A 72,089-nucleotide genomic window follows, 5' to 3' on the forward strand; every position below is an offset into this window, starting at 1 on the left:
TGTGACATCTTTGTCTGGTTTTGGTATCAGAGTGATGGTGGCTTCATCGAATGAGTTTGGGAGTATTCCTCCCTCTGCTATATTTTGGAAGAGTTTGAGAAGGATAGGTGTTAGCTCTTCTCTAAATGTTTGATAGAACTCACCTGTGAAGCCATCTGGTCCTGGGCTTCTGTTTGTTGGAAGATTTTTGATCACAGTTTCCTCTTCAGTGCTTTTGATTGGTCTGTTCATATTTTCTATTTCTTCCTGGTTCAGTCTTGGAAGGTGTGCATTTCTAAGAATTTGTCCATTTCTTCCAGGTTGTCCATTTTATTGGCATATAGTTGCTTGTAGTAATCTCTCATGATCCTTTGTATTTATGCAGTGTGAGTTGTTACTTCTTTTTCATTTCTAATTCTATTGATTTGAGCCTTCTCCCTTTTTTTCTTGATAAGTCTGACTAATGGTTTATCAATTTTGTTTATCTTCTTAGAGAACCAGCTTTTAGTTTTATTGATGTTTGCTGTTTTTTCCTTCATTTCTTTTTCATTTATTTCTTATCTGATCTTTATGATTTCTTTCCTTCTGCTAACTTTGGGGTTTTTTTGTTCTTCTTTCTCTAATTGCTTTAGGTGTAAGGTTAGGTTGTTTATTTGAGATGTTTCTTGTTTCTTAAGGTAGGATTGTATTGCTATAAACTTCCCTCTTAGAACTGCTTTTGCTGCATCCCATAGGTTTTGGGTCATTGTGTTTTCATTGTCATTTGTTTCTAGGTGTTTTTTGATTTCCTCTTTGATTCCTTAGGTGATCTCTTGGTTATTAAGTACTGTATTGTTTAACCTCCATGTGTTTGTATTTCTTCCAGATTTTTTTCCTGTAATTGATATCTAGTCTCATAGTGTTGTGGTCGGGAAAGATACTTGATATGATTTCAATTTTCTTAAATTTACCAAGGCTTGATTTGTGACCCAAGATATGGTCTATCCTGGAGAATGTTCCATGAACACTTGAGAAGAAAGTGTATTCTGTTGTTTTTGGAGGGAATGTCCTATAAATATCAATTAATCCATCTTGTTTAATGTATCATTTAAAGCTTGTATTTCCTTATTTATTTTCATTTTGGATGATCTGTCCATTGGTGAAAGTAGGGTGTTAAAGTCCCCTACTATGATTGTGTTACTGTCGATTTCCCCTTTTATGGCTGTTAGTATGTGCCTTATGTATTGAGGTGCACCTATGTTGGGTGCATAAATATTTACAATTGTTATATCTTCTTCTTGGATTGATCCCTTGATCATTATGTAGTGTCCTTCTTTGTCTCTTGTAATAGTCTTTGTTTTAAAGTCTATTTTGTCTGATATGAGAATTGCTACTCCAACTTTCTTTTGATTTCCATTTGCATGGAATATCTTTTTCCATCCCCTCACTTTCACTCTGTATGTGTCCCTAGGTCTGAGGTGGGTCTCTTGTAGACAGCATATGTATGGGTCCAGTTTTTGAATCCATTCAGCCAGTCTGTGTCTTTTGGTTGGAGCATTAAATCCATTTACATTTAAGGTAATTATTGATATGTATGTTCCTATTACCATTTTCTTAAATGTTTTGGGTTTGTTATTGTAGGTCTTTTCCTTTTCTTGTGTTTCATGCCTAGAGAAGTTCCTTTAGCATTTGTTGTAAGGCTGCTTTGGTGTTGCTGAATTCTCTTAGCTTTTGCTTGTCTGTAAAGCTTTTAATTTCTCTGTCAAATCTGAATGAGATCCTTGCTGGGTAGAGTAATCTTGGTTGTAGGTTTTTCTCTTTCATCCTTTTAAATATGTCCTGCCACTCCCTTCTGGCTTGCAGAGTTTCTCTGAAAGATCAGCTTTTAACCTTATGGGGATTCCCTTATGTGTTACTTGTTGTTTTTCCCTTGCTGCTTTTAATATTTGTTCTTTGTATTTAATTTTTGATAGTTTGATTAATATGTGTCTTGGCGTGTTTCTCCTTGGATTTATCCTGTATGGGACTCTCTGTGCTTCCTGGACTTGATTAACTATTTCCTTTCCCATATTAGGGAAGTTTTCAACTATAATCTCTTCAAATATTTTCTCAGTCCCTTTCTTTTTCTCTTCTTCTTCTGGGACCCCTATAATTCGAATGTTGGTGTGTTTAATGTTGTCCCAGAGGCCTCTGAGACTGTCCTCAATTCTTTTCATTCTTTTTTATTTATTCTGCTCTGCAGTAGTTATTTCCACTATTTTATCTTCCAGGTCACTTATCCATTCTTCTGCCTCAGTTATTCTGCTATTGATCCCTTCTAGAGAATTTTTAATTTCATTTATTGTGTTTTTCATGATTGTTTGTTTGGTCTTTAGTTCTTCTAGCTCCTTGTTAAACGTTTCTTGTATTTTCTCCATTCTATTTCCAAGATTTTGTGTCATCTTTACTATCATTATTCTGAATTCTTTTTCAGGTAGACTGCCTATTTCCTCTTCACTTGTTTGGTTTGGTGGGGTTTTGCCTTGCTCCTTCATCTGCTGTGTGTTTCTCTGTCTTCTCATTTTGCTTAACTTACTGTGTTTGGTGTCTCCTTTTCGCAGGCTGCAGGTTTGTGGTTCCCGTTGTTTTTGGTGTCTGTCCCCAGTGGCTAAGGTTGGTTCAATGGGTTGTGTAGGCTTCCTGGTGGAGGGGACTAGTGCCTGTGTTCTGGTGGATGATGCTGGATCTTGTCTTTCTGGTGGGCAGGTCCATGTCTGGTGGTGTGTTTTGGGGTGTCTGTGGCCTTATTATGATTTTAGGCAGCCTCTGTGCTAATGGATGGGGTTGTGTTCCTTTCTTGCTAGTTGTTTGGCATAGGGTGTCCAGCACTGTAACTTGCTGGTCATTGAGTGGAGCTGGGTCTTGGCGTTGAGATGGAGATCTCTGGGAGATTTTCACTGTTTGATATTACGTGGAGCTGGGAGGTCTCTTGTGGACCAGTGTCCTGAACTTGGCTCTCCCACCTCAGTGGCACAGCCCTGACGCCTGGCTGGAGCACCAAGAGCCTGTCGTCCACACGGCTCAGAATAAAAGGGAGAAAAAAAGAAAGAAGAAGATAAAATAATATAAAATAAAGTTTTTAAAATAAAAAATAATTATTAGAAAAAAAAATTTTTTAAGTAATAAAAAAAAAATGGACAGACAGAACCTGAGGACAAATGGTAAAAGCAAAGCTATACAGACAAAATCACACACAGAAGCATACACATACACACTCACAAAAACAGAAAATGGGAAAAAAATATATATATATCGTTGCTCCCAAAGTCCGCCTCCTCAATTTGGGATGACTTGTTGTCCGTTCAGGTATTCCACAGATGCAGGGTACATCAAGTTGACTGTGGAGATTTAATCCGCTGCTCCTGAGGCTGCTGGGAGAAATTTCCCTTTCTCTTCTTTGTTCGCACAGCTCCCGGGGTTCAGCTTTGGATTTGGACCCACCTCTGCGTGTAGGTCGGCTGAAGGCGTCTGTTCTTCGCTCAGACAGGACGGGGTTAAAGGAGCTGATTCGGGGGCTCTGGCTCACTCAGGCCAGGGGGAGGGAGGGGTACGAAGTGCGGGATGAGCCTGCAGCGGCAGAGGCTGGCATCATGTTGCACTAGCCTGAGGCGCACCGTACGTTCTCCCGGGGAAGTTGTCCCTGGATCACAGCACCCTGGCCGTGGCAGGCTGCACAGGCTCCCGGGAGGGGTGGTGTGGATAGTGACCTGTGCTTGCACACAGGCTTCTTGGTGGTTGCAGCAGCAGCCTTAGCATCTCATGCCTGTCTCTGGGGTCCGCGCTGATAGCCGCAGCTCGTGCCCGTCTCTGGAGCTCCTTTAAGCGGCGCTCTTAATCCCCTCTCCTCGTGCACCAGGAAACAAAGAGACAAGAAAAAGTCTCTTGCCTCTTCGGCAGCTGCAGACTTTTTCCCAGACTCCCTCCCGGCTAGCCGTGGCGCACTAGCCCCCTTCAGGCTGTGTTCATGCAGCCAACCCCAGTCCTCTCCCTGGGATCTGACCGAAGCCCGAGCCTCAGCTCCTGGTCCCCGCCTGCCCCGGCGGGTGAGCAGACAAGCCTCCCGGGCTGGTGAGTGCTGGTCAGCACCGATCCTCCATGCGAGAATCTCTCCGCTTTGCCCTCCGCACCCCTGTTGCTGCACTCTCCTCCATGGCTCCGAAGCTCCCCCCCTCTGCCACCCGCAGTCTCTGCCCACGAAGGGGCTTCCTAGTGTGTGGAAACCTTTCCTCCTTCACAGCTCCCTCCCACTGGTGCAGGTCCCGTCCCTATTCTTTATCTCTGTTTTTTCTTTTTTCTTTTGCCCTACCCAGGTACGTGGGGAGTTTCTTGCCTTTTGGGAGGTCTGAGGTCTTCTGCCAGCGTTCAGTAGGTGTTCTGTAGGAGTTGTTCCACATGTAGATGTATTTCTGATGTATTTGTGGGGAAGAAGGTGATCTCCGCGTCTTACTCTTCCGCCCTCTTGAAGCTCCTCCCAGCATTATAGTTTTAATGTGCCTTTCTGTAATGACTAATGAAGTTGAATACTCTTCCTTATGTTCATTGGCAATTTGGAAAGACTCTTGAGTACTTCCTGAATTTTTCTTTTTGGCCAATATTTTAAATGATTTGCCTATATTTCCTTTATTGTTTTGTAGGGTTTTTTTTTCCTTCCATATTCTGGGTATGAATACTTCATTGGGTATATGTATTGCAAATATCTTCCTTCTTACATTCTATACCTTATATTTTCATTTTTTAAATAGTGTTTTTTGAAGGAGAAAATTCTTAATTTTGATATGGCCCAATCTTTTTTAAATTTTTGATTAGACTACATTTTATCTTTACTTACTTCAAGATCATAAAGATGTTCTATTTTTTCCACTAAATGCTTATTTGTTTTAGCTTTCATGATTATATCTGCAATCCATTTGGAATTAAATTTTTTGTATGCTGTGAATAGAAATAGTTTCACTTTGTTTATATATGAGTATACATTAATCCCAGAGCAATTTATCAAACAGCAAATTCTTTCTGTACTCAGCAATGTCAGTTTTGACATGAATCAGATTACAATATTTGTGTATCTGGACTCTATTCTGTTGCATTGGTCTATTGGTCTGCTGTAATTCATAATATAGTTTTTTAATTGGAATATCTATATAATAGGTCTGAATAGTTGATGTTATGAATATTCCAGATTTTGGTTCTTATGGATAAACCTATTATGAATACCCAAGTATATATCTTTTTATGTATATAAGTGTTCATTTCTCTTGGGTAAATACCATAAGTGAGTGGCTGGGTCATATAGTAAATTTATGTTTATCTTTATATGAAACTGACACATTTATTCTTATGAGGCTATACCATTTTGTGCCATTTTGCATTACCAGTAGTGGATGAGAATTCACGTTGCTTCACATTCTCACCAACACTTGGCATGATCAGTCTTTGTAATTTGAGCTATTCTAGTAGGTGTGTAGTGATATTGCATGTGGTTGTAAGTTACAGTTTTCTGATAACAGATTACGTTGAGCATATTATCATATTAATGTGCATATTAGCCATTTCTGTAATTTTTTGATGTTTTTGTTCAAAAGCTTTTCCCAATTTTGGAGGGCTATCTTTTTTTATTGAAGTGCATACTTTTGTTATGTAATGTGTTTTGAAAATATTTTCCCAAGGCTGTGGATTATCTTTCTTATGTTCTAAATAATGTTTTATGAACACCATAGTTTTTAATTTAATGAAGTCCAATATTTTTTATTGTATGTTTCAAGTTTTTTGTGTCCTATCTAAATGATCTCAGTCTTTCTCTTATAGTTCCTTCTAAAAGTATTATTTTGTGATATTTAGACATATGTGACTAATACATTTCAAGTCAATTTTGGCATATGTTATAAGGCAAGGGTAGGTGTTCATTTGTTTTATATATAGATATCTAGCTTTCCCAGCACCTTATGTCAAAAATAATATACTTTACCCATTGAGTGACCTTGAAACTTCTGTTGAACTTCAACTCAGTGTGTATGTGTGGGTCTATTTTTAGATCACTGTCTCTTGATTACTGCATTCCCATAGTAAACCTTAAAACCAGGTAGTGTAATTCCCCCAACTTTGGTCTATTTCAACATTATTTTGGCTATTCTAGATCCTTTACATTTCCATATAATTCCAAAATCAACTTGTCATTTTTTACTAAAAGATAAATAATGTTGGTTGTGATTTTGATTGGGGTTGCTTTTACTCTAGGGGTTACTTTGGGGGAAGAATTGTCATCTTAAAATTATTGAGTCTTTTGATTCATGAACATGGTATTAACCTTCATTTATTTAGTTATTCTTTAATTTCAGCAGTATTTTGTACTTTTCAGTGTATGTGTCACGCACTAAATGTATCTGTAAGTATTTCAAGGGTATTCTTTGATGTTATTGTAAACAGTAAATTATAAATCAGTTTACATTTTTTCAATTATATAGACATACAGTTGCTTTTTTTCATGGATTAACTTTATCGCCTACAGGCTTACCAAACTCACTTAGGCATTCTAGTTGCTTCTTTGTGGATTCCTTAGGATTTTCTAAATAAATGATCATGCTGTTAGCAAATAAAGTCAATTTTGCCTCTTCTATTTCAACCTTAAATCCTTTTACTTCTTTTTCTCAACTGTTGCACTGAATAAGATCAGTAGTATTTTGTAGCTTTCTGTGTTTGCAGTGCAGATACCTTCAACATTCTGCCCCACACATTCTAGCCAACGTTTTCTTCCTCAACCCAATTTCTGTCACCTCAAATCATCAAGAATGATAGTCTCTGTGTTCCTTTCACTGACCTATGGCCTAGAAGCTGTCAGCAAACTGAGACAGGAGGGAAGGGGGCAGGGCACAACCTTTAAAAGAATGACATAGCCATAGGACATTACAAAAACTGGTTAGAACCAACTAGGTCCAAGATGGTGAATGAGTCAACTTCCGCTAGACCTTGAACCTCAGTATACACTCATTGTAACACATCAGCTAAATGACACACCTACAGGCACCATGACAGCTCCAAGGCAGACCATAAAAGATCAAATAGTGGGCAGTGGCCCAATTCCTGGAAATCCCCACCCCTTCCCCAAAATAGCTGGAATACTCCTCCCACTCATTAGCCTATGAAATTATCCACCCCTGTAAAAACTGACAACCCTGTACCCTGGTGCCTCTCTTGTCTTCCGAGATAGCCCACACTCTCTCTGTGGAGTGTGTATCTCCTTGAATAAACCTTCTTTATCTTTACTATGGCGTGTTCTTGAATTCTTTCCTGCATGAAGCCAAGAACCCACACGCAGTGGCCACCCCAGGGACTTGCCTGAGACCTGGGACATGACCATCCTCTCCAGCCCCACACTCTTTCCTGCAACAAAACCAGTGCATTTATAGAGTTCATCTTGTTTGTTTGCTCTTTCTTAGGAATCACAGTTCTGCTCTGTCTAGTGTCTGGAAAGTATTATTTCAAAATTTTTTTCTTAGATTTTTTAAAGTTATTTTTTAGGTAGTAGGGTATATTTAGTTGCTGTTACTCCAAATGGCCAGAAGCAAAATTCCCTTTGTGTGTCCTTGAAATTAAAGTATTTCCTGTAAAAAGGCATCTACTTGGATCTGTTTTATTAATTATGGCAATCTCTTCCTTTCAATAAGACTCCTTAGTGTATTTACATTTAGGGTAAATGTTTATATGGTTGAATCTAAGTCTAATTTCTAGCTATTTAATTTTTTATTTGTTTTCTGTTTGTCTTTTATAGTTCATTGTCTGTCTTCTTTTCAAGTATTTTTGGTGTTCCATCCCTTCTCCTCTGTTGGATTTAGCTATACCTTTGATATTTGGTATTTTGTTTTTAACATACAGTTATTATTAGGTTTAAAATGTGTTTCCTTAATTTATAAATGTCTATATTGAATTATTATTATAGCACTATACATGTAACATAAGAATCATACAATATTATAATTCAATTTTACTATCTTCTGTGCTATTCTTGTCCAGATATTACTCCTACATATGTTATGAACTACATACTATATGACTTTTTGCTATAGTCAATTGACTTAAAAGTATTTAAGTATTAAATGGTTTGTGGTTTACAATTATAATAGAAGGAAGTGCTAAATTGCAGTTAGAGGTTAGTTCAAAAGGATACAATTCTTTTCCTATCCAAATTATGGACCCACAGGAATGTATCCAAGGGCTATTTGGGGGTTTGTGGACCCCAGGTGAAAAACCTCTCAACTAGATGATTTCTAAACTCTTTTCTAATTACAATGGTGTGCTCTAAGAGTGGCTTCTGACTTCATTTGTATATCATGGATAAATTAACATCTCTGTTCAGATTTTTCCTGTCTGTATCATAAAATCTACATCTCAAGGACTTTGTGAGGGAAAAGGTGATAAATTTTATAAATTCCAGGTATTATCAAGGAAAGCTAAGAGTCAGTAGAGACATCTTCCTCCCATTCCCTGCATACCCATTCCTCAGATCTCAATGTTCCTTCCAGATTTTTGCAAAGAGCTTTGTGAACTGAGATTTGGGGACTTTTGTTAAAGAATGCCATGCTAGGGGGAGGGGAGGAGGGTGGTAGGTGAAATGGGTGAAGGTGGTCAAAAGGTGCAAACTTTCAGCTACAAGATAAATAATTCCTGGGTATGTAATGTACAACATAATGATGACAATTAACAATACATGTTGTATATTTGAAATATATATATATTTGTATATTGCTTAGAAAGTAGATCTTAAAATAAAGAAAAAGTATTTAAGAACATAAAAATTGTCTTTCATATTTACCCATATAGTGACCTTTTACAATGATTTTTTTTTTTTATCCTTTAGACCCTTAATTCTATTAACTTGGAATTCCTTTCAGCCAAAAAAAGCTATATTTATCATTTCTTATTGTATTTATCTGCTAATAATAAATTCCCTAAGCTTTTATTTATCAAAAAATATCTTTATTTTGCCTTTGTTTTTGAAAGATATTTTTGCTAGGAGTTTTATGGTTTCAGGTCTTATGTTTAGGTCTTTAATACATTTTAAGTAAATTTTGTATATGTTTTGAGGAAATGTTCTAATCTCATTCTTTCACATGTAACTGTCCATTTTTCCCAGAACCACTTATTGAAAAGACTGTCTTTTCTCCACTATATATTTGTGCATCCTTTGTCATACATTAATAGACGACTATAAGTGCATGGGGTTTTTTTCTGGGCTCTCTATTCTGTTCCATTGATCTATATGTCTGTTTTTATGTGCCAGTACTATGCTGTTTTGATTACTGTAGCTTTGCAGTATAATCTGAAGTCTGGGAGCTTGATACTTCCAGCTTTGGGGTTTTTTGTTTGTTTGTTTCATTTGTTTTGTTTTCCTCAAGATTGCTTTGACAGTTCTGGGTCTTTTGTGGTTCCATATACATTTTAGCATTATTTTTTCTGGTTCTGTGAAAAATGTCATGGGTATTTTGATAGAGCTTGTGTTAAATCTGCAGATTGCTTTGGATAGTATGGACATTTTAATAATACTAATTCTTTCAAACCATGAACATGGGTATCTTACCATTTATCTGTATCAACTTTAATTTCCTTCATCAGTATTGTATAGTTTTCAGAGTGCAGGTCTTTCACCTCCTTAGTTAAGTTTATTCCTAGGTATTCTTTTTGATGCAATTTTAAATGGGATTGTTTCCTTAATTTCTCTTTCTGATAGTTCATTATTAGTGTATAGAAAAGCAACAGATTTCTGTATACTAATCTTGTGTGCTGCAACTTTACTCAATTCATTTATTTATTCTAATGCTTTTTGGTGGAGACTTTAGGGTTTTCTATATATAGTATCATGTTATCTACAAATAGTGACAGTTTTACTACTTCATTTCCAATGTGGAGTTCTTTTATTTATTTTTCTTGTCTGATTGCTGTGGCTAGGACTGGCAGTACTATGTTAGATAGAAGTGGTGAGAGTGCCTTTTTCCTGATTTTAGAGAAAAGGCTTTCAGCTTTTCACTGTTGAGTATGATGTTAGCTGTAGATTTGTCATAAATAGCCTTCATTATGTTGAGATATGTTCCCTCTGTACCCACTTTGATGAGAGTTTTTATCATGAATGTATGGCGAATTTTGTCAGATGCTTTTTCTGCATCTATTGAGATGCTCATGGAATTTTTTATCCTTCCTTTTGTTGATGTGGTGTATCACATTGATTGATTTGCAGATATTGAACCATCCTTTCATCCCTGGAATAAATCCCACTTGTTCCTGGTGCATGATCCTTTTTATATATTGTTGAATTTGGTTTGCTAATATTTTGTTGAGGGCTTTTGTATCTATATTTATCTGAGATATTGTGTATAATTTTCTTTTTTTAGTAGTGTCATTGTCTGGTTTTGGTCAGGGTAATGGTGGCCTCATAGATTGGATATGGGAAAGTTCCCTCCTCTTCAATTTTTTTGTAATAGTTTGAGGAGAGCTATAGCTCCTCTTTATATGTTTGGGAAAATTCTCTTGTGAAGCTGTCTGGTCCTGGACTTTTGTTTCCTGGGAGTTTGCTTTTTATTAAAAATTCAATTTCAGTACTAGTGATCAGTCTGTTCAGAATGTCTATTTCTTCCTGATTCAGTCTTGGCAGGTTGTATGTTACTAGAAATTTGTCCATTTCTTCTAGGTCCAATTTTTTGGCATATAACTGTTCATAGTATTCTCTTTTGATTTTTTGTGTCTCTGTAAGATCAGTTTTTATTTCTCCACTCTGTTTCTTGTTTTATTTATCTAGGTTCTCTCTTTTTTTCATGATGAGCCTGGCTGAAGGTTTGTCAATTTTACTTATCTTTTTAAAAAACCAGCTCTTGGATTTGTTGATCTTTTCTATTGTTTTTGCTCAATATGTGGCTCGAGCCACTCACTCCTCAGGGCAGATCGCTGTCTGTGCATAATCTCCCTTTTCCTCTGAGTCTCTTCCCAGGGGCACAGGTCCTGACCTGAACGCTTCTCTTCCCTTTCTACACGATCCCATGTGGATCTTTCTTACAACCTTCGTGTACAGGAAACTTTCTGCCAGTTTCCAGTTAGTTTTCAGTGAGAAATGTTATACATGTAGGTGTATTTTTGATATATTTGTTGGGGGAGGTGAGTTCCATGTCCTCCTACTTCACCATCTTGATAAATCTCCCCCTGCCAATAATTTTATTTTAATTTCACATTTTTAAATTTTCATATTCCTAATTGCATCTGAATTAAAATTTCCATATAACTCCACTAATTATATATATTTTCCTGCAGATGTAACAAATGTATTCTAAATACTAGGATTTAGAATTGTCTGTAATTTCAACATCTATGCTGTCTGTGGGTCTGTTTCTGTTGATAGATTTTTCTCTTAACTATAAATCAAATTTTCTGTTTCTTCATCTATTTAGTATTTCTTTTAATTTTATCCTGTGCATGAGGGATGCTTTTGTAGGGACTCTGGATTATGTGGTTTTTCTCCCCCGCTCCCTGAAGTGTGGTGAGTTTGTTTACCAGTCAGATAAATAGCTGGCAGAGTATCTCAACTTTATGGAATCTTCATTTTAGTCTTTGTCAGGATGTGTCTTTTTATTTTTCACCCTTAAACCTAGGATAAATCTTTTAGTCTCTAGATAGAATATTTACTTCTAAGTCATAAAAATTCAAGCTGTCTACCAACCCTTCTAACTTTACAAAACTTGAACCTCACACTCTGTCTTTTTTCATTAAGCAGCTGCTGAAATCTCACATCGGGTATTTTCATCTTCCAGCTATAGTTTACTTTGGGATAATTGGAGTCTCTTCTAGTGCATGAAGAGTTCAGATCATCATCCAAGAATCTAGGGAGAATTTACATGCTGGTTTGGAACTCTCCTCTATTTTGGGCTGCCTTCCATTCATTTCTTTTTTGACTCTTTAGTACCCAGCACTTTTATTGATCAGTTTTCAGATCTGTTATTTCTATTCCCTGTTTTCCTACTCAGAGTGTAATGTTCTCTTTCTATTGCTGAATTATCTTTTCTTATCATGGTTATGCTGCTTTCTGAGCTTCTGTTTTTTTCAATCTACAATTTGAATCCCCAATCTTTTGTGGAGTTTGTGGATGGCTGTATTGATTTCAGATATTTATTTCCCCATTTTCATATAAATTGAAGTTTATAGTGTTTGCCGTCTCCTTGTTATTCTGTAGGCATGAGTAATAGAAGGTTTTGTATTCTCTCCTTATTGATTAGCATGTGTTATTGGAGGATTGTGGAGAGATTAAAACATATATGATTGTTTTTATGCTGCATAAACATAGAATTACATTCAGAAAACATGTGAATGTCTAAAAGTGAACAGAAAAAACCAGAATCCTTTATCTTCCCAAGATATTGTCCAGGGATAGGGAAAGGATATCTGATTGAAGGCAGTGCTGGCAAAATGAATAGTCACTTCCTGTCTAGACATTGTGTCCAGTCAATTTAGTAAGTAATTACAGATGGATAACACATGTTCGTTGTTGAGCTAGGTGCTTCAGGAAATGAGAAGAAGCATAAAACATGGCTCCTACCTGAAGAAAATTACAGATTAGTTTTGGAGATAAGACATTCATACAGAGATAAGTACTAATATGAGTTAATAATACAGAAGTTTAAGGGGAAGTATGACTAAGGGGCAAATAAGTAGAACTGAAAGAAGTTATACCTTTGGAGAAGTCTTTGAACTGACTCAAATGGAGATTTTCTATCACAGTGGCAATAATCTGGCCTCTATTCACCAGTTCTGGGGCTATTCAGAAATATATGTTAAATAATTTATTAATGGCCTGTCCACATATTCCAGTCTAAGAGAACTTATAAGCAATTAGTCATGGCCAAAGATCCCCATGGTGAGATCATTGTTACAATCACAAAACGCAGGAGTCATAGAAATTCAGGAGTCTACTCCAATTTCATCATCTCTTACCATCCTCTTTCAGCACGGATGAGAGACACTACATTTCTTCCCAAGGATGCTCTTACCCCTTTTCCCAAATATATTTCAACACCTTGGTGAAGAGAATATCATCTCAGTCTTCTGCAGAAAAAAAAGTGAAGGGGTAAGGATTAGGTCATGATCACAACCCATAACTCTATTCCAGCATTCCTACCCTTGGAAAATGTTTAGCTTTTTTATGCAAATAATTATAGTTACCTACCTGATTCCCTGGTGTTCCCTCCTACTTTATAGACAGAAATTGTTTTATTTCTGCTGACAATAAAGTTCAATGGAAAAAAAGGAAGACTACATATTTTCCACCTCATTACACCTCAAGGTGGCCAATAAGATATCTCAATTAGTCATTGGGTAGGCTTATTAAGAAAGCTTTTTTAAAAATAACCGACTTATATGTCAGCCTTCCAGATATTGTTTCCCCTATGATTATTGGATTCAGAGTTCAGGGGTCAGTCAAGAATTGGGGGAGCATTTATATGCTGCTCTTAAGACTTCTCCTTATTTGTGGCTACCTTCAATTCTCCTCCTTTTGACTCTTCAGTAACTAGTACTCTTATTCATCAGTTTTTATATCTGCTTTCCCTATCACAGTTTCCCTACTCATGGTGTAACCGTCTTTCTATTGCTGAATTATATTGTTTTGCCATGGTTAGGCTATTTGCTGAACTCCTATTTTTTTCACAGCCTCCAGCTGAGTCTCCAATCTTTTGTAGAATCACCATATTGCTTCTCTTCTCTTCTTTCTTTCAGCCTGGGAGATTCCGTATCCATCTTAGACTAATGGTCCCAGATTGTTACTCATATGGTTGGTGTCTCTGTGGGAGGAGTGGAAGATTGAGCTCATCTGGGACCTCTCCCTCTTCATTTAGTCTCAGGGCCTCTCCACATAGTATTTCTAGGTGAGTAGTCAGACTTCTTACATGGAGGCTCAGAGGTCCAAAGGGAAGGTTCCAAGAGGTCCAGGCAGAAACTGCAAGATTTATTATGATCTAGTCTCATAATTTCAGAAGTTAACTTCTATTCTATTCCATTGGTTAATAGTACATAAAGCCAGTGAAGATTCAAGAGGAGAGGGATTAGATTTTACACCTTAACTGGAGGAATAGCAAAGATTGTGCAGCCATCTTTAATCTACTATAGGTTTTCTTATTTTCAGAAATCCTTAAAGGGGTGAAAATAATCTACATACAATAGATGGATATAAAAATCAATTTAGAGAAAGGTGAAATAAGTCAAATTTCAACCAAAGGTGAAAGAGGTATAATTATAAAAAGGAGAACAAAACAAGAATTTAAACTCCCAGCAGATGCTACTGTTGAGGCAGTGTGGACCAGGGAGGGGAGGGACAGGCTTTTAAATATCTAACAGAGACTCATGTTCTTTAGGAATCTTAAACATAAGCAAGTCTTATCCAAACTAAGAATAATGAGATCCATTAGAGATTCCCCAAATCTCTGAATAGGAGCTCTTGAGTTTATCACACTATGCTCAGCAGGGACCATGGAGCCCTCATCCATAAGCGTGAACCCTGCTTGTGCTGAGACACCCCAGCTCTGATGACCAAACACAGGACCTGGTTGTTCTCCTACCAAAGTTCACAGACATTACAGCACAAAACACACTTTGAAATTTTTGTAATATTTTCTGCCCAAAGAACTCTGATTAAATAGATCTCTCACACTGTGTTAGTCACCCCTTGATAGTATCTCAGATTTTTTTGGAGAGGAGAGGCATAATTAAAATTGGAAAAAAATATATAACAGTAAACATGCCTTTTTGTTAGTTTTTCACTGTCTTTCTTTATTCCTGCTAAATACACTGTATACATAAGAAAAATAAAATATTGGCCCACCATCTGAGAAACTTTTTTTCCTGAGTGGTTCTGAAAATGACCCACATGCTCTCTCTTGAGCCCCACTGTGACAAACCAAACCTTTGTGAGACTGCAGTTGGCAGAAGAATCTGAGGCCATAGAATATTATACTCCATGAATAAGCACAAGATGCCCAGGAATCACAATAATGCTTTTACTCTACTGACAGTATTGTTTGATCAAATACATGAAGAATGATTCATTTAATCACCTTAATATAAGGGATTTCAGCTCACACTTCTTCATTAGGTTTTTTAAAATATTCTTGTAACAATAGATTTTACTCTGCCTGAAGAACCAACCACTAATTACTATTTTTCCCCATGGTAAATAAATACCTTAAAATGTAAAAAAAAATCAATACTCAAAATATTTTTAAACTAGTTACATTGGGCTTCTTTTATAATGTTTTTATTAAAAAATATTTTCATTTGAATCCCATTATTCCTTCAAGGCATTAGCTTTAATTGATCTAATTTTAATGGTTTCTCACATGATGCATGTAACTAGTTTATATTAGCCTTCTGTCATCAGCTAAATAAAAAACTTCTCCTTGGTATAGTTAGTTTCTCTGTAGTTAAAATCACATCCATAAGTACACCTTTTGCAGAGTTTAGAATTAGACGTTTTTTAACACTCACATATAAGAGCAAATGGAAATGTATGAGATATTTATCAACAGAACAGAATTTTACAAAAAAATACATTATAAGAGAGCTGGTTATTTCCTGAACTTAATTATATGTCCTTCAAGTGACCTGGACAAAAATTCTGGAAGCTATCTATTCACCACTCATTTTTATTGCTTTCATTATTCAAGAGACAAATATTTCTCGATTGCCATTAGGAGGAAGTCCTTGGTTCCTTAGTACCCCACAGACTCTGCCAACTAAGCAGTTAATATATTTGAACAACGACATATATAGGAAAGAGTTAAAAATGATATTTTAAGTGCTGAAACTTCTTTTTAAACTTCTTTAAAAAGTAGAGTAAGAGCTCTAAAGTTCAAAGAAAATTTTTACTTCATTCATAAACTGATATGTACCCCTTCTCTTTCTCTCTGTCCAGATAGAACAAGCATAACCCTCATTTGCAAAAAGTATAAAAAGTGTCTTGCTAAAGTATAAGGAATCTGTCCAGGGAGACAATTTACAGTTATACAGCTTTGTTACCGATTGCAGCTTGATCTCACTTAGACAAACATGGCTTCTCATTTTTAACTTTACTTACATGCTTAACTAGACAAATCATTCAGTTACTCAGTACATGACATGGGAGCTTATTATTGAGAAGATTCTTTATATACCTTGTGATATGGCCGTGAACAAGACAGAATCTATGTTTTCATGGAGTTTGTATGTAGCATTTCTTGAAGAAAACATTTCTCCAAAAGCACTTGATGCTCTGAAGTTGAGTTCTTAAGATTCTACACCTATCATCTACTAATCTTGAATCCAGGTTATCTTCCATTAACTACTGTTTGTAATGTTTTCCTTAAAGGCTAGGTCTCTCCTTAACCTCAAGTACTACATTTTCCTCATATTTGACCAGACTATGGTTTTCATCATCTTCACTCCACTTATCTATTCTCTGGTTTGCACCTTTTGCTTCCAAGCTATCTTTTAAGGTTAAACTGTGGGTTCAAGCTAGATGCTAATATCATTCAGTTATTAGCTTAAATGTGGTTTCCTTCCTTGCTCTTCCAGTCTAAATTAGGTATCCCTGCGATATTTTTAATTAAAAATACAGACTTAATCTATATTTTGTCATAGCACTTAAAACAGTTTTTATGCCGTCTTTTTACAATGCTTGTATTCCAAACAAACTATAATATACTACCTGAGGCAAACATGTTTCTGTGGATGACAGAAGGAATATAATGACAGTACACATATACTAAAGGAGGGTTTTCTTCCATACATTATCTTAAAATCGTGAATCTTGTGATTGGCCAACTCAACAAGTGAAAGGGTGATAGCCCAAAACTAGGAATGAAACAGGGTACCATTTGTGAGTAGTTCATATGTAGATTGCATGTATATGGACTTGAACAAATAACAACCCCACACTCCTTCCCCACAAAAAAAATAAATAAACAACAAAACATCTCAACTCCTGAGAAACAACTTTCAACTTGTTAATTCTATATGACAGGGGTTAAAAAAGAGTAATGACAAAAGTAATGCAATGGCTCTATTGGAAAACTATCTTAACAAGTAAACTGGATAGTCATAGTATGCCCCTTACCCCCATATATGTCATTAATGTCACTGATTCATCATACTCAATAAGGTATTTTCAGAAAAAAAACTTGATTAATTACAGCTTACAGTGGCAAACACAGCAGTGGCTGTCACTCTGCTAGGTGCTGTTGACTTGACTTGTGTCTAGGATTCTGCCTGACGGCTGTTGACCACACAAGAACTTTAGGTGATAGAAGACAGTTTCTACCTAAAAATTAGTCTTTTCAGGAGTACCTAACACCAAAAAATATTGCCTTGGCCCAGGAGTATTTTCCAAAAGTGTAAAAGTTTATTTCTCCAGAGGATTTTGCTAGTTTTTCCATAAGACAATGATGTCTGTATCTTATAAAATGAAGCAGAAATGACTCCTGCCAGTATAATAATAAACTAGTTAATATTGAGTACTTTTATGAGGTAAGAACTAAAACAAATTCTCCTTGAAAACATTGGATGAATTGTCAATTTACATCATTGAAAAAAAGAATTTACAGTATGGAGATCTATATCTATCCAGTTTTCTTCATTACAATTGAATGTGCAATAATCAAGCCTGATTTGCAGGGTCTAGTACAAAAGGAAAAATTAGCGTCCCTTGTTTAAAAGAATTAAAACTTTCAAGGCAGGGACAGTCAACCATTAAACCAAGCATAGGGCACTGTTTAACTGCACAGACTGTATACTCTGGCTATAATTTAGAGTTTTTATATCAAGTACCTTGCTATATATGTATAATTAAAAATAAAAATCTTTTGTCTTCTAAACTAGGCACAGCTATCAACATTTGCACACAAAGAAACTATAGCAGAGAAAAGCATGACGTGTTTAGCTAAAGCATCCCAGGAAGTCAGCAGGAGTACTCAGGCGATAAGCTAGTATCCTAACTCCAGTCTAGCTCTCTGTTTATCAGATTTCATCTCCAAATCGAACTCCAATTTCAACAAATGGCAAAGACATTTATGACCAATATATCCTGCTTCCCCTTAAAACATCACCTCTGGAGTTGATTCTGGAATTTAATTGTATGAGACAAACAACAACTGTTGCTTTTTGGAATTATTTTTTTTTTCCCCATTCAGAGTCCAAAACATTACCAGATTCAGGAAATGAAAAAACTCATAAAGCAGCAGCTCTTTTCTATCCAGTGTAGCTGAGAGATGCAATTAATAAAAATGGAGAGATTCGACAGCCCAGCAGTACCCAATGTAATAACATCTTTTATGAATATGAGACATTGGTCCTAGGGCATCTTGAGGCAGGTTTCTGCTCTATTGATTACATTGTCAGACAACATATTTCATATCACTGAACATGTCCTATATCAGGAGATGTGGGAAAGGGACACTAGAGGAAACATAAATGTCAGAGGAAGTAAGAGTGCCTATGAACCTCAGCACACATTTCTTAGAGCAAGAACAGTGATCTGGTTTGGGAAGCCAGTCTCAGGAGTGATCGGAAATCAGAAAAGCATCTATTTCCCAGGGAAGAACTTAAATACCTACTAAGTATAGACAACATGGCATGAAATTCTAAGCTATGGAAAATATTCATTTCCTAGGAGTTGCCAGGAGGCTTATCAAATTTCTCATCCTTGCTTTCATGCATTTGGCAAATTTTTATGTGCCAGGTCTTATACTTAGGCACACTGACTCCTGTGATGAATGAACTCCTGTTCATTGTATGCAAGTATTAATTCAATGCAATTATCATGTCATTCTGTGCCCTATCTCCACAAGTTTTGTCTCCTATTAGTCTCTCCAGCAAGTTAAAACTTCTAGTCAAGAGATTTCATCAGATATTTATTAAAAAGGGAAGGATTCTCATCATGTCAACTGCATTCTTTTCAATGATTGTCCTAAATGATTGTCCTTTTAAACTGGTGAACAGAAAGTTTCCAGATTCTCCACATTCTTTTTCTAATGCCCCTAACCTAGCTCTCACTCAACTCTTTTCATAGTCCCCAGCTGAAAGGCAGAAAGGACATTTGTTGGGGCAGAGGCATTTCTAATGAAAAAAAGTCTCTCCAGGCAGAAATGCTTTTTTTGTCATTCAGAGATCCTATTAGTTTGCCTAAGTCCCTTTCAGTGTGTCATAGACTGTACTGAACATTTTATGTACATAATTTCTAGGTGTTTATAAACACTACACATGGAAATGTCATTCACACTTCAAAAGCAAAGCAGGGATGGAGATAGGTTTTAAACAAAAGTATGTGAAGGAGGAGATATAGTTTGCCACTGTGAAGGAGGTCGTGGGGGGCAGAAATGGGAAGATAGTATAAATTGGTAATATCCAACTTCCTGAGATGGTGAATTTGGAGGTGGGACTCTCCTTATCATGGAGATTTAGAGAGTAAAACACAGTTTCTAAATTTTCCTTTTTCCTGTTGAATTAAATTAGGCAAAACATGTGGCCTCTGCTATAAAATCTCTCCTGATGAGTAACACACTCTGTAAATATGTCTATTACAGAACAAGTATTACTCTGTTGTTCCCATATTTTTCATATTTATCTCCCAATCTTGGGTTGTATACCTTTTGAAGCAAAAACGTATGCTAATTGTTGTTTGATCCCCAGAAACTTGCATACTATATGGTAAATCAAATCTGTAAAACAACAACAATTTTAATAATGTATTCAACACTTAACATCACATTAGGCATTGTGTTAAATTCTTGGCATTCATAATGCTAGTTTACCTTTATAATAACCCAATGATTTCGACACCTCTTATTTCTATTTTACTAATGGGGAAACTGAGGCTTACAATTCCACAAACACTAAATTTAGGCTCTGCATTCAGGGATTGATCAGTAACCAGAAGCCCCTTCCTAGTTAAGAGGCACAGTTTAGCTTTTCTTCAATTCCAGCAGCAGCATCTAACTACTGAGATATCAATAAAGGAAAGTCTCAGCTCCTATGTGGGTCCCCAGAACCAAAGCTCAGGGTGTGGTGCACATGGGCAGCTCAAGTAATATATGCTTGGCTGGAGCAACAGCTTCTCTTGAACTTAGGAGCATGACCACTGTGGTAGCTGGTAGCAGAGGGTTCTTCATCCCATTTAGAAAGCAACACATCCAGACCACAAGTTCTTATAATCCATGTTTTATCTAACTTGTTTCCTCCTATGTCCAAGGAGAGAAGGTATGGATATGTTTCCATCTTTGTGTCTTGTTTCCTCTAGGTTGCTACCATATATAGAACCATAGCTGGGCCTGTCTATTTTATGTCATCCTGAAATCCTTTTGTTTTAAACATTTCTCTTTGAATTAACACTTTGGTGGAAGGGGACAAATTAACCAGTGAACACATGGCTTGTTGTTGTTGTACTTTCTTCCACAGTAAACAAGTGTGTTATTTTTTCATCCTTTTTTTATACTTTCAACCTGAAGAGAAAGAAAATTCTGCCTTTACTACTTCTTTCTCTTTCTACCCATTAGTACCTCCCCAAAAGGAGGAAAAGCTGAAGTGATTAGTCAGAGCTAAGTACTGAATGTAACATAAAAGGCCCCCAACCAACAGTGGCCTTTTGCTTCCAGTGCTTTCACCCAAATGCAGCGTTCTCTCTTCTGTGTCTGGAATTCATGAGGTAGGCATACATTGGGCAGAGCCCACCAGCCTCTTCACACTTTCAGTTCCATCTCAGACTGGGGGAGAAGGGATGTGTGTGAAGCATAGTTTCCATTCTTGTCTGTTTGACTTGTAGAATAAAAAGATTCAGAGTCAATTCCACAGATCCCCCAAATGGGAAGGATTAGGACAGTATACTTTGGCTTGCAGGTTGATGTTTCATGAAGGAAAAGAAAATACGTACTAAATCCAGAAAAGCCCTACACTTGTTTGTGTAATATGCTTGGCTGGCAATAAATATTGGTTCTTTATCTCCCATTTAGCTGTTGGTTTTTTGTTTTTCTTTTTTTGAATGTCATCAACCCCAGAAAGGTGGAATGATGAATGATGGGATTTCACTACCAAAACACCACCTTGCATACTTAACAACTATGTATTTCTTTCCTCTACTTTGCAATCCTCCAGAGATAGTTAGGGCAAAGAGGAGCGGTACTGAGAAACAGGGGAGGGAATTTGAGGAGACAGAGGGAAATCCCTAACTCAGCAATTGGACCATGATATCTCCTAGGGCTCAGCTACCTAGGTTCCTTACTTCCCTGGCTGGGTATGGCAAATATTGATAGTTGTCCACAGAGATTCAAACTCCCCTTCCAGAGTCAGCAGAGCACACAGCCAGTCAACAAGATTCCATTTCCCAGGCCCCCTTGTGGTCAGATGACTAAGTTTTAAGCTACAGTGGTATGTGTGCCACTTCTGGATCTTGCTCTTAAAATGGGAATGAGTCCGCTCTCTCCTTGTCCCTCTCCTCTTTACCATTGGCTGGCATATAAGTACGATGGCAGCTGCAGATGCCAGGGATCCAGAGATGAAAGTGTATCATGAGGATGGTAGAGCTTCCCTAGCAGCCATGGATTTCTTAACTAGTATGTGAAAGAAAAGTAAGCTTCTATAATGCTTAAGCCATTGTGCCTTGGGTCTTTTTGTTACATCAGTTTAGATTATACCCAAATTAATCCAGAGGAAGGGGTTCCTCAGAAATCTGGCCTACTCTCTTTCCCTGTATTCCCTTTCCCACAAGTCCCCAACTATACAGATCCTAGTTCACACCACAGTTTTCAAGATGTCTTTGGTTATGATATACTTGTGAACTAAAGTACCATTTTATCTCTACAAAAAGTTACGTATTTCTTCCTCTTTACTGACATTCTTCAAAGCTGATGATGGCTTCCTTTCATTTTAAAATCAGATAGTAAAATTCTTTTTAGTCCTCCTATTTTCTGTTTTTACTTCTTACCAAAAATAAATGAAAACTTTTGGATATTTATGAGTTCACCTTTGCAAATACAAGTACAGAGTGATGGATGGTGCCTGACTCTCATCAATTAACAATTTCAACACGGCTTTTTTTTTTTTTTTTTTTTTTTTCCCTTTGTAGTGGCTGCCATCACTGGCCTTTCTATAGTAAATGCATTTGCTCTTCTGGAATATTTTTCACTAAAATGCATAGCAAACATCACTCTAAAGAACAGCTCAAAGGAAAAAATACACAATACAAATTTCCATGCATTGAAGGCACCTGTGGAAAGTAAGATGTTATAACTTAGAGAATCAAGGATTTTAAATTAGACAGCCTGGGTTCAAATATCATTTGTTATCTATAAATATTGGTCAAGTTTACCTCTCCAGACCTCAGTTTCTCATCTATGAAAGAGAATAGCAGTAGTTGCCTAATGCAGATTAAATGAGATAATACCTGTAATGTGTAGTTTATAAAATGAATAACTCATTGCTGATACCTGGTAGTCACTCACACACTGTTAATTCTTCTTGTAGTTAATGCTTTGATTCTTTTCTAAATTCATCTTCGCAAGTAGTTGACAGTCAGTGTATTTGAAGGCAGTGTCTGAAGCCAAGATGTTTGCCTAGTTTAGGGAGAGTGAATGTTTTGTCAAGCCATTGGGGCCTACTCCAAATTCACAAAAAGAACACAAAATGCTTACTGCACTGCAGAACACTGATTATGCACCCTATTTATAATAATCTTACAAAGTCTCATTACCTACAGCAGTCACAATGCATTCATCTCATTTCTGTTTAGGCTGGGAAAATTACAGGAAGGCCTTGTCATTCTTTGGGGAGTTTTCTGTATTTGGTGACATTTCCCCAGCTTGCTGCAAAACAGCAGCTGCAATTAATTACTTTTTGAATCTACTACAGGACAGCTTGTAAGTTTTCTGCTGCCCTCTGTCAATTCTGGCACAATGAATTCTCTTTCAGACTTGCATTTTACAACTTGCATTTTAAGCGATTCGAAGATTGCAGGGCCTGAACATAAAATAGTAGAGTGGGGGACAATTTTGTATTTAGTATTTTCCCAGAAAACCAGAAAATATAGCACTATAATGAAAATCAACCAACTTGGGATCCTGGTGTTTGCAATTAACAAATATTTTTACTTTTTAAAAAGTTTGAAACTTTGTAAGGAGGCAAGGATATACAATGGAGAAAAGACAGTCTCTTCAATAAGTGGTGCTGGGAAAACTGGACAGCTACATGTAAAAGAATGACATTAGAACACCCCCTAACACCATCCACAAAAATAAACTCAAAATGGATTAGAGACCTAAATGTAAGACTGGACACTATAAAACTCTTAGAGGAAAACATAGGAAGAACACTCTTTGACATAAATCACAGCAAGATCCTTTTTGACCCACCTCCTAGAGTAATGGATATAAAAACAAAAATAAACAAATGGGACCTAATGAAACTTCAAAGCTTTTGCAAAGCAAAGGAAACTACAAACAAGACAAAAAGACAACCCTCAGACTGGGAGAAAATATTTGCAAATGAATCAACGGACAAAGGATTAATCTCCAAAATATATAAACAGCTCATGCAGCTCAATATTAAACAACCCAATCCAAAAATGGGCAGAAGACCTAAATAGACATTTCTCCAAAGAAGACATACAGGTGGCCAAGAAGCACATGAAAAGCTGCTCAGCATCACTAATTATTAGAGAAATGCAAATCAAAACTACAATGAGGTATCACCTCACACCAGTTAGAATGGGCATCATCAGAAAATGTACAAACAACAAATGCTGGAGAGGGTGTGGAGAAAAGGGAACCCTCTTGCACTGTTGGTGGGAATGTAAATTGATACAGCCACTATGGAGAACAGTATGGAGGTTCCTTAAAAACTAAAAATAGAATTAGCATATGACCCAGCAATCCCACTACTGGGCATATACCCAGAAAAAAACCATAATTCAAAAAGACACATGCACCCCAATGTTCATTGCAGCACTATTTACAATAGCCAGGTCATGGAAGCAACCTAAATGCCCATTGACAGATGAATGGTTAAAGAAGATGTGATACATATATACAATGGAATATTACTCAGTCATAAAAAGGAATAAAATTGGGTCATTTGTAGAGACATGGATGGATCTAGAGACTGTCATACAGAGTGAAGTAAGTCAGAAAGAGAAAAACAAATATCGTATATTAACACATGTATGTGGGACCTAGAAAAATGGTACAGGTGAACCGGTTTGCAGGGCAGAAATAGAGAAACAGATGTAAAGAACAAACGTATGGATACCAAGTGGGGAAAGTGGCGGTGGGAGGGTGGTGGTGTGATGAATTGGGAGATTGGGATTGACATGTATACACTAATATGTATAAAATAGATAACTAATAAGAACCTGCTGTATAAAAAAATAAAATTCAAATATTAAAAAAAAAAAAGTTTGAAACTTTGTAGTAATCTAATTGTTGAGTTGACATCATCTTATGCTCCCAAAGATTAGTAAAGATCTCAACCAGTTTGGGCTTGCCTATGCTGACCTCATCACTTTCCAAAGTTTTAATCATCTGAAAGTGAAATACAATGAGCGAGGATAATCCCAACCTGGAAGTTCTTGTCAGTTCCTTTTAGTCTGTAATTGCAAATACTTCCACTCTGTTCAGAGCCTGTGTTAAATGAAATGTCTTGCATTTATTTTGTCTTCAAGTTTTCAAGTCATATGCAGATACATGTCATAGAACTTTTCATGTTACTGGAGCCCATCTCCATAACTGACATTAAAACAAGGTGAGGGGTTGTGAACTGTACAGGAATTCACATAACCTCAATCAGATAAGTGATTCCCTAGTTTATCATTTATAAATGATCTCAGAAGGCATTTTTGATAAAGGTTTTATGTAGGAAATCTGATGTTTTACAAATTAAATTTAAACAAAATGTTGTTGTTACATATATAAGAAGACAACATTTGAGATTAGGTCACTTTCTCTAATCTATGCCCTTCTTCAGCACCTACCTTGTACCTGCTCAATATAAATAGCAAACAATTCTCAGCTTCACAGGTAATGGAAGCTAGGCCAATTCATACTGACCTCTTTTAGAAGTTTCTAGACATAAATATTGTGAAAATGTGATGTTCAAAGAATACTGTCGGGACTTCCCTGGTCTTGCAGTGGTTAAGAATCTGCCTGCCAATGCAGGGGACACGGGTTCAAGCCCTGGTCTGGGAAGATCCCACATGCTGCGGAGCAACTAAGCCCACGAGCCACACTACTGAGCCCACGTGCCACAACTACTGCAGCCCTCATGCCTAGAGCCTGTGCTCCACAACAAAGAGAAGCCACCGCAATGAGAAGCCCGCGCACCGCAACAAAGAGTAGCCCCTGCTTGCCGCAACTAGAGAAAGCCCACGCACAGCAATGAAGACCCAACACAGCCAAAAAATAAATAAATAAATTTATTAAAAAAAAAAAAAAAGAATACTGCCAGCTGAATCCATGTGGAAAAGTGAAAACTCAGTTTCCTACAAGTGAGTCAAAGGTCAAAGGTAGTCACATTTGCCTTTGTCCTTTTAGTCAAGCTGCTCTTTTATTTTAATAGTAAAACAAGATGTTAGAGGATGACTTTTTGTCTCTCAGACTGACTGAGGTATCAGTATAATAGTTTATTAGGGAGTCAAATGTAAGTGAGAAACTAACCTTCCATATTCCAATTTTCAAAGGAAATGATCCAAAACTTGTTTCCAGAATCCTGAATCTTTACATTTACTTCGTGAATATAATAAGGGACCAGAGTGTGAGGGGAGGATATTGTGAAACAGACTGGTGAACACAGTTCTTTAGAAAGAGTTGTTACTTTGCTAAACTCTCACCACCCTCTTTTCAAGTGATGAGAAGTGAGGCACCACCTTCTAACTTCGAACTTAGAACATGGGCTTCCAGGGCATCAAAATGTAATTTTCAAAAAGTTAACTCTCACACGAATAAACAGTGAATCTATGTCAATAGCTTATTTAACTCCTTAATGAGTAAAACTGCCTGATAACAAAACAATAATATATATATTTATATATTTTATATATAAATAAATGCCAGATACTATTTCAAAGTTAGATAGAAAATTGTGTAATGTCCCATAGGACCAAAAAAAAAATTATAACCATAGAAATCACGAATCTTCTCTAATAAAAATATCATTTGCATCTCTATTGATCAAAACTAATTTGTAGCTGATCAATATTCTGTAAGTTTATACCTAACTTTTCAGAATCTGAGACCTAATTATTAGTAAATAGTAAGTCCAAAATGTTAGCTTATTCTGGAGTGACAGATGACCTTTGGACAGGCTAGTCAGACAATGCTCATATGAATTTGAAAGGGCACATGGTAATCTTTTTGCCTTATTTTAAGTTTTGGATAACATCCTTGATAAGGAGATGACTCAGAGTGTTTTGAGATATATTCCCTGCAGTCCAAAGACAGAGAGCAGTGCCTGACTCGCCTGAAGAAGCTAAAGTGGACTACAGTGGGAGTCTGATTAGATCCCTGGAAATGTAGAAGGCAATGGTCAGGCCGACTAACATCCTTGGTGGTAGAGTCAGTTTAGTGCTAAAGCAGTAAGATCATCCTGAAACCCCAAGTGTTGTAGGAGTGTTTTCCACTGACCAGGTCTGGTCAGTAGAGGTGTGGTGAGTAGAGTCCTCTTGGTTCTGACCAGTATGGCCTTCCAGAGGGGTACAGGGACCTCAAGAGAAAGGCTGGATGCCCAAGGGCTGAGTTAGAGGTTACAAGAGACCATCTGGGAGATAGATACGTTTGGCTAATTAATGAAAACTGCAGGAAAGAGATGCCAAGCAGACGACCTTTGAAGTACCAACAAAAGCACCCGTAAGAGATAGATCTAGCTTTCATCATTAGCTAGGCCCACTCAGGATCACTAACTTTAGCTACCTGCCAGGCCCATATTGCTAACAAGTAAAACAAGTAATAACTGGCCTATAGACCTCTAGACTCACCTACCTCAACCCTCCCCCTAGCAGGAAAATCAAGAATGAGAACATGAAGAAAGCAGAGAATAGAAGTACCTCACACCCCTCCCCAGGTAGGCTTTCTGCGTGAAGTAGATTAAATCAGAGATTTTTTGTGGGGGGGGTGGTCTCTATTTCCACAACACATACCCCACACATAATGCTGTGATTTTTTTTAACTAAACCATATTGAGTTTTTCCCCAGGTTTTTTAGATAAAACTGACATATAATATTGTATTAGTTTAAGGTGTACAACATGATTTGATACATGTATATATTGCAAAATGATTACCACACTAAGTTTAGTTAACATCCATCACTTCACATAGTTGTAACGTTTTTTCTTGTGATGAGAATTTTTTAAATCTATTAGCAACTTTCAAATATATAATACAGTTTTGTTAACTACCGTCACCATGCTATACATTTCATCCCCAGAACTTATTTGTCTTATAACTGGAAGTTTGTACCTTTTGACCACCTTCATCCATTTCCCCAACCATCCACCCCCTGACCGAAGTAGATTAAATCAGAGATTTACCACTAAGTCAAGTTTAGAATTTTAACTCTTATGTGGGAATGGATATTAATTTTATTGAATTTCTGAATTATGAATTTTTCTGACAAAATGACTATTTTGTTTGTTCATTTTCAATCTGAATGGGAACAGAAAAGTAATGAGCCTGCCCATGTTTTCATTGAGGGGCAGGGGAGGAATATAATCCTTTAAATAAAATTTTAAAGGGAGAATGGGAAATAGAAATAAAAATGCCTCTGGTTACCATCTACATTCCATGTTTTTTCATTAGCAGTAGAAATTGCTTCTCTTATATGAGGAAATTGATGTCAAAATCTCAGCCTCTGTACACCACTGCCGAATTGAACCTCGGAGACAGAGTTTTGGGTGAAGTAGAAAAGAATAGCTCTATTGCTTTGCCCAGCAAAGGGGAACACAGCGGACTCCTGCCCTCCAAAATTGTGTGTCCCAACCCAGGAGGATCATATGAGGGGTTTTATAGCAATAGATCAAGGGTGGTGTTGGGGGAGGCCAGTGCAAGCCCTTAATCTCGTCTCAGGTGGTCTCCTAATCTTGATGAGCTTCTCTGCTCCCTTTAACCTTGCCTCAGGTGGTTTCTTGGCTACTCCTCCCTTGATCAGCAACCGTTCGAATCTGCCCTTTGGAACTCAGGGAAGGTCATGGAGGCTAGAGTCTTGCCTGCAAGAAACGGGGGACAAAAAAAAAAAGGCCTCCGTGCCCAGGACCCCCACAAGGCCCCACTCGGTTTCAAACCCAGAGAACAGGACTTACACATTTCAGGGACCACATCTACTCACCTCAGCACAATCCCACATTACTCTTTTGGGGTTTAGGAATTGAATGTAAAACTTTGCCACCAAGATGATAGAGAAGAATCACAACTAAAGAAATAAAAATTATAGTAAATGATACTTTGTTCCCCATCCTCCACTTTTAGATGTCTGTGCTATACTTTTTAGGTGTGTGATGTAAAGAAAAATGTAAGCCGTTCCAATGCGGGTAATATTTTTTGCTTTCTGATATGACATTAACTTGACAGCCAGGAAGATATGTGATATTCCTTATAAGTAAAATATTACTTTTCAAGTAGTTATACATTTGAACAAAATCTTTTTTGTTTTTAGCTTATTTTGGCTTGGTTACTGCATGCTATTATAGCAAAAGTGAGGCTTTTGAAATTAAATAATCCTTGGGTTGAATCCCATCTCTACCAGCTTTTAACTTTCTGACTTGGAGCAAGGTATTTAATCCTTTAGTGCCTCAGATTCCTCATCAATAAAATAGGGATGATACCCACTTCATTACATTTTACATGGAATTTCCCACCCTCCTATATTTCAAATAGGGATTGGATAGTTTACTAATCACTTCATGCCTGACAGGGAAAAAGTATTCAGCTTCCTGAAAAACTAACTTGTAATCTGCAAGGCTTATTATAACGTACCTGACCTGGTGAATAGTTTTTTTTCTTCTAAGCTTGACATGGAAGCTTTGGATTTGAACTTCAAATTCAAACAGCTTCCCATTAGGTCTACTGTGCTGAGCTCTCCTCCTGGGACCACGAGAGGGGCATTTGTTTTCCTTAGAACTCTGAGCTGCCTGTCTGCAGCAAGTGACCCTTAGGTTCTAAAGCCAGGCACACTGATTACTCTTCTGCTTCAGGTCATAATTCAAAGGTAGAATTGGTTTTGAAAATCTCTAAACAATTTTGGTCCTGGGATAGAAATACTAATTTCAAGTCAGCTGGTTTGAATTCTCAAGCTCTGGAGACAACAATTTAATTGGGAGGTATGTGTAAACCTAGATGCTGGCTTCCTGTGAAATTTTGAGAAAAAAAATAAAGATTCTTTGAAAGAGGATTATGAAACAGAGGAGTGCTGAAGATGGATGTTTTTGTCAGAACTCAGTGGGAAGAGGTGGTGAATGAACCAAGCTCCAGAACAAGGGGGATATTCCTGGGTCTCCATGACTCCACCAGGGACTGAGGAGCAAGAACTAGCCCAGATATTGTCAGAAAAGGAGAATTCTGAGCATGAATCTGGAAACAGAGTCCAGTAAAAGGCAATATGAGGGGCTTCCCTGGTGGCACAGTGGTTGAGAATCCGCCTGCCAATGCAGGGGACACGGGTTTGAGCCCTGGTCTGGGAAGATCCCACATGCCGCGGAGCAACTAGGCCCGTGAGCCACAACTACTGAGCCTGCGCGTCTGGAGCCTGTGCTCCACAATAAGAGGCCGCGATAGTGAGAGGCCTGCGCACCGCGATGAAGAGTGGCCCCCGCTTGCCGCAACTAGAGAAAGCCCTCGCACAGAAACAAAGACCCAACACAGCCATAAATAAATAGATAACTAAATAAAAAATTAAAAAAAAAAAGGCAATATGAGGGTGAGATCAGCTGATCAATTGAGAAAGGGCCAAAGAACCCTAGGTGCAGTGCAGACTAAACCATTTTGACACACTCTGAGCACTCAGAATTCAACAATACAACAATTTCTACAAAAACAGGGACCTATATTAATTACATTTAAGAAGAAAATCAGACCTTTCCAGTGTGCATGTGAACACTTTGGTCAAGACACATGGGCAAATGGTCTACATTCACAATTATATAGCATTTAGTAGAGCCAGTTGTAAGTCTGGCACTCTATACGTGAGTGAGTCCAATAGTTCAGCATTGCCAGCCCGAGAATATACCAAAGCATTTCTCCATCAGCTCTGGACCTTGTTGGATGAAAGTTGTCCCTGAGGACATTCGCTCCCTGCATTCCAGATTGCAAACACCTGCTTGATGAGTGGATCCCATAAAGACTGCAGCATAAGAGAAGGTCAAGGGGTAAAATGAAAGACCTCCAGAGGCAAGTAACTCATCATCATGAGATAAGTGGCTGAAATCAGAGGTGAGGCTGTGAGGGTATTACTCTAGGCACAGGAGGGGTACAACACAGTCACAGCTAAGAGTTTAATGCGATGGTAGACATTAGACAAGTATTATAAATAAGTGTTAAATTACCAGTCGTAATAAAGATTAGAAATGAAAATAAACAGGTTCTATGAGAAAGCAACTAGTGGAGAGGGAGACATAATTTTGATGGAGAAAGTCAGAAAAAGACCCTTTTGAGAAACTGACCTATACTCTGAGATCAAATTACAATCACGATAGAGGACATATAAGGGCTCTTCCAGTGTACAGTCTACAAGCTATGAGAAGGCAAGGGGAAATACCCATTTCTAGCTACATGGATGAATATAGGATACATTAAATAGTGTCTGGGAGTATTGAATGAGGCCCCGACACAAATTAGCCCCTTTCAGTGCCTGTCATAGTCTCTAGAATACTAGTATTATTCCATTCCTTCCAGTCTTGCATTACATTATAGGAAACTTATTTTAAAAAACCAATTGCACCTCAAGTTAATTAATAGAGTTCTTCTATATGTAGGGAGGCGAGTTTCCATAACCACCTCTGTCACTAGTCCTGGAGATAAGAAAGATATTTACAGTTATCCTACGTCTTTACAAGAGATAACTCAAAGTCTTCTTCCCAGAAAACTGGATTCTTTCCATTTCTTCCCAAAAACTCATACGTGTCCTTAACTTTGCCAAACACCACAACAGATTTTCAATTGTTTTGCTTTTGGAAAGACCCAATATATGGTTTTCCAAAGGCATTTTCCCCTATTATTTAAAATATGTTTTGGATTCATTTGTACTCAACTCAAACTGTTGCTTAATAAAAGCCATTTGATTTGATGAACAAGCCAAATTTTGAAGATTATCACATCTTTCCTTAAGCTTTTAAGAGGTAATTATGTTCTACCAGAAAGAAATAGAACTGGACTTCTGAATAATGGTAAAATTTGTTCTGTAATCAATCAGATCTGGAGTCTGGAGGGGTTAAAAACAAAACAAAACAAAACAAAAACATACTAACTGCCTTGATTACTGGCTACAGGAAACTGACAAACTTTTAAACTCAAAAACAAGTGGAAAAGATTCTTAACTAGTGAAAGAAGACATGTTTCCAGGAAAGCCGAAAGCTTGGTTTTAGATAAACCTATTAGAGACTGAATTCAGTTTACAAATTTACTAAAAAAAAAGAAAAAGATAAAAACAGGTGAGAGACTTTAGTTTCAGTCAACTGGCTGGCTTCTTGTGCCCTGAGGAAGAACAGATGGATGGAACAGCCTGAAGTTACTCTACTAGCTAAGGAGAAAATAGACCTTGAAACAGATCACTTAGTGAGACCTCTCATAATTTTAACTACTACTCAGCACAGAATGGCACAACATGGATAATAAAGTATCATGTTCCCAAAGGCAGGTCTTGAAAGGCTAGCTTGGCAGCTGTTCATTTCACCTGGAAACTTCAATTCAACATTACAACAAATGGAGTCTGGCATGGAGCTGTGAGAAGTCTCTAATTTATTAACATCAAGAGGCAAGTTTTAAAGGGACAGTTTTCCTTTCTACTCATAATACTTTGGCAAAGGTCAGAATCATTTACAGTTTCAAAAATGTGCAAGCAAATAACTTTGATTACACAGTAGTGCAAGCTAGGGACGTTCTTCCTCACATTGATTTGGTGAGCCTAAGAAAATCCAAAGAATAGGACAATCATAAAATTGTGATACATTTTTCTTTTCAGGGCCATTCAGCTTGAGGGTTCCAGTTTATCTCTTTCCCCACCTAAACCCAAACATTTTTCTAGATATCTCACTAGTGATGGGCCATTGATCCTGAAAATATAGAGGTGTTCTCTAAGATTGTGTTGCCCAGAGCTATTTGTTAATAGTAATCATTAATTATTTAAGCTACCATAGCAATAATTTTGCCAACATATGAGCCTAAAGAAAAGGCTCGTTATTTAATGTTTAGATTTATAGTTTTGACTTCCTCTTTTCTAAAAATACACAGAGAGGAATAAACCTTTAATTAAAGTGAAAGGCTAATAAATATGAGAACGTATCTTAATTGTGAATAGATTTATTGGGTTAAGATTTATTGGGCTTACAAAGCACAAACCTCTGGGGATTAGACATCATTGAGATCCTTGGCACCTGTAGAGAAACAACTGGGTCAGGATTTAGTGGTTGAGAACAAGCATGATTTTCTGGAGTTCAAGCAAGTTGATAGAATTTTTATGAGATTAAGCTAAGGCAGATCATAAGCTTACATCACATAAAGAGATCATATTTCCGGATCTTTAAGAATTCTGTGGGGGCTCCAGATTGGCTAAAAGGAAATCCACTGACTCCTTAATTTCTGCCAATCATCAGCTCCATCTTTTTTCCATTTTCTTATCATACTGTATTTCAGTAATATTCTTACAACTCCTTTGCTCTTCTGTCTTTTCATCACACCTCGTGGACAAAACCTCAAGCCTTATGCTGCCTACTCTCTGCTTTTTCTCTGTCTTCACTCCAGTAGCCAAGTGGTATTATTGGTATTATTATAAATCACCTATTGGTGTTATAAATTTGAGTTCACTAGCCTCAAAGGAGCCATCAAAGCTGTTTAGCAATCCTGCTCAATACTCTGATCCTCTGCTTGCTCAATTCCCCACCATCTTGCCACTGAACGCCGTGTAAATACACACAAACACACACACACACACACACTTCTTTGTGCCTCATCTGTAAAAAGAAGCTAATAATAAACAAATCTCCTGGGTTTGTTGGAAGAATTAAATGAATACGTAGCTCTTACAATAATGACCAGCAAAAAAATAAGGGCTACATAAGTGTTACTTGTCATTTATTATTTTTATTATTTTATTATTATCATTATTATTGACATGCAGTTGCTTATTTCACATTTCTATTTGAAGACAGATTAAACTCAACCTATCAGGACTGAATGTAAGATATTCCTAAACAAACATTTCAGGAGCACCTAGTTCAGCACCCCCATTCATCCAATTTGACAAGCCAAAGCTAAAGAGACACTCTTGACCCTCTCTTCTCTCTCACCAATCCTTACTCTGATATCCAATCCACTTAGCAGCCAACAGAGTGATAGACACAATGTGATATGGTAGGCACTAGATTGTCTCTCCCCTTCTCGTCCTCGTATTGTTGCCACATTTTCTTCCTTCCAATTCCTTACACAAGCAAAGATTTTGCAAACGCTGCATCTTCTGTCTATAATGCTCTTGCTCCACATGCTCATATCTGATGAAAGAGGGGACATTACTGTGAATTTTGCAAAAATAAATATTTCTGCTTTCTGTTTTTCAATTCAGAAAATTTTTTACCATCTTATTGAAACATAATACCATGTTTATTGTAAGAAAATTAGATGATATACAAACATAAAGAAGAAAATAAAACTCACCAATAATTCTTCCTCTCCATTATAACTCTTAATATTTCAATATATTCTCTTTTTTCTTCACATTACTGAAATGTAAGTTTCTTGCAATCAATGATAATACCTTACTCTAGTTAATACAAATTATATCTTTTTTTTTTTTTAAAGATTTATTTATTTATTTATTTTATTGATTAATTGATTGATTGATTGATTGCTATGTTGGGTCTTCGTTTCTGTGCTAGGGCTTTCTCCAGTTGTGGCAAGCGGGGGCCACTCTTCATCACGGTGCGCGGGCCTCTCACTGTCACGGCCTCTCTTGTTGCGGAGCACAGGCTCCAGACGCGCAGGCTCAGTAATTGTGGCTCACGGGCCCAGCCGCTCCGCGGCATGTGGGATCTTCCCAGACCAGGGCTCGAACCCGTGTCCCCTGCATTAGCAGGCAGACTCTCAACCACTGCGCCACCAGGGAAGCCCCAAATTATATCTTATTGAGAGCTATCTATACAGTATCAGATACAGTGATACACATGAAGGCTACAAAAATTAGTAAAATGCCACTGTTGCCCTCAAAATAACAGCCAAGTGGAGGAGATGGACACACACACATATAGAAGCTGCTCTACTGGCATACATATTAGGTTCTGAAAATCTCTCCTCAGATTCAACTTCTTGGTTAGAACAAAGTGCTATATAAGTAAACACTAACACCATCTGTTGGTGCTAGTCATACTTGACTGGCCTTTAGCTTCAATGTACTTTCCTTTTTTAAAATGAAAGTTCACAAGTAATAAGCAGTGCTGTGTATATAACAGTGGTGCTTCTCCAGCTTGTAATATGGTAGAGACAAGTGTATTAAATGTGAAGAAAACACCGAAGAGAGACAGGTGGGGTATGTGGAGAATACCAAATCTCTCTTTTTGTGGGAATATCAAGGCTAGAACACAATGTTAATGAGTGGGCAAAGAAATCCTGTGGAAGGATTACAACTCCATCTTGTTAAGAGCTAAAGGTCTCAGTGCCATGTTTCTGAGGATCAGTGTCTTTACTCAGCAATGGTAAATAGAGACATAGAAGGTGATTGGTCAGGCTGAATCTCCCCTTATCTTAGGATGGCCCAGGAAATTCCTAGTATTGCCAATTTAGGCTTTTAGAGTTATAAATTTGTTAAAGTATTTTTGCAAATTGCTTTGTCTCATATGTATGAGAGAAGCATACATATACATACACATTCGCACACCACACACACACGTATACAAATGATCCTCATATTTGTGGATTCTGTATTGTAAATTTGGCGAATTGCTAAAATTTATTTGTAACCATAAAGTCAACACTTGAAGAGTTTCATGGTTATTTGCAGACATGCACAGAGTGAAGAAAAATTTGAATTACCTGACGCACAATCCCAGCTAAAGTCAAAGGAGACGATACTCTTCCTTGTTTCAGCTCTCATACTGTAAACCAGTGTCTGTTTCATGGTCCATTAAGTGCTACCTTTTTCGAATTTTTGTGCTTTTTGTTGATTTCACAGTTTAAAATAACCCCCAAGTGTAGTGCTCAAGAGCTGTCTAGTGTTCTAAGTGCAAGAAGGCTGTGATGTGACTTACAACGAAAATATGTGTTAGATAAGCTTCATTCAAGCATGAATTACAGTGCTGTGGGTCTTGATTCAGTGTTAATGATTCAGCAATATATATTAAAAAGGCATCTTTAAACAGAAATATGCATGAAACAAGGCTATGTATTGATCAGTTGACAAGAATGTTGTGATTGGAGGCTTTCAGAAACCTGTGTATTTCCCCTAGGAGCAATGATTCAGTGTTTGCTAATTCAGTGTTTGCTAATTCAGTGTTTGCAACAGCTTCACAGAACAAAACTAATGAGAGTGAGAATCAGCTGTATGTATGTATACATGTGTATATATATACACATATACATGTATATATACATACATACAATATATAGTTTTTTTAAATACCAACATATAACATACATATATACAAATATACATATTGATTAATCAATTGACTAATACCATGAAGAGAGACCTTATTTTTCCAATCCCTGAATCAGATTACATGCTGTAAATTGCATTTATATGTTTATGAAAGACAACAGAACCTCTTTGAAACTGGAACTGTCCCAGGAAATCTGCTGCTGCTGAACACTACCTGCTGACACCAATTCCTACTGAAGGAGCAATGACTAAAGAAAGTATAGGAGATGGAAAAATCTGTCTGTCTGCTTCAGCTTCAGCATTCTGGCCAAAGAATATTTTTCAGTACCTGAGCAAAGGGAATTAGAAAAAAAAAGAGGAATGACTACCAAGAATTAATTAATTAATTAAGACCCTCCAAGTATAATTAAATCTCTCTACCCCCAAATCAGAATATTTTTACATCTTCTTATTATCAATATTTTTAATATTTATTACTGCCCTTATGGGCCTCAGCTTTCCATCTTCCAGATTAATTTAATTAAATTCCCTTGGCTAAAAACCAAAAAACAAGTAAGATTTCATACACAGAAAGATATATGCTCTTGAATCAAATGAAAAGGAGACGTAGAAAGAAGTAAACATGAAATACAGTTAAGAAATATGTAGCTCAGACTTTGGCCGAAGAAGCTAAGAAAGGAGAGGCAATTTTCAAAGCTGAAGTTATGTGGTTTCCTTTCTATTTAGAGGAGGATGGTGACCAAATCTGGATTTTTACTCAAGCTGGCCTTTGCTTTTTGATGCCATCTTCCAGAAACAACTACCTCTTTGTGAATAGATATGTGAGCGGTGACACAAAATGATTACTCCTAGAAGTATGCAGCTCAGTGTGGAAATCCCATGCCTATTTTTCAAGGTGGTCTCTAATTCCTTATCTAATTTGTCAAAATTTGGTCCTGTGCCCAGGTTATACTATCAATTTTAGGTATTTTTAAATGTACACAATGACTGCCAAAAGACTGCTCTAAATCTATCCCCTACCCCTTTGGAGAATGAGGAAAATCATCTATTTTCTTTAAATATATATTCAGGAATTTGATTTTAATTTCAACTGCCAAAAGCATTGGCGAAATCGCAATCCTGCAGTACAACCATTCTTAGCTACATTAACTGACAAGAACAAAAGTGCACTCAGTGTGCATAGATACCACTGGTCCAATGACAAGCTCTGCATTCTAACAGGGGTGTCCCTGCCTCTGCAGACAGAAGAGGACCCATGACAAATGATGTGCACCAAGAGACTGACAGCTCATCTTCTGCCCTTGCTTGCTGCATTACACTTGGTGGAGAGATGTGTAGCACGTTGGTAACACACAATCCCTCCTCTCCCCATAAGATGTTCTCAGTCATTCCTCTCATTTCCTCTTTTGCATCAATTGACCTTGTCCAACATTCAAGGCTCTTTTTTTTTTTAATATAAATTTATTTATTTATTTATTTTTGGCTGCATTGGGTCTTCATTGCTGTGCACGGGCTTTCTTTAGTTGAGGCGAGCGGGGGCTACTCTTTGTTGTGGTGGGCGGGCTTCTCATTGCGGTGGCTTCTCTTGTTGCAGAGCATGGTCTCTAGGCACGTGGGCTTCAGTAGTTGTGGCACTTGGGCTCAGCAGTTGTGGCACATGGGCTTAGTTGCTCTGCAGCATGTGGGATCTTCCCGGAGCAGGGCTCGAACCGGTGTCCCCTGCATTGGCAGGTGGATTTTTAACCACTGTGCCACCAGGGAAGCCCTCAAAGCTCTTTAAAGTTAATGATCTTAGACTCTGGAAACAGTGCTTAAACATATAAAAGGTTATTATTTAGAGAATAATAACCAGCTGTTTCCCATCTCACTTGAAGATGGAACATGGGCTGCTGCCATTCATTCCAGAAGGACCAAATAAATGTTCTTGATTATGAAGATGATGATGAGTGTGATGATGATGATGATCAAATAACAGCAGGTATGGAGAAGACCTGGACTGCAATCTGAGGAACCTCACCTTGATAAAAGAAATATCCTGACATAAATTCTGAATCTAGTTGCAGATTCAAATTTACTCTGCATTCAGCAAGAATTGGCTAAGCATCAGCTGTGAGCCCAATACTGTGGCAGAACCCAAGGAATATATGAAATTATGGGCTGAAAACCTGTCTCTGTCAAATTGATTTACAACTTACTTTAAAATGACTTCCATATGTGAAATTATTAAGAAATGTTTAAAGATAACATGTAATTACTGTACTATTTATGAGTTCAGACAGTTTGAGTAATCAAAGGAGACTTCATGGAGGTGAGGCTTCAGCTAGGCCTTGAAGAATACATAGGATTAAGAAATAACTGAAAGATACGTATTCACTCTTTAAATATTTACTGTATAGCTATGGTGTTCTAGTTCTACCAGAATCATATACTGATAAAATCAAGGCCTGTTTGAGATTATAAAATACCCTTTCGTTATACAAATGAGGAAATGGTGTCTAACCCTTACTCCCTCTGGATGGCCAATTGCAGCAAATTATCACTGTAAAGACAAAAACCAAAACCAAAACCAAAACCAAGAAACATTTCCATTGTTAAGAAATGAATCCTCATATGAAACACAGTTTTTTTTTTTGTTTAAGTTTTTTTTCTTATAAAAAATACTACTAAGGTTTGCCATATAGTTCCTATATTTGATTATTCTCTTTTAGTTTTATTTTTTGGTAAATGTACGGTCTTTAGCAAAATGTCTACAACTAATCTCCAATTTAGCATGGTTGTCTAGTTTATGTATTAGCCACAGTTGTTAAATTCCAGGTTATTTTATACTAACTTTCAGACATCAATAAATCTTAGATTATACTTTGGAATAGTTTTTTTCTTCTTCCCAATAATGAGAGCAAAGAAAAGAAGCCAGGTATGCACAAGGCATTTTTTGAGAGGTAACATACACAGGGGTTAAAGCTTAGTCTCTGAGTCAGACTAATTTGGCATCAAATTCCAAATTTGGGTACCTGTGGACAAGTTAATCTCCAGTGGCCTCAAATCCCTCTTCTATAAAATAGAGAATATTATACCTAATTCACAGGATGATTGTAAAAATGGAAGTCAATAATGTATGCAAAATATTTAACAATGTCTGGCTTATAGTATATTCTCAATAAATTATAAGTAAATGTTAGTTATTATGTATCTTGAAGTGGAGATGAGTTACACTTATGTTTGGCCACTAAATTGGAGTCAAGGTTGCTGACCAGGTAATTGTTGTCACATTTATGACAAAAGGTTATCAATTGTGCATGAAGTTGTAAATGCATCTAATTGAACAAGCAATGTCAGGAAAAGAAAGATGAGTAAGAGACTACAGGACTGCTCTAGCTTGAACGTCTGTTAATTATATATAAAGCTCTTAAGGAGACTTTTATCAGATTTTTGTTCTAATTCTGAAACTAATTAATAAAATTAGTTAAAATAAAATAAAAATAATAAAAATCTCAGAAAACACAAATATATAAAGAAGTCAACAAAAATCACCTTCAATAATGCCCTGTGAAATCGACATTGATTAATTTCTTTTGATTTTCATATATATATGAAATTTTCAATATATATAATTTTGTGCATATATACAATTTATAAAATTTACATTTTAAAACAAGTATTAGAGTCCAACCACATGAACATTTAATATTCTGCTTTTTCACATATTATATATTTTCTGACATTAAATAATATTCAGAAATATTATTTATTATATAATATTCCATTGAATGATTTTTATATTGCCATTTTTAGATGTTGTTTCTAATGATTATCTATAAATAATGCTAAAATGAACATCCTTGGAAAGAAATCATTGTCTCTGTGGTACTTAGGATAAATGCTTAGAAATGGTTTTTACTGTATTAAAGAAAACTGATATTTTCAAAACTGTATATGCGTACAGGTAAACTTCCCTCCAGAAAGTTTATGCCAATTTACACTCTCATTATAGTGTAAACAAGTGTTCAACACCCAATTCACTACCCTTCTCACTACAGGCCATCATCATTCATCATAGCTGTAATAATGATTGCTGGTAATTACTAAGTCCTTACCATGCCGCAGGACCTGTTCTATTTTACAGATGCTATATTTGAAAATCTTCTCAGTAATTCTGTAACATATGTTATAATAAACCCCATTTTAGAGATTAAAAAACTGTGGCACAAACAGATTAAGTCAAATGTCCAAAGTTACTCAGTTAGAAATGAAATAGGGACTTAAACCCAGATAGCGTGTCTTCAAAAATACATTATTATTTTCCCATAACACTCATCAATATTATTTTTAAAAATATTTTCTCAATTTGAAAGACAAGAAAACTCATTGTTTTATTTTCTGTAATTTCATTAGTAAAGTTCATTTCTAATACGTTTATTTGTTTTATACATTTTGTTTTTTAGTATGAATTTTCTATTCATGATTATCACTTTATAAAATACTTTCTTCTGAGGGCTAGACTGTAAAATTAGATCCTGATTTACTCTCTTTGGAGTAATAATAAATATGGATTTTGAAGGTGGTGATACAGTTTTTTCATTTGCATGAAGTTGGAGAAAATTTGCTAATTGCATTCTCTGGATAGCTTTGGACTCCCTGCCTGACAGGTCCTTTCAGTTGTTCACTTTGGTTTGTAATTGATGGATCTCCTGAAAGCAAAAAGTCACGGGAGAGTTAATGAGTATGAAATGGTGAATATTGAAAGCATTTTAAATATTGATATGAAAATAGATGTCCTAGCTGGATATATTTTTGTTCTGCTGTTTCTGGAATGAATACATTAGTTAAAAATTTTTAAGCATAACAGATGTGAAGTGCTAGTGTTTGGATTGGTAATAGACTGTTCTCTGCCAGATTTGCTGGTAGACTTTCCATACTCTGGAAATACTAGAGACATTTACAGCCCTAGTGATATTTCCAAATGCTTTAATAAATCTAGTACACTCACGTGATTACGTGTAACTCTAGAAATACCCCTGAACTAGAAGAAATTGCTACACTTAATGGGGCATGAGGAGTAGCTGTTGTATTTAAGGGCAACAGAGAAGAGGATGGGCATGATGTTAGGATGCAATAGGAAGAGAAAGAAAGCCATGAGCCAAATGTCTTTTGCTCCATAAAAAAAAAACAACTGGAAAATGAGAAATTAGAATAACTTGGTGAGGCCAAAAGGAGTGGCATCACTCCTTGGAAGACTGACACCACCCAGGGGAATCTGGAAGTCGACAGAGTGCAGCAGTTTGGTTTGGGGCTGGGTGTGCAAAAAAGCTCCACCAGCAATGAAAAACGTCTCTCCCCATTTTCTCTTCACTTTAAAATCTATATTTAAAACAATTATAACAACGTATTAGGACCTTGATAGGAGATAGATGGTCCAATGAAATGAGGTAACTGAAAAGTGTTAAGTAAAGGGTTTTTTTTGTTTGTTTTTTTTTTTTAACAAGAGAGTGAGTATAGGTTAAGGGAGCCAACAGGGTTTGGTGATGCACCCAGGGTCTGTTACACTTCTAACAGAGTGGAGCTATTACCACTTCCAACATGAAAAGACAGGGATGGTGGGGAAGAGAGGGTATTATAAGAATTTGGGAGAACCATAGATATTGGCAGAGAAGCAGTCATGGCTAAACTGATTTATCTCTTCTTCCTCTGATCTGTTGGTGCCTCCCGTTGAGTAAACCCAGCAGGAAAGTAGAAGGCAAGGGAGTCTCAGTATACAATCCACAGAGGTCTGTCTCCCAGGGCTCAGAGCAGTGCAGAAAAGAGAGGAGAAGGGATCTGGAAGGGCAAACAGAAGAAAGAAACTTTGGATTTGATCAGTGTTAATAAGCTCTCTGAAGCAAGTCTCAGCTCTAATGCCCTTCAATCACTGATTCCACATCTGAAAATAATACAAATATCCATGACACTATAGAGATAACTCCCCTACCTAAAAACAACAATTATTCAAGAAGGAAGGTTTTCAATACAAATGCCTTCCTAAACCCTGCCACCCCCCAGTTCTCTCTCAATGCCCCTCAGAATCCAGTGGTGTCCTATATATCACAGTCCCTCATTTTGACTGAATGGAAATAGTGGACACATTCACAGGAGGGTGTAGCAATAACAAACAAAACAATCCCCGTCCTGATTGACATGGAGTAACTCAGCTGGGTTGATATATATGCAATAAAATAGGTAAACAATCATGAAGATGTAACCAAGCCAAAGTGATACAAAAAAGGGCACATGTAGACTGATTCAGGACTTTTTACAAGCTAATATATGCAAGCTATAAATTCCCTGAGACCCTGATGGACTAGCATTTCTGTGGTTAGAGAAAGGAGAATTCAAAAATTGGGAAATTTTAAGTAAACAGGAAATATTTTAAGAGAAGAATAATAAAACAAGAAGGGTAGGTTCTCACATCTAAGACCTAGCAGAAAGCTCTGTTTCCTAGAACTCTCCTTAGTAATTTATTTAGAGAATTTCCATATGCATAAGCAGTGGTGTGCTGCTCAATGTTTAAAAACAAACTCTCTGGGGGAAGCAAATGATTTATAGAGTTTCTTTCTGATTTCTGTGGTATAGATTCTCACGCCAGGGCCAAATTCAGGCTGCAAATGTGATGTCACTGAACTGAAATTGGGAAGTGATGCAATTGGCTCTTGTGAGCCGGTACAAACTGGCTCCAGCACACCACTGGCAGAGGCCTCTATGAAATGGACAATAGGCACAGAAGAGCCCACTTGGAATAATGCACCAGTTCTTCCATCAGCCACTTACGAGGGAAGGTTCCTTGAAGAAGAAAACATTCATATCTAGTGTTCACTTTACCCAGTTAGCCACTTATCCTGCTGAATAACAAGAAACAGCAAAAATGGTGACTTGAGATCTTGGACCCAGAGCAGCCCTAGTACCATTGTTTGGTTAGGGCCTTGCTGGGGCAACCTACAGCTTATTGCTAGTTGCCTCTTTGGAATGAATCTCTAAGGCCTGATATCTTACGTTCTGTACACACATACACACGCGCACCAGAAAAAGACACAGAAAACCAACATCTGTGGGTTCTGTGTTGGATATCCTCCATTTATGCCCGCTAAGTCACTCCACCCTGCTTTATGCCCAATGAGTCTGATGTGTAGGAACTACATCAATGGGCTCCATTGCCCCCTGACTTAACAATTGGGTTTGGATAATGGGAAGCATGAGCAGATTGACAAAGGGATAAAAGTGACATCAAAGTATTCTCCTAGCTCCTGATTGCATCCCTCCTCCAGAGGTCACAGGTCCTGTTAAGTGCCCCCCTTTTACACAGCTGCTTTGTCTCCAACTTCTGATAATGACTCCCTTCCCTATCTACTTCAGGCTAAAAAATAGTAAGGACTCTCAACTCTTTTTAGGTTCTTTTCATCTTGCCCTAAACCATGATCAGAATACCCTTTTTGAGTGAGTTATTTTCCCCTGCCAGGACCCTAGTGGATGCTGGAACTAAGTGTGGAAAAGGCACAACCTTTTTGCTGGTAGTAAGTAATAGTATATACAGTAGGTACAATAGCATTGGAGACAGTCTTTCTTATAGACTGCTTGGATGCTGGATACATTTTTGTCGTATTAAATCTATTCCCAATGGTAAGCTGGGAAATTTTCAACAACCAGCTCTTAAGAAAAAACTCATGTCTTCCCTGTTTTATCTCCCCGTTTTTTCCTCCCAATCTGGGACAGATTATGTACCTGAGGACAAACAAATCAAGGCTTCATCTACCTAACTCCCCAAGTATCTAGTGAGCTAGGTTATGCCTTTCCCTCTTCCCCTAACTCCCTACTGCCTCTGACTATCCTCTTTTGGTCACTGAGATGTCTGAGATATCTTTACTATGAGCACCAGAGACAAACACTATAACTCAGAAGCAGTGAAAATGTAACAATTAAGCATAAAACTTGACAGATGATTTGGCATTTGAGGAAGATTACAACAAATGGATATTACACACTCAGGTATATGCAATGGGGGAATTTTAGCTGGAGGCCAGTAATAGTTCCTTTATAAAACAAATGTCAGAGGAAAAGAAAAAATAGCCCAAAGCACCTTCTCTCCCTGTGCCTAAGCAAGAGTTGGGCACCCTCCTGAGAGAAAAGAAATGAGAAATGTATACCCTGTGGTTCATTTCCCAAAGGATATGACAGCATAAAGCCCAGTTTTTAAAGTCTAATATGAGACACCTCCCTTACCCTCCACCATATAACATACTCTGCGGTCCTGGAGGCTACAATGCAGCTTAAGGTCTCTGGGGGCTTGTGGAGGCAGGGTCATGAAATGCCTCAGAGATATTCATTGTACCTTTATGAGTAAGAAAATAATAGGCCATTTAATGCACAATGGAGCCAATAATCCTGAATGTTATGGGAAAATTATACTTATTCTCCTCAGAATTCTTTCATAATAGTAATATAACTGAAACTATCAAAGAGAAATTTGTTGTTTCTTTTACAAGTTAATTCTTTTCTCCAGTTGTATTAGTTTTGAAAATCCTCATGGTTAAAAATTTTAATGGCAAATACTCTATTCCACACCATCATTGCGCTTTTTCTGGTGGGTTCCATGCGGTTCAAGTGGTCAAGATTCTATAAAGGCAAGCCATTGCATTTTGGGAAAAGATAAGTTCTAAAATCAATTGGATCCAAGATGCCAAACACTGAGGGAGAAGAATAAGACATAGCTTCTACTCTCTACTGAGTAGGGGCGTAATGAAACAAAGTACAGCCTAGGGAGATAAGTATGCCAGTGGATTTACATGGAACAAACATGTAATACAGAGAAAGGAAAAGGGAAAGCTTTTTGGAAGAAGGGACATCTGAGCTGGACTTTCAAAGAAAGGATAGTTTTCCAGATCAGTAAAGGAAGGAAGAGAACTCCAGATGAAGTGAAAAGTATTTTACAAAGGGATAAGAAGATGTTTCTCATCAGTTAACAGTAGTCTGCTGTTATGAGCTATAAACACAAGGTAATGACACTAGAAAGGAAGAAAGAAACAGTGAGGGCTTTGTTATCTTGTGGGTCAGTGCTTTTAAGTGGAGTTCATAAACTCCAATAGGGACATAAGATGATCCATTGAGTGTTTAAACTTCAAGTCCTATTTTTTAAAATCTATTTACAAGAAGGTCATGGGTCAGGTGTCACATGAAATACATGAGGTAATCTTGAGTGAAGAGAGTTCCTTAACATAAAGGGAGAGGAGAGAGAAATAGGACTCTCAATCACCCTTTTATATTAAGCAATTTATGTAGCTTACATGTTCCTAGTCAAGTAGATTTACTGCATAAATATCTAGTTTCAATTAAATCCTCAAATCAAAAGTGACCAAAAAAAAGAAACTAGGTTAAAGATAATACATTATTGTATGCACTAATATAAATCAATAAAAGGAAAGAACAGATACATTTTCTAATTCTAGGAAAACTGTCAGCCACATATCAAACTTTTCAAAAAGCAGCCTAATCAAATTACACATAGTATCAGCCTAGAAACATAAATCATCAAGAAAAATATTTGCAACATGATTTATATCCATTATTATAAATAAAGAGCCTTGCCCCAAGCACAGATTTTCCCTCAGTTGATTAGGTAATGGATACTATGAAGGCATCACGATGAGCCCCGAAACATTCACAAACTAAGCAGCTAGATCATGATACATACCTTAATTATTTGTTCAGTAATACCTGAGGCTATTTTATGCTCAAGCCAGTATTTACAAAGTTTCACTAAAATTTAATAATAAATAAGGCCTGTAGATTGTACCAATGCCAATGACCTGGTTTTCATGTTTGATGTTATATTAGCGTTAGACAAGATGTTCGAACATTTGAAGGAAGCTGAGTGAAGGGTACCTGGGACCTCTCTTGACTATTTTTGAAAATTCCTGTGTCTATAATTATTTCAAGGTTAAATTTTTTTTAATTTAATTATAAATATTTGTAAGTTGATTTTAGGTTTCCTCCTTAATAACAAAAAACAAACAAAAAGCTATGTAACCATTGGGTAAATCCCTGTTCTTCCTGATAGAGTAAAAATGGATGAAATAATACATAAAAAAACAATTTGGAAATAAACTAAAATGTGTTCTTCTATCAGCATAATATCAGAAAGACTCATAGAAAATATTGCTGAAGGTTTGAAGAAAAAGAAATTGGAATAAATAATGCAGTGAGCAAGATTTACTACAGAGTTGCAAAAAATGCAGATGTTTAATAGCAAGTCTTAGTTTTGGTATTTGTTATATTTTGTTTCAATAATTAATACATGTAGAGCTCTTTTTTTTAGGTAAAAAAGAAACGTGAACTAAGGGAGATAAATTCTCACCAACAATTTTTTCTTTAATGGTAATAATAGTTCATGGTGGGAAAACCTGTTAAAAGTAACCACCAATGGAGTTGCTGCTTTGAATTGAAATTTTTTCTTAATTCCAGGATTATTTTTAAAATTAAGAAAAAAGGGTTTTAAATATAGTAGAATCTTTGGAATCCTTCTGATGTGCTGGCAAACCTATCTGACTGCCCTGATGCTGCCCGTGTGCACAAGTCAAAATGATAACTGTCCTACATCCCCCACTGTATTCCTGTATAATCACCTCAGAGCTTATAATAGTTATATACATCCCAAACTCAAGAGGACTTGAGCCATAGCACTGAGGACAATATTTACAATATGAGAGTCAATTTGATTTTAGCAAAACAGGTTTATCTGTCACATTAAATTTATGTTGTGTTGTTTTGTAGTTTTGTAGTTTCCCTTGTATTTAATATGTAATTTGTCTTGATTGTATTCTTATATAACAGCTATAAGCAAATGGAGCTTATACCTAGATTTAGGCTCATAAATACTTAAGTAACATTATTGTAAAAATCACTTAAGTTAATACTCAAAATCCAGGAGATTTTTAAAAAATTCTTTAAAGGGAGACACACATTACTCAAGTTTGAGAAACATGGCCTAGGTCCTTTTGAACTCTCCCAAACTCCAAGTGAGATTTCCATGAAATAAATCAACAGATAAGCAATTTGTGTGGGAGCAAAGAGGCAGGTAGGGAGAGGAAGGAGAGGAGTCCCACAAAAGCAGAAGCAGCACTAAAAAGGTGACATGATACTAAGGGAAAATTTTACCAACCACACACTTTTGTCTGTTCCATTGCTGAAGATACAATGACTATTACTGACTCCTATGACTGTGTCAGTTATATGGATACCTGAACAGTACACAAAGACAGACAAAACCATGACTGTTCTATGTAACCGGATGCCATTCTATCACAGGTCCACCTTGCCTGAAAACTTCTCAATTGTCTGTATTAAGGATTCCTAACAGAAAAGTAAGACAGTATAATTTTGTGGCAGATGAAATGGCCACATTACTGAAGACCAAAGCTGCCAGCATTTCTAATACCAGCTGTGTAAAGGTTGTACTTATGTGACTTGAATCAGTCTCTAAATAAAGATCATAATTATTTCAGAAGGTTAACTACAATGAAGATTTTTTTTTTTATTACAGCTTGAGATAAGGTCAGGATTAGGATGCCCTGTAACAGGATTTCTTCCCCTGTATTCCCCACTATAAAAAAAAGAGGGGTGCACAAATATTGTTACAAGGAGATATTTATATGCATAAAGAATGTAATATCAACCACAACAAAATGCCTGGGAAATATTATATTTTTTATGATTGCCAAAAGCAAGAATGATATCAAATTGGCTGAGAGGTGATAGAAGAATTTCTTTTGATTTGTCAGAGCTTTAACATATATCTTTGCTTTTTATGTGCTCTTTTTGTGGAGTCTCTTTCTTCCTCTTGCTCAATACACTCCCAGTCTCTTTCCCAGAGCAGGTTTCTTTTTTTTTCCAAATGGCATTCCAACACACTTTCCCGGGCTCCTATCTGCTTTCCAATGACTGACACCTGGGTGGCAGATGGTACAAATGGCCCCGCTATATATTTCCTGGATTGATGAAGAAAACTTTCAGAACCTGACTGTATTGGCCTGATGCCTTGTGGCAGAATTGGCTGCTCGGGAGGAGTGACAGTAACTGGAAATAATTTTGATTAAAATGATCTGGAGCTTGTTGAGTTGCAAGTGTTATTTTTATTCCTCCTCTTTTTTATACTTACGCATCCCTGGATTTTTGCCTTGAAAACTATTATGAATAAATTGGACACTGCAGAATCTTAAAGCTTGGACAAAATCCTCTTTTTCTGGGAGTGCATTTTTCCTGGGACAGATGCACTTCATAGCTCTCCATGTCCTTATGTGTACCATGATGCTCTGATCATACGTGGATATGGATTTGCACATCTCTATCATGAACTCTATTGTTCTGGAATAGCAAGGACAACCAATCTGGCAGCCTAGGTATAGAGAATGATCACAGAGTCAAAGTCCTAGCCTTATGTTTAAAATAGAGAAATATGGAGTTTTTAAAAAGGATTTAATTTAAAATCTTCATAATTTGCCAATGCAGAATGAATTAATTGATTCATTAGATCAAATGAATCTACCAGTGAGACCTGTCAAGGAAATTGTCTGTGCTCATTTATTCAGTCAATAAACATTTATCAAATCACCTGCTAGATGACAGGGCCATTGCTAGAGTCTGGGTGTTGCCTTCCCCAGGTGCTTCCTATGCCCTTCCCTTTGACCCCTCCCTCCAGTACTCTGGAGGATTCTCAAGTTTTCTCTGGTCCTGAAACAGATGTTATGCCTGTGCCATGTTCTCTTTGCTCTATCACTGCAGAAGATCAACATTATCCAAGGGAAGTTGAGGTTGCCTACACCATGAAGCTATTGAAGTTTAAGCTTCCTGGCTCCTCCTCCACACGGGCCTCTTCCTAAGACCTGGGAGGAGACTTCCCAGTGTGTTCTTGTTGTGCAACTATAAGATGTTTTTGTATTACATTTCCTAAAGAGGGCTCATCAAATTGTATGAGCTTCAGGCTCCAAAAAACCTGGGTCCCCCCTTATATAACAGAGAATGGGCAAGAAAGAGTAAAACACCCACCTCTTACCGTAAGCTGCTGTAGCGACACCATTGGAAATACCAGGGAGAAGAGCACATCTTAGTACAAGGGCTGTGTTTTCCCTTCCACCTAGTTAATGACTATAGTACCTCAACCAGGAATATGATGAGTCCCACAAAGCTGAAAACATAAAGTGTTCCTAGGTGAACAGGTGGACTCTTTACTCACAAAACTTCTGACACCAAATGTGTATTTTTTCCTTTTCTGACACCAAATACATGATGTCTTTTCCAACACCACTTCTCCAGTTCTCTGACACCAACTAGGTGTCCTACAACTCAATTCAATTCTGTCACTAACTACCCAGACCCTACAAGTTAATGCCTCAGTCCCACAAGACTGCCCTCACCTCAAATGCCAGCCGCAATGGGCTACCCAGGTTTTCCACATTTCTGCTTGGTTTAATACAAATTTAGGGTACTTCCAGTTCTCCCTCAGGTTTGATAATTTCCTAGAACAACTCACAGAAATCAGAAAAACACTTTGCTTGTGTTTACTCATTTATTGTTTAAAGGATACAACGTGTTTGAAGAATACAACTCAGAAATAGCCAAATAGAAGAGCTACATAGGGTAAGGTACGGGGGAAGGGGAGAAGCGAGTCCATGCTTTCTCCAGGCACACCACCCTCCCAGCACCCCCATGTGTTCACCAACCCAGAAACTCTCTAAACCCCATTGTGTAGAGGTTTTTATGGAGGTTTCAATATGTAGGCATGATTGGTTAAGTCATTGCCCATTGCTGATTAACTCAATCTCCAGCCCTCTCTCTTCCCCAGAGTTGGGGGATGGGGTTGAAAGTTCCAAACTTCTAATCAAGGTTTGGTCTTGATGGTGACCAGCCTGAAGGTATCTGGGTGCTGCCAAGAATCACCTCACTAGAACAAAGATGATTCTATCACCCGTGTTTTTCAGGAAATCCCAAGGGTTTTAGGAGCTCTGTGACAGGACCTGAGAACAAAAGTAAAATATCTTTCTATGATATGATACCACAACAATATTTGCAGGGAGCATTCCAATTTAAATGAAATATGAAAGGAATCATATTTTTTCTAAAAATCCATTTTTTCCTTTGTTATATATAGTAGCATTTAGAAGCTGAGTAAGAAACATAACTGAGTTAGTGATAGTTGAAGGAGAAGACTCTGAAATTAAAGTGTGACTTTAAACAGTTTTTGCAAAAAAGAACTTAAGAACATCTGTGATTATTTTGACAGGTTGTGCACCCAGATGTCCCCTGATAAGCAGGAAGCTTTGTGGACCTCAGGGAGATTGTGTAGCCCCTCCAGAATAAGGGGTTCCCCAATGTCCTCTGAGGAATCATTAAATAGCAATTAAAAGCATTGATTTTTTAAATTCAATTTAAGTTCAAATCTTGGATCCTCCATTTATTAGCCTTATGATATAGCACAATAATCTCTTAAAGCCTCAATTTCCTCACTTGTTAAAGAAAACTTATAATACCTACCTTGAAGCTCGGAGCCTAGAAAGACTAAATGTGACAACGTGTGGCACAAAGAGAACATCTAAAGAATGTTTATTATTATTATTTTAAGGTTCTGTTTCAAACAGTAGAGCTATCTGTGTGGTCCCTGCAGCTTGCTGAATATATTTATGCTTAAGTTGACTTTATGTAAAAATTATGTATACTAAATATACTCTAGTGTGAAGGGTTAATGCATGTTAGCAATGTTTTATTTTATTTATTTGTTCATTTATTTATTACTGAAGTATAACTGATTTACAATATTACATTAGTTTCAAGTGTACAACATAGTGATTCAATATTTTATAGATTATACTCCATTTAAAGATACTGTAAAATATTGGCTATAGTTCTTGTGCTGTACAATATGTCTGTGTAGATTATTTATTTTATACAGAGTAGATTGTGCCTCTTAATACCCTACCTTATCTTGCTCCTCCCCCTTTCCCTTTTCTGACTGGCAACCACTAGTTTGTTCTCTATATATGTGAGTCTGTTTCTGTTCTGTTATATTTTTGTTTGTTTTATTTTTTAAATTACACATAAAAGTGATAACATTTGGTATTTGTCTTTCTCTGTCAGATCTATTTCACTGAGCATATTACACTGTAGGTCTATCCATGTTTTTGCAATTGGCAGAATTTCATTTCAGGTTATATATATACAGGTTTCATTTTCAAACATCAAAGCAATTAATATAACCAAGCTGGTGCAAATGATTTTTAACACTTGATTTGGATATGTCGGCTATCTCCCGCATGGCATAACATTGATTGTTCTCAGTTAGTGTCTCAGTTTGATTGCTATCAACTTCAACTGGTCTACCGCGACTGTGGTGCATTGCCCAGCGAGAAATCTCCAGCACTAAACTTCGCAAACCACTTTTGACAAGTTCGATCAGTCACAGCACCTTCTCCATACACTGCACAAATCTTTTTTTGCATTTCAGTTGCATTTTTACCTTTCTTGAAATAATAAAGCGTAATATGCCGAAAATGTTGCTTTTTTCCTCCATCTTCAATATTAAAATGGCTACACAATAATTCACCAGTTTTGGTAAGTTTTTTTTTTTTTGATGCATACTGATAGTGACAGCTGTCACAATACAGTCTAACAAAAATTGTTTTGAATGAAGTTAAAGACACCTAAGCGATACTAGAGCCATCTTATGGAAAAAACCAAATGAACCTCTTGGCCAACCCAATACTAGGGTTCCTTTTCCCAACATCCTCTCCAACATTTGTTATTTGTAGACTTCTTGATGATAGACATTGTGACAGGTGTGAGGTGATACCTTATTTTGGTTTTGATTTACATTTCTCTGATGAATAGAGATGTTGAGTATCTTTTCATGTGTCCGTTGACCATCTGTATATCTTCTTTGTCTCTTCAGGTCATCTGCCCAATTTTTAATTAGGTTGTTTATTTTTTTGATATTGAGTTGTATAAGCTATTTATATATTTTGGATATTAACCACTTATTGGTCATATCATTTGTAAATATCTTCTCCCATTTAGTAGGTTGTCTTTTCGTTTGTCAATGGTTTCCTTTGCTGTGCAAAAGTTTTTAACTTTAATTAGGTTCCATTTGTTAGTTTTTGCTTCTGTTTCCTTTGCTGTAGGGGACAGGTCCAAAATATATTGCTACGATTTATGTCAAAGAGTATTCCGCCGAAGTTTTTTCTAGGTTTGTGGTCTTACATTTAGGTCTTTAATCCATTTGGAGTTTATTTTTGTATATGCTGTAAGAAAATGTTTTAATTTCATTCTTTTGTATGTAGCTGTCCAGTTTTCCATGCGCCACTTACTGAAGAAACTGTCTTTTCTCCATTGTATATTCTTGCCTCTTTTGCCATAGATTAATTGACCATAGGTGCCTGAATTTATTTCTGGGCTCTCTATTCTGTTCCGTTGATCTTCGTATCTGTTTTTTGTTCAAGTACTGTATTGTTTTCATACTGTAGCTTTGGCATATAGTCTGAAGTCAGCTTTGTTTTTTTGCTTTTGTTTTTTCAAGTTTGCTTTGACAGTTCTGGGGTTTGTTTGCCTGTTTGTTTCTTTTTGTGGTTCTATATAAATTTTAGCATTGTTTTTTCTGGTTTTCTGGCTCTGTGAAAATGTCATGGGTATTTTGATAGGTATTGCATTAAATCTGCAGATTGTTTTGGGTAGTATGGACATGTTAATGATATCAATTCTTCCAATCTAAGAACACAGGATATCTTTCCATTTATTTGTATCGACTTCAATACTTTCATCAATATTTTATAGTTTTCAGAGTATAGGGCTTTTACCTCCTTGGTTAAGTTTATTCCTAGGTATTTTTTTTTCTTTTTGATGCAATTTTAAACAGAATTTTTTTGTTTTGTTTTCTTTTTCTTTGCAATGCAAATCAAAACTACAATGAGGGATCACCTGGCACTGGTGTGAATAACCATCATCAAAAATTGACAATGGGGGGATTGGAGAAGATGGCGGAAGAGTAAGACGCGGAGATCACATTCCTTCCCACAGATACAGTAGAAATACATCTACACGTGGAACTGCTCCTACAGAACACCCACTGAACGCTGGCAGAAAACGTCCGACCTCCAAAAAGGCAAGAAACTCCCCCCGTACTTGGGTAGGGCAAAAGAAAAAAGAAATAACAGAGACAAAAGAATAGGGACGGCACCTGCACCAGTGGGAGGGAGCCGTGAAGGAGGAAAGGTTTCCACACACTAGGAGCCCCTTCGCGGGCGGAGACTGCGGGGGGCGGAGGGGGGAAGCTTCAGAGCCACGGAGGAGAGCGCAGCCACAGAGGTGCGGAGGGCAAAGCGGAGAGATTCCCGCACAGAGGCTCGGCGCCGAGCAGCACTCACCAGCCCGAGAGGCTTGTCTGCTTAGCCGCCGGGGCGGGCGGGGCTGGGAGCTGAGGCTCGGGCTGCGGTCGGATCGCAGGGAGAGGACTGGGGCTGGCGGCGTGAACATAGCCTGAAGGGGTTGGCGCACCACAGCTAGCCCGGAGGGAGTCCGGGAAAAAGTCTGCAGCTGCCGAAGAGGCAAGAGACTTTTTCTTGCCTCTTTGTTTCGCGGCAGGCAAGGAGAGGGGATTCAGAGCACCGCCTAAACGAACTCCAGAGAAGGGCGCGAGCCGCGGCTATCAGCGCGGATGCCACAGCAACAGGGGCGCAGAGGGAAAATCGGAGAGACTCCCGCACAGAGGCTCGGCGCCGAGCGGCGCTCACCAGCCCGAGAGGCTTGTCTGCTCCCCCGCCGGGGCGGGCGGGGCTGGGAGCTGAGGCTCGGGCTGCGGTCGGATCACAGGGAGAGGACTGGGGCTGGCTGCGTGAACATAGCCTGAAGGGGTTGGCGCACCACAGCTAGCCGGGAGGGAGACCGGGAAAAGGTCTGCAGCTGCCGAAGAGGCAAGAGACTTTTTCTTGCCTCTTTGTTTCGCTGCGCGCAAGGAGAGGGGATTCAGAGCGCCGCCTAAATGAACTCCAGAGAAGGGCGCGAGCTGCGGCGATCAGCGCGGACCCCAGAGACGGGCGTGAGACGCTGGGGCTGCTGCTGCCGCCTCCAAAAAGCCTGTGTGTGAGCACAGGTCACTCTCCACACCTCCCCTCCCGGGAGCCTGTGCAGCCCGCCACTGCCAGGGTCCCGGGATCCGGGGACAACATCCCCGGGAGAACGCACTGCGCGCCTCGGGCTGGTGCAACGTCACGCCGGCCTCGGCCGCCGCAGGCTCGCCCCGCCTCCTCCGTACCCCTCCCTCCCCGCGGCCTGGGTGAGCGAGAGCCCCCGAAGCAGCTGCTCCTTTAACCCCGTCCTGTCTGGGCGGGGAACAGACGCCCTCAGGCGACCTACACGCAGAGGCGGGTCCAAATCCAAAGCTGAACCCCAGGAGCTGTGCGAACAGGGAAGAGAAAGGGAAATCTCTCCCAGCAGCCTCCGAAGCAGCGGATGGAAACTCCACAAACAACTTGATGTGCCTGCCTCTGTTGAATACCTGAATAGACAACGAATCATCCCAAATTCAGGAGGTGGACTTTGGGAGCAGGAGATATTAATTTTTCCCCTTTTCCTTTTTTTTGTGAGTGTATATGTATATGCTTCTGGGTGAGATTTTGTCTGTATAGCTTTGCCTTACAATAGCTTTATTTTACTTCACTATATTATAGCCTCTTTCTTTCTTTCTTTCTATTTTTTCTCCCTTTTACTCTGAGCCGTGTGGATGAAAGGCTCTTGGTGCTCCAGCCAGGCATCAGGGCCGTGCCTCTGAGGTGGGAGAGCCAACTTCAGAACACTGGTCCACAAGAGACCTCCCAGCTCCACGTAATACCAAACGGCAAAAATCTCCCAGAGATCTCCATCTCAACATCAAGACCCAGCTTCACTCAACGACCAGCAAGCTACAGTGCTGGACACCCTATGCCAAACAACTAGCTAGACAGGAACACAACCCCATCCATTAGCAGAGAGGCTGCCTAAAATCATAATAAGGCCACAGACACCCCAAAATACACCACCAGACGTGGACGTGCCCACCAGAAAGACAAGATCCAGCCTCATCCACCAGAACTCAGGCACTAGTTCCCTCCACCAGGAAGCCTACACAACCCACTGAACCAGCCTTAGCCACTGGGGACAGATACCAAAAACAACGGGAACTACGAACCTGCAGCCTGTGAAAAGGAGACCCCAAACACCGTAAGATAGGCAAAATGAGACGACAGAAAAACACACAGCAGATGAAGGAGCAGGCTCAAAACACACTGGACTTAACAAATGAAGAGGAAATAGGTAGTCTACCTGAAAAAGAATTCAGAATAATGATAGTAAGGATGATCCAAAATCTTGGAAATAGAATAGACAAAATGCAAGAAACATTTAACAAGGATGTAGAAGAACTAAAGAGGAACCAAGCAATGATGAAAAACACAATAAATGAAATTAAAAATACTCTAGATGGGATCAATAGTAGAATAACTGAGGCAGAAGAAAGGATAAGTGACCTGGAAGATAAAATGGTGGAAATAACTACTACAGAGCAGGATAAAGAAAAAAGAATGAAAAGAACTGAGGACAGTCTCAGGGACCTCTGGGACAACATTAAACGTGCCAACATTCGAATTATAGGGGTACCAGAAGAAGAGAAAAAGAAAGGGACTGAGAAAATTTTTGAAGAGATTATAGTTGAAAACTTCCCTAATATGGGAAAGGAAATAGTTAATCAAGTCCTGGAAGCACAGAGAGTCCCATACAGGATAAACCCAAGGAGGAACACGCCAAGACATATATTAATCAAACTGTCAAAAATTAAATATAAGGAAAACATATTAAAGGCAGAAAGGGAAAAAAAACCAATAACACACAAGGGAATCCCCATAAGGTTAACATCTGATCTCTCAGCAGAAACTCTGCAAGCCAGAAGGGAGTGGCAGAACATATTTAAAGTGATGAAGGAGAAAAACCTACAACCAAGATTACTCTACCCAGCAAGGATCTCATTCAGATTCGATGGAGAAATTAAAACCTTTACAGACAAGCAAAAGCTGAGAGAGTTCAGCACCACCAAACCAGCTTTACAACAAATGCTAAAGGAACTTCTCTAGGCAAGAAACACAAGAGAAGGAAAACACCTACAATAACAAACCCAATACATTTAAGAAAATGGGAATAGGAACATACATATCGATAATTACCTTGAATGTAAATGGATTAAATGCTCCCACCAAAAGACAGGCTGGCTGAATGGATACAAAAACAAGACCCATACATATGCTGTCTACAAGAGACCCACTTCAGACCTAGAGACACATACAGACTGAAAGTGAGGGGATGGAAAAAGATATTCCATGCAAATGGAAATCAAAAGAAAGCTGGAGTAGCAATTCTCATATCAGACAAAATAGACTTTAAAATAAAGACTATTACAAGAGACAAAGAAGGACACTATATAATGATCAAGGGATCGATCCAAGAGGAAGGTATAACAATTGTAAATATTTATGCACCCAACATAGGAGCACCTCAATATATAAGGCAAATACTAACAGCCATGAAAGGGGAAATTGACAGCAACACAATCATAGGAGGGGACTTTAACACCCCACTTTCACCAATGGACAGATCATCCAAAATGAAAATAAATAAGGAAACACAAGCTTTAAATGATACATTAAACAATATGGACTAAATTGATATTTATGGGACATTCCACCCAAAAACAACAGAATACACATTTTTCTCAAGTGCTCATGGAACATTCTCCAGGATAGATCATATCTTGGGTCACAAATCAAGCCTTGGTAAATTTAAGAAAATTGAAATCGTATCAAGTATCTTTTCCGACCACAACGCTATGAGACTAGATATCAATTACAGGAAAAGATCTGTAAAAAATACAAACACATGGAGGCTACACAATACATTACTTAATAACGAAGTGATTACTGAAGAAATCAAAGGGGAAATCAAAAAATACCTAGAAACAAATGACAATGGAGACACGACGACCCAAAACCTATGGGACACAGCAAAAGCAGTGCTAAGAGGGAAGTTTATAGCAATACAAGCCTACCTCGAGAAACAGGAAACAGGGCTTCCCTGGTGGCGCAGTGGTTAAGAATCTGCCTGCCAATGCAGGGGACACAGGTTCGAGCCCTGGTCTGGGAAGATCCCACATGCCGCGGAGCAACTAAGCCCGTGGGCCACAACCACTGAAGCCCGCGCGCCTAGAGCCCGTGCTCTGCAACAAGAGAAGCCGCCCAATGAGAAGCCCGCGCACCGCCACGAAGAGTAGTCCCCGCTCGCCACAACTAGAGAAAAGCCCGTGCGCAGCAACAAAGACCCAATGCAGCCAAAAATAAAAATAAATAAATAAATTTATAAAAAAAAAAAAAAAAAAAAAAAGAGGAAACATCTCGAATAAACAACCTAACCTTGCACCTAAAGCAATTAGAGAAAGAAGAACAAAAAAACCCCAAAGCCAGCAGAAGGAAAGAAATTATAAAGATCAGGTCAGAAATAAATGAAAAAGAAATGAAGGAAACAATAGCAAAAATCAATGAAACTAAAAGCTGGTTCTTTGAGAAGATAAACAAAATTGATAAACCATTAACCAGACTCATCAAGAGAAAAAGGGAGAAGACTCAGATCAATAGAATTAGAAATGAAAAAGGAGAAGTAACCACTGACACTGCAGAAATACAAAAGATCATGAGAGATTACTACAAGCAACTCTATGCCAATAAAATGGACAACCTGGAAGAAATGGACAGATTCTTAGAAATGCACAACCTGCCGAGACTGAACCAGGAAGAAATAGAAAATATGAACAGACCAATCACAAGCACTGAAATTGAAACTGTGATTAAAAACCTTCCAACAAACAAAAGCCCAGGACCAGATGGCTTCACAGGTGAATTCTACCAAACATTTAGAGAAGAGCTAACACCTATCCTTCTCAAACTCTTCCAAAATATTGCAGAGGGAGGAACACTCCCAAACTCATTCTACGAGGCCACCATCACCCTGATACCAAAACCAGACAAAGATGTCACAAAGAAAGAAAACTACAGGCCAATATCACTGATGAACATAGATGCAAAAATCCTCAACAAAATACTAGCAAACAGAATCCAACAGCACATTAAAAGGATCATACACCATGATCAAGTGGGGTTTATCCCAGGAATGCAAGGATTCTTCAATATACGCAAATCAATCAATGTGATACACCATATTAACAAATTGAAGGAGAAAAACCATATGATCATCTCAATAGATGCAGAGAAAGCTTTCGACAAAATTCAACACCCATTTATGATAAAAGCCCTGCAGAAAGTAGGCATAGAGGGAACTTTCCTCAACATAATAAAGGCCATATATGACAAACCCACAGCCAACATTGTCCTCAATGGTGAAAAACTGAAACCATTTCCACTAAGATCAGGAACAAGACAAGGTTGCCCACTCTCACCACTATTATTCAACATAGTTCTGGAAGTCCTAGCCACAGCAATCAGAGAAGACAAAGAAATAAAAGGAATCCAAATCGGAAAAGAAGAAGTAAAGCTGTCACTATTTGCAGATGACATGATACTATACATAGAGAATCCTAAAGATGCTACCAGAAAACTCCTAGAGCTAATCAATGAATTTGGTAAAGTAGCAGGATACAAAATTAATGCACAGAAATCTCTTGCATTTCTATACACTAATGACGAAAAATCTGAAAGTGAAATTAAGAAAACACTCCCATTTACCATTGCAACAAAAAGAATAAAATATCTAGGAATAAACCTACCTAAGGAGACAAAAGACCTGTATGCAGAAAATTATAAGACACTGATGAAAGAAATTAAAGATGATACAAATAGATGGAGAGATATACCATGTTCCTGGATTGGAAGAATCAACATTGTGAAAATGTCTCTACTACCCAAAGCAATCTACAGATTCAATGCAATCCCTATCAGACTACCACTGGCATTTTTCACAGAACTAGAACAAAAAATTTCACAATTTGTATGGAAACACAAAAGACCCCGAATAGCCAAAGCAATCTTGAGAACGAAAAATGGAGCTGGGGGAATCAGGCTCCCTGACTTCAGACTATATTACAAAGCTTCAGTAATCAAGACAGTTTGGTACTGGCACAAAATCAGAAATATCGATCAATGGAACAGGATAGAAAGCCCAGAGATAAACCCACACACATATGGTCAACTTATCTTTGATAAAGGAGGCAAGCATATACAGTGGAGAAAAGACAGCCTCTTCAATAAGTGGTGCTGGGAAAATTGGACAGGAACATGTAAAAGTATGAAATTAGAACACTCCCTGACACCATGCACAAAAATAAACTCAAAATGGATTAAAGACCTAAGTGTAAGGGCAGACACTATCAAACTCTTAGAGGAAAACATAGGCAGAACACTCTATGACATACATCACAGCAAGATTCTTTTTGACCCAGCTCCCAGAGAAATGGAAATAAGAACACAAATAAACAAATGGGACCTAATGAAACTGAAAAGCTTTTGCACAGCAAAGGAAACCATAAACAAGACCAAAAGACAACCCTCAGAATGGGAGAAAATATTTGCAGATGAAGCAACTGACAAAGGATTAATCTCCAAGATTTACAAGCAGCTCATGCAGCTCAATAACAAAAAAACGAACAACCCAATCCAAAAATGGGCAGAAGATCTAAATAGACATTTCTCCAAAGAAGATATACAGATGGCCTACAGACACATGAAAGAATGCTCAACATCATTAATCATTAGAGAAATGCAAATCAAAACTACAATGAGATATCATCTCACACCGGTCAGAATGGCCATCATCAAAAAATCTAGAAACAATAAATGCTGGAGAGGGTGTGGAGGAAAGGGAACACTCTTGCACTGTTGGTGGGAATGTAAATTGATACAGCCACTATGGAGAACAGTATGGAGGTTCCTTAAAAAACTACAAATAGAACTACCATACGACCCAGCAATCCCACTACTGGGCATATACCCTGAGAAAACCATAGGTCAAAAAGAGTCATGTACCAAAATGTTCATTGCAGCTCTATTTACAATAGCCAGGACATGGAAGCAACCTAAATGTCCATCGACAGATGAATGGATAAAGAAGATGTGGCACATATATACAATGGAATATTACTCAGCCATAAAAAGAAATGAAATGGAGGTATTTGTAATGAGGTGGATGGAGTTAGAGTCTGTCATACAGAGTGAAGTAAGTCAGAAAGAGAAAAACAAATACAGTATGCTAACACATATATATGGAATCTAAGGGGAAAAAAAAAAAAAAAAAAGGCCATGAAGAACCTAGTGGCAAGACGGGAATAAAGACACAGACCTACTAGAGAATGGACTTGAGGATATGGGGAGGGGGTGGGGTGAGATGTGACAGGGTAAGAGAGTGTCATGGACATATATACACTACCAAATGTAAAATAGATAGCTAGTGGGAAGCAGCCGCATAGCACAGGGAGATCAGCTCGGTGCTTTGTGACCACCTAGAGGGGTGGGATGGGGAGGGTGGGAGGGAGGGAGATGCAAGAGGGAAGAGAAATGGGAACATATTGTATATGTATAACTGATTCACTTTGTTATAAAGCAGATGCTAACACACTATTGTAAGGCAATTATACTTCAATAAAGATGTTTGAAAAAAAAAAAAAGTTCAAAAAAAAAATTGACAATAAATGGTGTAGAGGGTATGGAAAAATGGAAACCCTTTTATGGTGATGGTGGGATGTAAAAGGTAACAGCCACTATAGAGTACATTATGGAAGTGGCTTTAAAAGCTAAAAATAGAGCTACCATATGATCTGGCATTACTACCCCAGGAGTATATGTGGAGAAACCCGGAATTCGAAAAGACACATGCACCCAAGTGTGCACTGCAGCACCATTTACAAGAGCCAAGACATAGAGGCCAACAAAATGTCCATGACCAGATGAACAGATAAAGAAGAAGTGATACCTGTAAGGAATGGAATGTGATTCAGTCATGTAAATGAAGGAAATAATGCCATTTGCAGGAACACAGATAAACCTAGAGATAATCATACTAAATAAAGTAAGTCAGAGTCAGAAAGACTAGTATGATATGATATCACTTATAGTTGGAATCTAAAAATACACACTATTCAACAAATGGAGAACACATAAACAGACTAAGGGACTTAGAAAACAAACATATGGTTACGAAACAGGACTGAAGTGGTCAACGGATAAATTAGGAGAATGGGATTAACAAATACAAACTATTTCATATAAAACAGATATTCAACAAGGATCTACGTATACCAAGAAGGGCTATCAACACTCTCTAATAACCCATATGGGAAAAGAAGCTGAACACGCATAGATATATGTATATGTATAACTGAAAATGATTCTGTATACCTACAACATACACAATATTGTACTGTGTATTCTCATTTCTCATTCTCAGTCCAATTCTGGATTTTTGTTTCCTGGGAGATTTTTTTATTACGAATTCAATTTCACTATTGTGATTGGTCTGTTCAGATTGTCTATTTATTTGTGTTTCAGGCTTGGAAGATTGCATGTTTCTAGAAATTTATCCATTTCTTCTAGGTTGCCTAATTTGTTGGCATATAACTGTTCGTAGTATTCCCTTTTTTAAAAAAAATTTCTGTTATATTGGTTGTTATTTCTTCTCTTTCATTTCTTACTTTGTTTATTTGGGTCCTTTCTCTTTTTTGCCTAGCTAAGGGCTTATCAATTTTGTTTATCTTTTCAAAAAAGCAGTTATTGGTTTCATTGAGCTTATCTATTTTTGTTGTTGTTGTTCTCTCATTTGTTTATTTTCTCTCTAATTTTTATTATTTCCTTCCTTTTGCTGACTATGGACTTTGTTCTTCCATTTCTAATTCCTTTAGGTGGTAGGTTTTTTATTTGACATTTTTCTGGTTTATTGAGGTAGACCTGTATTGCTGTAAACTTCACTCTTAGAACTGCTTTTGTTGCATCCCATAGATTTTGGAAAGTTGTGTTTTTATTTTCATTTTTCTTAAGGTATTTTCTGATTTCCTATTAGATTTCTTCATTAGTAGCATATTGTTTATTCTTCACATGTTTGTTGTTTGTATTTTTCACATTTCTTTCTGTAATTGATTTCTAGTTTCATACAGTTGTAGTCAGAAAAAATGCTTGGTATAATTTACACCCTCTTAAATTTGTTGGGACTTGTTTTGGGGCCTAGAATGTGAACTATCCTGGAGAAAATTCCATGTGCCCTTGAAAAGAATGTGTATTCTGTTACTTCTGGATGGAATGTCCTATAGATGTCTATTAAGTCCACTAGGTCTACTGTGTCATTTAAGATTACTGTTTCCTTATGGATTTTCTGTCTGGATGATCTGTTCATTGATGTAAGTGGAGTGTTACAGTCCCCTACTATTATTGTATTATTGTCAATTTCTCCCTTTATGTCTGTTAATATTTGCCTTATATATTTATGTGCTCCTATATTAGGTGCATATATATTAACCAGTGTTATGTCCCCTTCTTGTATTGATCCCATTATCATTATATAATGATATATTGTCTTTTGTTATACACTTTTTTGTCTTTTGTTATACACTTTGTTTTAAAGTCTACTTTGTCTGATAGGAGTTTTGCTACCCCAGCTTTCTTGTCATTTCCCTTTGTGTGAAATAATCATTTTCTATCCTCTCACTTTCAGTCTGTGTGTGTCTTTAGCTCTGACATGAGTCTCTTGTCTCTTATAGCATATAGATGGGTCTTTTTTTTTAAATCCATTCAGCCACCCTATGTCTTTTGATTAGAACAATTATTTTACTGACATTTAAAGTGATTATTGATAGTTATATATTTATTGCCATTTTCTTACTTGTTTTCTGGTTGTTTTTGTAGTTCTCTGTTCTTTTCTTCTTCTTTTAGTTTCTTCCCTTGCAGTTTGATGATTTTTTTTTAGTGATATGCTTGTGTTCCTTTCTCTTTAGTTTCTGTGTGTCTATTGTAGGTTTTTGATTTGTGGTTACTATGGGATTCTTATATGTTGACCTATATCTACTTGTTTTAAACTGGTACTCATTTAAATTCAAACACATTCTAAGAGATCTACATTTTTTTCTCCCCTCCCCCATGTTTTGTGTTTTTGATGTCATAGTTTGCATCTTTGTGTTTATCTCTTCACTGTTTATTTCAGTTATAGTTGATTTTACAATTTTTTTTGTCTTTTAATCTTTGTATTACCCTATTTCAGTGGTTGATCCACAGCCTTCACTATATATTCACTTTTAATAGTGGGATTTTTCCTTTCTTATAGATTCTTACTTCTTGTTGTAGTCTTTTCTTTTCCACTTAGAGAAGACCTCTTACCATTTCTTTTACGGTAGGTTTAGTATTGATCAACTCTTTCAGTTTTTGCTCCTCTGAGAAGTTATTTTTCTCCCTTTCAATTCTAAATGATAATCTTGCTGGGTAGAGTATCATAAGTTGCAGATTTTTCCCTTTTAGCACTTTAAATATATCATGCCATTTCCTTCTGACCTGCAAAGTTTCTGCAGAAAAATCAGCTGATAGCCTTATGGGTGTTCCCTTGTATATGACTCTGTCTCTTGCTGCCTTTAGAATTCTCTTTATCTTTAACTTTTGCCATTTTAATTATGATATGTCTTGGTGTGGGTCTGTTAGTTTCATCTTCTTTGGGACCTTCTGTGCTTCCTGTACCTGGATATCTGTTTCCTTCTTCAGGTTTGAGGAGTTTTCAACCATAATTTCATCAAATAAATTTTCAACCCTCTTCTTTCTCTTCTCCTTCTGAGTCCCTTGTAATGTGAATGTTGGTAGTTTTGATGTTGTCAGAGAGGTCCTTTAAACTATTCTCATTTCAAATATTTTTTTCTTTTTGATGTTCTGATTGAGTGATTTTCATTTTTCTATTTTCCAGATCACTTATGCATTTTTCTGTATCACCAAGTTTGCGGTTAATTCCATCTAGTGTGGTTTTTATTTCACTTATTGTAGTCTGTATTCTGACTAGTTCTTTTTTATATTTTCCAGTTTCTTGGTAAAATTTCACTGTGTTCATCTATTCTTTTCCCTAATTCAGTTAGCATTCTCATTACCAATGCTTTGAGCTCTTTATCTGATATATCATTTATTTCTCTTTCATTAGTTATTTTTTTCAGGTGTTTTCTCTAGTTTTTTTATTTGAAATAAATTTCTTTGTCTTCTCATTTTGCTTATTAACTTTCTCTGACTCTACGAAATTTGGTGAAACAGTTGCCTATCCCAGTCTTAATGGTGTGTCCTTGTGTGGGTGCATCCCTATACAGTCAACATGTGCTTGGTGTCTTTGGTGAGAAAGTAGGATCTGAAGTGAGCATGGGTCATGTCTTCCCCCAGGGTGTGCTGGCTTTTCCTTGGTGTGAGTTAGGGCTGCAGATGAAGGGATAAGAGCCAGAACCAGGTATGAGCTAAGGTTTCTCTTATCCTCAGTGGCTGGCATTATCTTATTGGGGTCAAGGGCGGGTCCCAAGTTGCTGGACCAGAATCCCTGAGGGTTGGGTCCAAACTGGTTCTGTTCCCTCTAGATGTGCACTCTCCCCCCTACTAGCAATGGCATCTTTGTCCTAGAAGGGAGCAGTGCTGGAGCAAGATGGGCTGGAGTGGGCACTTTGTATGGGTCAGGATGCATACTGTGCAGTCTTGTCACACCAGTCAGAGCTCCAGACCTTTCCCCATCTGTCACCTCCATGAACACCAGTAATGGCCAATTTGTCCCATTTGGATGTTGTGCCAGGTCCAATATGGCTCCATCCTCCACAACTGGGCACTCTCCCTGGCACACCAGCCTTCACCCTAGTGTGGTGAAGTCACACCAGTTAAAGTCCTGGACTGCTTCTGATTCACTGCCTCCTTCAGTGCCAGCAATGGCTGCCCTAGACATGTTCAAATGCTGGCTCCATCCCTCAACAACTATGAACTCCCATTGGCTGCAGCACCCCTCACCCCAATGTGGAGCTGTGTGGCAGAGCAAGAGGAGAAAAGGGGCACTCTGCTCAGGCTGGGGCATGCACTGGGGCAGTCCAGGAAACTGGCCTGAGACCTGGACAGTTTCAGTCTGCCTCCTCTGCCTTGTTTCAGTAGTAAGCAAGCATGTGTGTGCTCTTCACAAGCAGAGTCTAGATTTCTTACAGCCTTGCTTTCAGTCCCACTGGTTTTCAACCAGCTAAGGAGACTCATTCTCCCAGTGTTGGACCCCATGGCTCAGGTGCCCAATATGTGGTTCATGCCACTTACTACCCAGGGAGGATCTCAAAGCCATGATATTTCCCTCCACTTTTGTGTCACCTCCCAGGGGCATTGGCCCCAACCTAATCACTTCTCCACCCTTTCTGCCTGATTTTTTGTAGCTCTATCTCATACCCTTGTTGTATAAGTCTTTCTGCCAGTCTCAAGTCTGTTTTCAGTGAGAATTGCTGCACATGTAGATGTATTTTTGATGTGCTCATGGGGGGGGGGAGGTGAGCTCCACATCCTCCTGCTCTGCCATCTTGCAAGCCTCTCTCTCTTATGTCAACAATTTTTTTTTAATGTTTTGTAAAAGCCCAAGATAAAAGCACCCAGGTATTTATAAACAACAGCAATGTATTTCTCACAGTTCCAGAGGCTAGAAGTCCTAGATCAGGGTGCCAACATGGTCAGGTTCTAGTGAGAAACCTCTTCTTGGTTGCAGACTGCCGACTTCTCCTTGTAACCTCATAATATGAAGAGCAGAGAGAGAAAGCAAGCTCTCTGGTAACTCATGTAAAGGCACTAATCCCATTCATGAGAGTTCCACCTTCATGACATCATCTAATTTGAATCACCTCCCAAAGGCCCCACCTCCTAATATCATCCCTGGAGGTGGGGGGGGGGAGGGCATTGGCTTTCAACAGATGAATTTGAAGGGGACACAAACATTCAGTCTATAACATACACCATTTTTTAGGAAAGCACAGCTACTCACTAGCCTGTTGTCTCAAGTTTTTGTTTTGTTCTTGATACTGAGATAAAATGTTTAGCTGTACCCAAATAACCTGTTTTGCTCTTCTCCATAACTATAACACTGGCCACATGCAAAATTATGAGGTAATAGAGGTTTTATTTGGTGCCCCTGCCCTTTCCCAGATACCCTATGCTTGCTTGTGCTTAAGCATATTCTTTTGCAGAAGAAGAATCAAAGGACATCTGAAGCCACCGTGTTCAATGGCAAAGCTTCAGACCCCCAGTAGCTGGGTGGCAGAGATTTCTCCTAGTGTGGTGGACTCAGGGCATGGCAGTAATCACCTCAGCTGTATTTGCTGTCAGTGCAGTTACTAGGATAGCTGTATTTGAAGTGTGGGGGTGGGGATGAACTCCAGCAACTCTCATGTCTTTGACAATCACAGAAAATCAAGGCATCATAACGTGACAGTAAGAATTAGCCTGTGGGATGTTAGTTCTGCACCATGCTCTCTGCTCTGTGTTTCTTTAAGAAGCTCACAGAACATGTTCCACATGGCATCCTTCTGTGTGGCTTCCCTTCCTGCTGTATCTATAACTGGTTGATATAGCTCATGCCTTTCAATTTGCTGTTGCTCTCTGCTTTATAATAAAGATTGTTGCTTTCTGCTTGGTTAGGCTCCTGTTCTTGTGTTATTCCTGCAGGCTTTTGGCATCTCTTGGTTAAAGCCCACATTTTTTAGATTCTTCCTAGTTATTTCTGCTCCAAATTCACAGCTATGTTGTGCTAAAGCCATTTATATAGAGACAGGCTGCTCCTTTGCTTAGCTGTAGGAAACCACGCTGGATAGACAGGGTTTCTTTGCTGGGATTCAGTAACCATTCTCTTCATATATAACCCACTCACGCTGCAGCCTAGGATCCCAGAAATCACTACTGCAGCTTGTCTATGCAGGCCAGCCTTTTGGCTTCAGGACTATATCTTTGCAGACAAGTACTTGATTCAGTGTTTTCCAAACAGATTCCAACAAGGAAAGCAGGCATATAAATTCTTATTAGGATTTTGGTGGGTGATTATGAGTAACTATGCCATCAGTTCTATAGCAGGTACCTCCTAAATTTTCTCACTTTTTGTCTTTCCTTGGGACTCATTTCATGTACCCACTGAGACTGGCATAATAGATCATTTTAGTCAATGAGGAGGCTTTCTGGTGTCCTGCCAGTGGTACGACTTGCTCGTTATTAGAGTAGTCCTTCCCCCAAACAACCTTGTAACAGTGTGACTTGGAAACTAGCACTGGGAAGAGAGAAGAGGACTACAGTCTTCCGTGTCATTGAGCTTACTTGCAGAACCTGCATTTTTGGAGACTAGAAAGTGAGAAAGAACCACACACACAGATAACCCTAAGATTAGACTTACTTCACCACTTAATTCTTCACAGGTAAAATGTTTTAATGGAAGTGAAATGACGCATGGGGCTGGAACAAAAATGACATATTTAAGCAGAGCTTTCCTCAGTTTCAGAGTCCCCAGTGTGGGCATGAAGCTGCAGTGGCGTTGCCCACATAAAGTTAGGGTCTTACCAAAGGTGAAAAACTCTATTCTTGCTACACCAATGTCTTCTATATTTGAGGCTTACATCTCCATCTAGAAGAAATTACACTTAATTTATTCACTACAATTTAAAGGAAGGTTTTAAAACATTAGGCTCTTGCAGTTCTCCAAATAAACTCAAAGGCAGTGAGGCCACATGACAGCTAAGGTGCGAAAGCAGATTCAGTGTCCAAGTGTTTCTGAATATACCTCTACCTCTAATTTCTCAACATTCTAGAAAATCTACTTCCCCCAATAGAGAAAAATTTTCCCACATCCAAATGGTGACCATAGTTTTTTGTTCCTCATCAAAATACTCACCACTATGACCTCTGAGTTCTCAGAGAATTATACATTCAGTTTTTCACTTATCTTTATAAAAGTGAAGGAAACGGATATACCAGCAGTCACTCTGTAACCCTCTCAGTGGTGTTGATGCTAAGGAATTTAAATTAAAATATAATACTTACTAATAGAAGCAGCAAAGTAGAATGGATGAATAATTCCACAGCAGTAAAATACAAAGTAGCGTGGATGATAAATTCTACAGAGAGATATAAATTTGAACTCTGGATCCACCAGAAAAAGTCTCAGTTCCATTGCCTTCTCCACAGATACTCTTGCTTTCTCATTCCCTCCCTCTTTTTCCTTCCTGTTCCCATACATCGAAGAGACTATTTGATCAACACTTACTAGTGAATCTCTACGAAAACTTAATAGCCCTTAACTGTTTAAGAAAATTTCTTTCAAAGATGATTCTCTACTTCCTTGAGAGGTGTAGCAGATTCAGTGGGGATTGGCTTCTCCAGAGCCATTCCCATATTATCTTTGAGAAAAGCAACCTAATCTGTTCAGAGAAATAATATTCACAGCCTCAGGCAGTGGCTCATGAATCAATCCTCTTCTCATCCTTTTGAGCCTCCATTACAGTGAGGGATGGCCATGGGATCCAGTTCTATTCAGTGACATGTCTGCTGAACTAGAGGTGGGGCAGTGTTTGGGGAAAACTTTTGCTTATGCTTTCCTAACTAAAGGGACAAAATTCCTGACTTAAAACCCTTTTCCCCTTCCCCTTCTTTCTGCTTGAATGCGGACATTAAACTAACACTACAAGAGCCATCTTGTGTTCATGATGTGAAACAATAAGAGATGGCCAGATTAATCACAGAGATGCCAGCCAGCTCTGATGTCGTAAGTCAAGTCCCCAAAACAATGCAATCAGCAGCATCCCTGGAGACATTTTGCATGTAGAAACAGCCTTCATTATTTAGTGTTAGTAGCCAAATGGTTCCTAAATGATACAGAATGCCTTCTATTTAAAGGATTAAACAGATAATAATATACACCCATTAGTGAACACCCAGACTGGATAGGGATAAACTTGATCAGAAACAGAGCAACTCAAGACCCTCTCAAGAAAGTTGGAATTTAAATAAATGAAGGGAAAGATTGGTTTGTCTGTCTAGAGTTATCTACCTCATACATATTTGTCTTAGAATGGGCTCTTTAGGGCAATTATTGCCTGAATTAGGCATTTAAAATATTCCATTATTTTAGAATTAGCCCATGAAGGTCCCATAGTTTTCTAGTATTTGTGAGGAGAAGTAATGGGCAGTGTGCCTAGCTTGTTATTCCAAAGACGTATGACCCCCTGCATTTTGATGGACTCAATATGGAGAAAAGAAGGGGTTACTACTGGGAAGTTAATTCTTTTGTTTCCCCTTTGTCTCTCCCAGACTACAGATGAGGAACTAAGCTGTACTTTTGTCATATTTCTCATCATGACTTCCTGCTTTTTGTTATTTGCAAAAGATCATCAGTTAGAGATGAATGTGGCAATAAAGTGAACATTCACTTTTGGCCTCCCTGCCTTTTACCCTTTGCTCAAGAACTGGATGGGGACAGAGCATGAGAACAAGGATAAAAAAAAAAGGCAGGAGAAACCTGTGTAAAACAGGAAATAAGTAAGGGGAAATGATGGGAGGAAGAAGAAAGTGAGGAATTATAAGGTCTTCTGCATTTTGGGGAGGGAGAGTCTCCAAAGAGTTTTATGAAGATAAAGAATTGAAGAGAGGACAAGGGATGTTAAGAAATATTTCATGAACTATTTGTTTGGAGAATCTCTTAGTCTTGAGGCTTTCAAGAAAATATGAGTTACTTCTAAATTTGGAAGCTAGACTGTTTTCCTTAATGCAACACCATCTGATATTGAATTACATGGGCTTATAATGATCCATTCATATTTTTAAATCCAATATCTAGATATATACATGAAATGGTAATCAATGGCCCAGGCCAATAATTAAGTATATATGTAAAGAAAATCTCTAAACAACTCACAGAGAAATGCAGAAACTAACCACTAGTGGCAACATCAAGAACTAGAGTCTTCGAATGTCACAGATGAAGGGATGATATTGGTTAACATGTGCATTGTACCAATAAAGAAGCTGAGGCCAAAATAGGTTAATGGACTTGTTCAAGGTTATTCCCAAGTTTTGTCCCCAGTTCTATGTCATAGTCTTCTTGAACTCTTGCAGCAGTGACCTCAGATGGGTCAGCAATTCAAGACTCAGGCTTGGATTTTATACACTTTAGACCAATGGGAGCTACAAGAAACCATGAGTGACATTTACTTCAAGAAGAACAGAAGAAGTAAATTACAAGGAAAATACAGTTGAAGATGGCTAACAACACCTGCCAGCAGCAAAGGGAACGTGCCCTCCTCTGCCGTGACACCAGGAAATGAAACTAAAATGAAAGACATGAGTGTTCTCCAGGTGCTGTCATCCAACCTGGTTTTCCAGGGCACAAAAATACTGACTGTACAAGTCTGTGAACGCAGCAGTGTTGCATAAGTGAAGAGTGGGTCTCCATTTCTAGCCTTTATAGACCCCCAAACTTGCACCCTGTATAAATCTCTAGATGCAGTAAAATGTTGGGATAGACTAATAGGAAAATAAAACATTTGCCTGCTGAAAAACATACTGGTAAATGAGAAGGGAACCCTAATTCCCTGCAATCTGGACATATAGCACCACACTCTGTGTACTTTAACACTCAAATAAAGGGCAAATCCAGAATGAACACTGACGACACACAAGCCCTAAAACCTGTTTCTTTGATGCTAGGTAAGTTGAATAAAGCAAAGCCTCCACACTTATAATAATCACGTTATGACACTATGAACATTAAAGAACAGTAAGATCTCTCTAGCATTGCTGACTTCATGGGAGCAGAGACCTAATTTACTTCAGATGAAACCACTTAGTGTCAGAGAAGTTAAGTAACTGCCCAAAGCTGCACAGCTTCACCTGAAGAGGTTGTCAGAGCTAAGAAAATAACTCAGGTAGCCAGTGTGTTCACCACACTGCCTCCCTTTTCTAGTGACTTCATGCACTGAGGCTGGTATTTAGCAAGTGCATTATAGAATAATCAGTCTTCATAAAGATTCCAACAAAAAGTTTTTTAAATATTGGAGCTTGAGAAACAGTAAATTTCTGTTATCTTTAAAAATCACTTCTGTGGAACACCTCATACTCTTAGGAAATGAGGCAAATATGCTGCTGTTGTTTGCTAAATTTTTAGCTGCCACGGACAAATACGTCACCCATTTCTTGCTCCTTTTGACTAATCTCGATGGGCCTCTGTTATGGAAGGAAATGAGATGGAGAATTTGTGACTGAGCAGTGCACACTTTGGTCCTCCGAAATGGATGGAGGTGACTTAATTTTCTCACAGCAGTCTGGGGGTGTCGATTAGAAATGAAGAAAAGGTCAAAGTGAGAAAGTAGAAATGATTAAAATAAAGGGAAAATTAACCTGCGTGCCAGAAACTCATCACTGAAGCTGAAAAAGAAAGTAGGCTGAGTGGAGGAGAAACAAGATGGGAATCACATTAATATTAAATAGGAAGAAAATACAGGAGGGCAGAGTGTGGAGGAGGAAATGAATCCCAAGAAGTGCAAAATAAATTAGAAAAGCTTAGATTCTTTTCTGAATAACTGTAACTATTATAAAGGCATTAGTAATTTTAAAAGGAAGGGAGGGAGGGAGGAAGGGAGAGAGGAAAAGAAAAGTAGCTACTGTTTTCCCTTTGAACAGTACATTTTCTAGACCTACCTCTGAGCAATCTCCCCAAGGAAATCCCTTTTCTTACCTGCTTCTCTCCAAGCCCCAGGCCCCTTGCCCTGCCTCACCATCTAGATTTCAGGCATTAGTGAAATGACTCTGGCCAGAAATGTCATCAGAAGTCAGAGTATCTGCCCAAGTGCTCTGGTTCTGGTCAGCTTTGCTGCTTTTTTCCATAGTTCTTACTTTCACCAGAGCGTCACATACCTAAAACTCAAGCTGCAGCCAGGGCCACAAACATTCCTGACAGTTATCAGGTTAAGTTGGAGTGTTAAAGCCCTAAAGGGAGGTGCAGGGAGAGAGTGAGGGGGGTGCAGGAGTAGAAACTCAAATCCTACACCTTCAGACCATAGGTATAAGTGTTCAAATACATGAGGTAGACTTGATTAAAATCAATCCGCTGTTAAAAATAGTGTAATTGTTCAAACTGATGAAAGTTCTATGGTGATCAATCTGTCTTCCTCTGCAGTTTTAATTTCTCACTCTC

The sequence above is a fragment of the Balaenoptera acutorostrata genome, chromosome 3 (genome assembly GCF_949987535.1).
Source record: "Balaenoptera acutorostrata chromosome 3, mBalAcu1.1, whole genome shotgun sequence".
Lineage (NCBI taxonomy): Eukaryota > Metazoa > Chordata > Mammalia > Artiodactyla > Balaenopteridae > Balaenoptera > Balaenoptera acutorostrata.